General features: G+C 45.8%; 1 protein-coding gene across 1 annotated transcript; it reads left to right on the forward strand.

Annotated features, from left to right (window-relative positions):
• The first annotated feature begins 25,613 nt into the window (after positions 1-25,613).
• LOC123454643 (liprin-alpha-3-like) lies at positions 25,614-33,710 on the forward strand. Its single transcript, XM_045133369.1, has 6 exons — positions 25,614-25,847; positions 26,834-26,935; positions 27,541-27,705; positions 28,361-28,582; positions 33,343-33,506; positions 33,614-33,710. The coding sequence occupies exons 1-6, from the start codon at positions 25,614-25,616 to the stop codon at positions 33,708-33,710; spliced, it is 984 nt and encodes a 327-aa protein (XP_044989304.1).
• The last annotated feature ends 20,098 nt before the right edge of the window (positions 33,711-53,808 follow it).

Here is a 53,808-nt window from a genome sequence, read left to right on the forward strand (position 1 = left end):
CAATCTGGAAGCAGCCCGCCCTGCCCCAACATCCACCCCTACCTAGAAGGGCAGCTGGGAGAGGTTGGGGCAGCTCAACTCAGCTATCCTCAGGGCCAGGGGCTACAATTCCTTAACACTGAATGATTTTATATATGTATATTTTGGAGTTAGAGAAAGATAGACAGAGAACGGGCATGCACCACCTTGTGCACCTGGCTTACATGGATACTGAGGAATCGAACCTGGTTCCTTAGGCTTCACTGGCAAGTGCATTAACCCATGACCATTTCTCCAGCCCTATTTTTAGATTTATTTTTAGAGAGAGAGAGAAAGGGAATTGCTGTCCCAGGGCCTCAGCCACTGCAATCGAACTACAGTTACTTGCGCCCCCTAGTGTGCATATGCGACCCTGCACTTGTGTCACCTTGGTGTGTCTGGCTTATGTGGGATCTGGAGAGAACTTGAACATGGGTCCTTAGACTTCGCAGGCAAGCGCCTTAACCTCTAAGCCATCTCTGCAGCCTAGATTTTTCTTTTTTAAGATTTATTTTTCTTCTAGTTATTTATTAGAGACAGAGAGTGGGATAGAGAGAGTGTGAGTGGGTGTGCCAGGGCCTCAAGCCACTGCAAACAAACTCCGAATGCATGTGCCACCGTGTGCATCTGGCTAATGTGGGACCTGGAGAATTGAACCTGGGTCTTAGGCTTTGCAAGCATGTGGTTAACAGCTAAGTCATCTTAACATCTTTTTATATTTTGTTTTGATTTATGTATTAGAGAGAGACAGAGAAAGAATGGGAGCACCAGAGCCTCTAGCCACTGCATATAAACTGCTGATGCATGCACTGCCATGTGCATCTGGCTTACATGGGTGCTGGGGAATCAACCTGGTTCCTTAGGCTGCACATTGAAGCCCTTAACTGCTAAGCCACTCTCCAGCCCACTAGATTGCTTTATACCACCTAGCTGCTCCTTGACTTATAACGGGAAGTACTTGGAGTAGAAAATGTCCCGAGTCCACCTGTGCCGTCAGCTGCGCAGGCTGCCGTGGGTATTGGCTGTGCTCTTCAGGCCACGCGTCTAGCAGGGGCTGTGGCTTCTTCCCTCGCCAGCATCATGACGGCACTGAACCAATAGCGTCAGCCGCAGAAAAGATCCAAACTCCAAATTCAGGTGTCGTTGAATGTCAAATGGCAAGTGGAACTTACTATCCATATATTCTTTTACTTTTTCCCATTTATTTGGTACATGTGTGTACATGCACGTTCCCGTGTGTGACTTGGAGCACTACAGCACACGTGTGGAGGTCAGAGGACAACGTTCAGGTGTACACTGTGGCCGTCTGCATCCTCTGAGGCAAGGTCTCTCATTCTCCACTTCATTCCTGGAGCTTCTGGGAGATTTTCCTGTCTCCACCTCCCTCCTCACTGTATGGACGCTGACATGACAGAAGCCTGCCACAGCTTCTGGCTCCTACCTGGGACCTGGGGCTCCAAACTCAGGTTCTTAAAGTGGCATGGCAAGTGCGTTATCCACTGAGCCATCGGCCCATCCCCCATCCTTTAAAAATGTATCTATTTATTTGAGAGGCAGAGAGAGACAAAGAGAGAGAGAGAGAGAAAATGAGTGTGTGTGCACCAAGGTCTCTTGCCACTGCAAACAAATTCCAGATGCATATGCCACTTGGCATGTCTGGCTTCATAAGAGTACAGGGAAATCAAATCTGGACCAGTAGGCTTCCAAGCAAATGCCTTTAACCATTGAGCATTCATTTTTCCAGCCCTGACCCCATCTTTCTTTTCTTTTCCTTTTTTAATTTTTTGTTCATTCTTATTTATTTGAGAGTGACAGACAGAGAGAGAAAGAAGCAGAGAGAGGCAAAGAGAGAGAATGGGAGCGCCAGGACCTCCAGCCATGGCAAACGAACTCCAGATGTGTGCGCCCCCTGCTGCATCTGGCTAACATGGGTCCTGAGGAATCGAGCCTCGAACCAGGGTCCTTAGGCTTCACAGGCAAGCGCTTAACCACTAAGCCATCTCTCCAGCCCTCTTCCTTTCTTTTTGTAAAATATATTTTTATTTATATATTTATTTGAGAGGAAGAAATTATTTATTTATTTATTTAATTTTTTATTTGTTTATTTATTTGAGAGGAAGAAAGAAGCAGAAACAGTAGAGAGAGAGAGAGAACATGGACACGCCAGGGCCTCCACCCACTGAAAACAAACTCCAAATGCATGTCCCCCCTTGTGCATCTGGCTTACGTGGGTCCTAGAGAGTCAAAACTCGGATCCTTTGGCTTTGCAGGCAAACGCTTTAACTGCTAAGCCATCCTCCAGCTACCCCCTTCCCCCGCCACACATCTATATTTTCTAACCACAGAAAACAACATCACTTTGTAGGAAGACTGGAAGCACACTGTCTCTTTGAACCCCAGGCCAGCATCCTGTCTGCTATCCTGCTTGTCCCCAAGGCCACCATGTACTGGACACAGGTTCAGCCAGTGCCACAGTGAGGCTGAGTGTGGGGTGGCAGATGCTGGCTCTCACAAGCTGGGGAAAACAGGATTTGGCTTCTGGGACTTGTGCCCTGAGCTCACTGGGTGAGGAATGGTGAGTCATTTACCTCTTGGAACCTCTGTGTTCCCTGAAAAATGGATTAAGAGTGCACTTGGGAGGCAGAGGTAGGAGGATCACCGTGAGTTCAAGGCCACCTAGAGACTACATAGTAAATTCCAGGTCAGCCTAGGCTAGAGCAAGACCCTACCTCAAAAAAAAAAAAAATCTCTAGTCATGGTTAAGATTTCCTGGAAAACATTCTCTGAATGTTGCCCAATCCTTTATTCTCACCACCCTTGGCAGGTCCACTCCTAGGCTAGTGGGGGGAGGGGCTCCAAGTCAGCACAACCCTCCCAAAGTCCTATGTGAACTGATGTGCCTTCTTTCTGCTGACCCCTTGACACCATGTCCCAGCACTGGAAGGACCCCAGAAGTCACCGACATGCTGCCCTGAGGAAAGGCCAGAAGCTGCTGCCTGGCCCACAGTGCTGTGATCTCATGGGTTTTCTGTGGAGGAACAAGAGGTGTCCTCCAATCTCACTGCTCTGCTGATCCATTTGATGGGGCTTCCCCGATGGGCCAAGGACCTGGCTCTAACTCCAGGCTGACAGTGACGATGCAGGTTGGAAGGGGCACTGGTCATGTGATAACGTCTTCACACTAAGGCCTTCCACTGGCCAGGGGTTAATTTTTGTTTGTCTTTTTCTAAGGCAGGTCTCACATTAGCTCAGGCTATCCTGGGACTTCCTTTGTAGCCCCAGGCTGGCCTCAAACTCATGGAGATCCTTCTGTCTCAGCCTGCTGAGTGCAGGGATTAAAGACATGATCCACCACGCCCAATTGATATTTAAAAAACAAATATTCTTTGTTTGCAAGGAGTGAGAAAATGGAGGGATGACACCAGGGTCTCTTGTCACCGTAAACAAATTCCAGACACACGCACCACTTTGTGCATCTGGTGGTACGTGGGGAACGTGGGAACGGAACCTAGCCCGTGAGGCGTGTCTCGCACTTGTCACACTGTAGGACATTTGAGCTGGGCCTTGCTCTTGGTCCTGTTGCTTCCACCACTTTCTGATCTAGAAAAAGCTGGGAGAAAAATCTGTCTTTGGGCTCCCTAACTGCCTAATGCTCTTCTGCATTGGACAGGAAGACAGGGCCTTTGAGGACGAGGCTGGGGTTGCATGGGGTTCTTACTGGGGCACCGATGTCTTTACAAGATGAGTAAGAGACTCCAGGGGCGTAGGGGCACAGAGGAAAAGCCTGTAAGGACACAATGCCCCGGGCACAGGCACTGCAAGCCAAAGAAGCGTTCTTCCTAGTATGTCAGCACCTTGACCTTGGACTTCCAGCTACCTGAACTGTGCGAAAATGAAGTTCTGTCCTTTAAACAGTCATGTGTGTGCGTGTGCGTGCATGTGTGTGTGTGTGTGTGTGTGTGTGTGTGTGTGTGACATGCATGAGCCTGTGTGTACAGTCTTGTATGACGACACCCGCAGCAAAGGCGCGCTCTCCTAACCTACCTGACAGCCCTGTGTTCTCACCTTCCCTCAGGGCCCAGTCCCTGTCCTCCCTCTGGCCTTGATCTTCCTTTTAGTCCTTTGAAGTTAGAATCCTTTGTTTACTTATTGATTTGAGAGTGACAGACAGAGAGAGAGAGAAAGAGACAGAGAGAGAGAGACAGAATGGGCATATCAGGGCCTCCAACCAATGCAAACAAACTTAAGATGTATGCACCACCTTGCGCATCTGGCTTACATAAGTACTGGGGAATTGAGCCTTGAACCAGGGTCCTTAGGCTTCACAGGCAAGTGCTTAACCACTAAGCCATCTCTCCAGCCCTGAAGTTAGAATCCTTTAAACAAAACCTCACCTAAGTTGGGCTTTCATGACCATCAAGCAGAATTTGATGTCCTATCACCTGGAACCTCAACTCTTAAAAACACAAGTGTCAGGGCTGGAGAGATTGCTTAGTGGTTAAGGGGCTTGCCTGAAAAGCCTAAGGACCCATGTTCAACTCTCCACATAAGCTAGATGGACAAGGTGATGCAAGCTAACAAGGTCAAAAATGTGCACAAGATGGCACATGTGTCTGGAGTTCAATCACAATGGCTAGAGGCACTGGCATGACAATTCTCTCTCTCTCTCTCTCTCTCTCTCTCATAGAAAATTACAAACCCTCCCACAAGTGTTAGATCCCCCTTCATGGAGATGAAAATAAATATTCTCACCCTTCATAATGAGCCATGTTCTTTAAATATATGCAATGGAACTTCAGTTCAAAACACAGAAAGAGGGGCAGGATATCATAATCAATGATAGAGCAATTGTTACTATAACAAGACCTTGGGTTCAATCGCCAGCACTGAAAAAAAGAAGAGATAAAGAAGGAAGAAAGGAAGGGGGAGGAAAGAAGGGAGGAATAAGGGTTGAAGGAAGGAAGGCAGGCTATCGGCGCTTTGTGTAATACGCTGGCTGCGTTCTGTCTGTGTCCTGAGTACTTGAGTTATGGACTGGTGTGTTTGGCGGTGGAAACTACATAGCAGAAGGACATGAAAGATGTGAACTATGGCACAGAAGGAAGTTGTTGCAGTCAGCTTCGCATTGCTGACAGAAAACAGTCGACCAAGAGCAGCTTGTGGGAAAGGGGGGTTTATTTTGGCTTACAGACTCAAGGGGAAGCTCCATGATGGCAGGGGGAAATGATGGCATGAGCAGAGGGTGGACATCACCTCTTGGCCAACATCAAATGGACAACAGCAACAAGAGTGTGCCAAACACTGGCAAGAGGAAGCTGGTTATAGCACCCATAAGCCTGCCCCCAACAGCACACCACTTCCAGGAGGGTTTAATTCCCAAGTTGCCATCAGCTGGGGACATGGCATTCAGAACACCTAAGTTTACGGGGGACACCTAAATCAAACCACCACAGAAGTGTAGACTGGTTTCAGGCTGTTTTAGCTGCTGTTGTGTAAAAGATTGCCACACTGAGGAGGGTCCAGTTGCTCTGCATTGGCCCAGCAGAGGAGTGCTGCTGCTTTGCAAAGAAAGGGGCCTGAAGGAGGACTGCTGAAGAAGGTTCCTCTCCTCAAAGTTGGGCTGCATTCCCTCTTCCCTCAGTTAACCAATCTGCAGCCGCCTTAGTGCTGGTTTTGTACGAATGACAAATGCAGGAGAGAGGGTCAATGGACGACTACAGCCACAGCTCCGGGAGCCGCTGAGGCCTGGCAGTGTAAAACAGGCCCCGAAGGGAGACCCTGCGAGGCCACGCGTGCAGCTGTGAAGATGAACACGGGCTGCAGCGGGAGCCTCGGAAGGTGGAGATGACAGGACTGCGGAGCAGCTGCCAGGGAAGATGCTGCGTGGGAGAAGATTCTGCCCCGCCCGCAAGCAGCACAGCTGGAGGATCAGAGTTGCCCAAGTGCTTCGGAGCCCGAGGATTTCATCAGGAGTCCAGGACCCAAACGTGGAGCTGCAGAACTTGATGTTTGCCCTGCTGGTTTTCTATATTGCATTGGTCTAACCTTTCCTTACTATGCCCCCATCCTCCTTTGTGGAATGGGAATGTTTTCTCTGCCATTATATGTTGGAAGTATGTTACAGGGCTCACAGTTGACTGTCTTGAGTTTCAGATAAGACTTTGGCCTTTTGAGGTTTTTTGAGGGTTGCAGAATAGCCCAGGCTGGACTGGAACTCACTCTGTAGTTCCAGGCTGGCCTCAAACTCACATTGATCCTCCTATCTCTGCTCCCGAGTGCTGGAATTAAAGGCATGCACCCCCACACCCAGTGTCTTTGGAGTTTTGAACAGTGTTGGCACTGGTAAGGGCTATGGGGTCTTTTAAAGCTGGATTGAATGCACTTTGCATAATGAGATGGCCATGAGCCTATGAGCATCAGAGGCAGACTGTGGTGGTTTGAATAGAAAATGATCCACATAACCTCATGTGTTTGTGATTAAGCCTCACACTTTATACCTCGCTGATGCACACTTTGGGAGGTGAAGTCCTGCTAGAGGAGGTGTGTGACTGGGGGTCGGCCTTGGATTTTACACCCTGCTAATGTGCCAGGGCTAGCTAACTCCGTCTTGCTATTCCTGATGTGACACTCTGCTATGTGTTCTTGCCATGCTTCCCTGACACAATGAAACTTTGCTTCAAAACTGTGAGCTGAAATAAACCCTTTCTTTCAGAAGATGTTCTGGTTGAGTGTTTGGTCCCAGCACAACAAGAAGGCAATAAGAACTATTTATTTGGGCATGATAGTGCACGCCTTTATCCCAGCACTCGAGAGGCAGAGATAGGAGGGTTGCCTTGAGTTTGAGGCCAACCTGAGACTACATAGTGAATTCCAGGTCATCCTGGGATAGAGCAAGACCCTACCTCAAAACAACAACAACCAAAGAACTATTTATCATTTTCCATTAAATTTTAAAAGTGCACTAGCTAATTACATTCCAACAATCCCATTCCTAGGTATTCTGTACAGAGGGAAAGATGGATGGATGGATGGATGGATGGATGGATGGATGGATGGATGGATGGATGGGTGATGGATGGATGACACACACACACAGCACCACCACCACCACCATACTACCTACAAACACACACACATGAATAAACACACACATACCCATGCTGCCCACATACACACACATACCAACATGCTATCCACATACACAAACTCCTGCATACGCACCGCCATGCTGCCCACATAGAAACACATGTGCATATACACACACATACCACCATGTTTCCCACATACACACACACACACTCACACACCACCATGCTGCTCACACATACAAAAACATGCAAAGCATACACACACACCATCTTGCTCACCATGTACACACACATGCATACCCACAAATACACACATACCACCATGCTGCCCACATACACAAACACACGCACACACAGTAGCAAAAAAAAAAAAAAATTAAGCAAGCAAAATAGAAGATCACATCAAAAGATCATTCACTGTGATCAATTTGGATTTATCCCACAGATGCAGGGATGGTTCAAAACATGCAAAGGGACCAATTTAAGATGTCATATAAATAAACTCATAGGCAGAAATCACAATATCATCTCAATAGATGCAGAAAAAGCCTCGAACAAAATTACAGTATCCATGCAGTACACAAGTCCTGGAGAAATTATTATGCCAAAGGCTATGTATGATACAACTATGGCCAATATGCTGACAGAATAGTTCCCATAAAATCAGAGCAGAACAGCAATGTCCACTATCACCAGAATTATGTAGTATCTATATAATTTTTAAGTAATTAAATATACTGTGAACTAGCAGCAAAGACAAGACAAACAGGGAACAGGTGTAGCAGCGTTTGTTCACCTCAGAGACGCATGGAAATGTGCGGATTCTGGGCAATCAGTGAGGAAGTGCAGGAGCCCAGCAAGTACTAACTAACATGCAGTTGTCAAAGGGTAAATACTGCCAACAATCACACAAAGAACTGTGGGAAAGGACTGGAGAGATGGCTTAGAGGTTAAGGCATTTGCCTGCAAGGCCAATGGACCCAGGTTCGATTCCCCAGGACCCACATCATCCAGATGCACAAGGTGGAGCATGCATTGGGAGTTCATCTGCAGTGGCTGAAGGCCACTCCCCTCTCTTTCTGTCTCTTTCTCTCTAACACATAAAATCAACAAATTAAAAAAAAAAGAATTGTAGGACAGTATTCAGAGTGTAGCAATCAATTTACAAAACATTATCCTGACTGTTTGGAAAAGGTAAGGAACAGAAAGATTAAAACAATGTTTGACAGATGAAAGTGACTTCCAAAATGTGCTGCCAGTGATACAAGAACCCAAAACAAATGCTGCAAGGAAGACTCTTTAAAAATATGGACACAGGGGCTGGAGAGATGGCCTAGCGGTTAAGCGCTTGCCTGTGAAGCCTAAGGACCCCGGTTCGAGGCTCAGTTCCCCAGGTCCCACGTTAGCCAGATGCACAAGGGGGCGCACGCGTCTGGAGTTCGTTTGCAGAGGCTGGAAGCCCTGGCGTGCCCATTCTCTCTCTCTCCCTCTATCTGTCCTTCTCTCTGTGTCTGTCACTCTCAAATAAATAAATAAAAAAATTAAAAAAAAAAATATGGACACAGGAAAATTTCCTGGGAGATCTGGCCCAGCCCTGCAAAGAACATGATCAGAGAGAATCGAGAGCGAGAAACCATGTCCCAAATGAGGAAGAGGGGGGGTGGAGAGATGGCTTAGTGGTTAAGGCACTTGCCTGCAAAGTCCAACCACCTAGGTTCAATTCCCCAGAACCCATGTAAAGCCAGACACACAGAGATGCATGCATCTGGAGTTCATTTACAGTGGCTAGAGGCCCTGGTGCACCCATTCTCTCTACCTCTCTCTCTTATATCTCTCTCTGTTTGCAAATAAATGAATAAAATATTTTTAAAGGTACACATGAGGAGGAGGGTCAATCAGAACGCTGTCCTCCGACCTCCACACTGGCATCACAGCACAGGCACACACACGTGAACATACACATGAACACACGAACACGCAAACACACAAATAAATTTTTTATAATATTTTTTAAAGAAGTATTCAATAACTAAATCACATTTTGCTTTTCATTTCCATATTTTCTTCAAATAAACAGATAGCAATATTATTTTCATCATTACATTTTCCTTTTCATAATTAAATTTTTCTTTTTTTGTTTTAGAGACAAGGCATTTGTCTACAGCACAGGCTGGCCTTGAACTCACTATCCTCCTGCCATAAGCCAAGTACTAGCAAGTTTACTGGTAAAAATATGTTAATGAAAATGCAGGACTTCGAGTTAAGTTGGCAGCATAGGAACCATGCCAAAGCAGCCTAGGGGAGAAAGAGCCAAAAAGAACCCAGCAAAATCTACTCTTCTACTACAAAGTGAGGTGTATAAGAAAATATCAGCTGCAGCAGAGAAGCAGGAGAGACCAGAGTGTGCACAGACCACAGACGCAGGCAGGAGCAGCTCCAGCGGCATCGGCACCAGGTCCGCGTGGCCACAGCCGCCAGGCTCAGACTGAGCCACAGGCAAAGCCAGGTGAGGGGATTCTCCACTCACACCGGAGCTCCTCGCAAACTCAAACGGGAAGGGAGCTCACCTACACAGCCCCCGGCACAGGCGATCAGAGCAGCAGCCCACCAACCCAGCCAGCCTACCTGTCCACAGCCCAGCAAAGAGGGTCCCAAGCATAACTGAGCAGCTTACATGAGACCAAAGCCATCCCAAAGGTTAACTGGGATTACACCAGGTCAGTACCCACCAATAAGACTGGTATATAAGCTTGAATAAGAAGTACTAATTGCACCTTCCATGTCAGCGTGAATTATATGTTAAATCTGATGGATAGTCAGATTTGCTATTCTTAAATAAGCTGTATTTTGGGCTTATAAATTGATGCTTTCTTATGTATAGTGCCCCTGTTTCCTCTTCTGTCCTTCATTGGGGAAGGGTCTCACTTAGTCACAAGCTGACTTGGAACCCTCTGCAGACCAGAAATCTTAGCCTCCCAGTTGACAGGATTAAGAGTGTGGGCAACACACATCCCTAGGGACCATGACTTAGAGGATTTGCCTGTCATAACACCTGCTCTTGCATAAATACTCTGCACTGTTTTTCATTGAATGTGTACATTATTTAGCTAAATTTTAGAATTTGGCTGTATTTTGTTCCACTCAGCCTACTTGAATACTCTCATAACAGGTAAACCCAACAACTAGGGTCACTTTTATGGTTACTATGAAAGTCTTAAGAGCCACACCTAGCACTGTAAGCTTCTACCCTGAACATATATAACATCAGATTGATGGATACATCTAATAATACTGCAGATAACTAGAAAATGCAAGCACTAAATTAATCCAGGCTGCAAAAGTCTCTACATTATAATACAAAAAAGTCAAAACAGGGCTGGAAAGACGGCTTAGCAGTTAAGCACTTGCCTGTGAAGCCTAAGGACCCTGGTTCGAGGCTTAACTACCCAGGACCCGAGTTAGCCAGATGCACAAGGGGGCGCACACGTCTGGAGTTCGTTTGCAGTGGCTGGAAGCCCTGGCACGCCCATTCTCTCTCTCTCTCTCTCCCTCCGCCTTTCTCTCTGTCGCTCTCAAATAAATAAATAAAAATAAACAAAAAAATTTTAAAAAATAAAAACAATATAAGTCCACCAAAAAGTACTAATGTATCATCAATGACCTCCAGTCAGACTGATTTAGAGGAAATGCCTGAGAATGATTCCAAAAGAATCATTAAAATATGTTCGAGGAAATCAAAGGAATCAAAGAAGACAAATGAATCCAATTTAATGAAATAAGGAGGTCAATACAAGATATAAATAAGGAAATAGAAATAATAAAGAAAAACCAAGCACTTATCAAAAATCTCCCAACTAAAAAATAGTCCAGGCCCAGATGGATTCACTGGTGAATTTTACCAGACATTAATGAAAGAAATAACACCAATGCTTCTTAAACTTTTCCATAAAATAGAAAAAGAAGGAATTCTACCAAACCCCTTCTACAAAGCCAGCATCACCCTGATACCAAAACCAGACAAAGACAGACCAAAAAAAGAAAATTACAGACTGATCTCCCTCATGAACATAGATACAAAAATGTTCAACAAAATTTGTCAAATAGAACGCAAGAATATATCAGAAAGATCATTTGCCCCAACCAAGTAGGCTTTATCCCAGAGATGCAGGGATGGTTCAACATATGCAAATCAATAAATGTAATACATTCTATAAAAGGACTGAAGGACAAAAATCACGTGATCATCTCATTAGATGCAGAAAAAGCATTTGACAAAATCCAGCATCCCTTCATGATAAAAGTCCTATAGAGACTAGGAATAGAAGGAACATGTCTCAACATAATAAAAACTATTTATTTTTTGTTTGTTTGTTTGTTTTTGTTTTTCAAAGCAAGGTCTTACTCTAGTCCAGGCTGACCTGGAATTAACTCTGTAGTCTCAGGGTGGCCCTGAACTCACGGCGATCCTCCTACCTCTGCCTCCCAAGTGCTGGGATTAAAGGTGTGCGCCACCACGCCCGGCGTCATAAATAGTTTTTATGCTGGGTGTGGTGGTGCACGCCTTTAATCCCAGCACTCGGGAGGCAGAGGTAGGAGGATCACCATGAGTTCGAGGCCACCCTGAGACTACAGAGTTAATTCCAGGTCAGCCTGGACCAGAGTGAGACCCCACCTCGAAAATGCAAAAAAAAAAAAAAAAAAAAAAACTATTTATGACAAGCCTACAGCCAACATATTACTAAATGGAGAAAAACTTGAAGCTTTCCCACTAAAATCAGGAACAAGACAAGGGTGTCTGCTGTCCTCACTTTTATTCAATATATCACTGGAAATATTTTTTAATTTATTTTTATTTCTTTGACAGAGAAAAAGAGGGAGGAGATTGAGAGGGGGGGTGGGGGAGGGAGAGAACGGCCACACCAGGGCTTCCAGCCACTGCAAACAAACTCCAGACTCATGTGCCACCTTGTGCATGTTGCTTACTTCCTGTGGAATCAAACCTGGGTCCTTTGGCTTTGCAGGCAAATGCCATAAATGTGAAGCCATCCTTCCAGCCCCCCAAAATATCTTAATTATACTTGTACCCCAACTCCTTATCTATAAGACTTTTTTGAGGTGGGTGGAATGCAAGGGACTTAACCCAAGGCCTAATGTATTCTTGGGTTTTCCACCATTGAGCTATATCCCTAACCCCTTAACACTTCCAGATACTGTCTTTCTGAAACTTTTCTCTATTAAGTGTACTACTGGAAGTCTTAACCATAGCAATAAGGCAAGATACAAACATAAAAGGGATACAAATTGGAAAGGAAGAGATCAAGTTATCATTATTTGTGGATGACATGATTCTATACTTAAAAGACCCTGAAGACTCTACCAGCAAACTCTTAGAGCTGAAAAACACCTACAGCCATGTAGCAGGATACAAAATAAACACCCCAAAATCAGTAGTCTTCCTATATGCTAGCAACAAACACACAAAGGATGAAATCAGAGAATCACTCCCATTCACAATTGCATTAAAAACAGTACCTTGGAATAAACTTTACCAAAGAAATGAAGGATCTCTACAATGAAAACTTTAAAACACTCAAGCAAGAAATTGCAGAAGACACTAGGAAATGAAAAGACATCCTTTGTTCTTGGATCAGAAGAATCAATATTGTGAAAATGGCAATCTTACTGAAAGCAATCTACACATTTAATGCAATCCCCATCAAAATTCCAATTGTATTCTTCATGGAAATAGAAAAAAACAATCCAAAAGCTGATTTGCAAGCACAAAATACCTCTAATATCTAAAACAATTTTGAGCAACAAAAATAAGGCTGGTAGTATCACCATACCTGATTTTAACCTATACCACAGAGCCATAGTAACAAAAACAGCATGGTACTGGCACAAAAACAGACATGTAGATCAATGGAACAGAATAGAGGACCCAGCCGGGCATGGAGGCTCATGCCTTTAATCCCAGCACTTGGGAGGCAGGGGTAGGTGGATTGCCATGAGTTCAAGGCCACCCTTAGACTACATAGTGAATTCCAGGTCAGCCTGGACTAGAGCAAGACCCTTCCTCGAAAAACCAAATAAAGAAAAGAATAGAGGTCCCAGATGTAAGCTAGGTTGCTATAGCCACCTGATATTGGACAAAAATGCCAAAAATACTCATTGGAGAAAAAAACAGCCTCTTCAGCAAATGATGCTGGAAACACTGGATATGTATCAGTAGAAGGATGAAAACAGATTCTTATCTCTCTCCATTCACAAGAATTATCTCCAATGGATCAAAGACCTAAATATCAGACCTGAAACTCTGAAACTGCTAGGGGAAAAAGCAGGGGAAACCCTTTAACATATTGGTGTCGGCAAGGACTTTCTGAATATAACCCTAATTGCTCAGTAAATAAAATCACAGATCCACCGCTAGGATCTCATGAAATTACAAAGCTTATAGACAAGTGTCCCAAATAAGGCCATGGCTGGGTGAGAAGAAGAATGATGGGCTCCTGACCTACCTGACGTTTGCGTGGTGTCTTATTTTTGTTTGTTTGTTTGGTTGTGTTTTCCTTCTCTGTTTCTCTTTCTTTCTTTTTCTTTGTTTGTTTCTTGAGGTATCTTACTCTAGCCCATGCTGACCTGGAATTCACTCTGTAGTGTCAGGCTGACCTAGAACTCACAGAATCCTCCTACCTCTGCCATCCCAGTGCTGGGGTCAAAGGCCTGTGCCACCACACCCAGCTGGAATGGATTTTGGGGACTTCTTCCACAGTAAACTCCTGTTAATGACTTAATATCAGTACTGACCTCCCCAAAGCATGCAAAGGCAGACAGCACCATGTCTACTAATCACTGCAAATATCACATAGACATGAGGCACATGGGCACAATTATTTTTTACGAGGTCACAGTGCAGTGGGTGTAGACCACGTGTTCACAGTGGTGGGACCTGCAGGACCCATGTCAAAGCTGTACCTGTGTGGAGGGTTCTGCACCTGCCATCCTGGAATTGGAGAGATGTGCATGAGAGGAATCAGTAAACACTTCATGTCTTGGGAGGCCCTATCTCACCAAGGCTGATGGAGAACGATGACAGAGAGCCTCCTGCTTGGGCTGGAGACGTGGCTCAGCAGTTAAGGCTTAAGGACCCTGGTTCAACTCCACAGTACCCACGTAAAGCCAGATAGACAAAATGGTGCATTGGTCTGGAGTTTATTTGCAGTGGCTGGGGGCCCTGCCATGTCCATTCTCTCTCTCTTCTTTCTATCACTATGCTTGCAAATAAATAAAACATTAAAAGAATATCCAAGGTGATGTCAGACTGCCTGGCATAGTGTTTATAAACACTCTGAGGGGTCAGCGCTCAGCGCTCAGGCTTTGGAAGTGATTCCTCTGAGTCCAGGTCTACATGAATAAACCTTCAGGGTCTCCATTCTGGCTCTGTGCTGGCCTTTGTGCCTCAGTTTCCCATAACAGGAAGCCCACATATTCATGGATCTTTCTTCTTCAGTTAAACCCCTCTCAAAACAACCAGGGTTGGGCTGGAGAGATGGCTTAGCGGTTAAGCGCTTGCCTGTGAAGCCTAAGGACCCCGGTTCGAGGCTCGGTTCCCCAGGTCCCACGTTAGCCAGATGCACAAGGGGGCGCACGCGTCTGGAGTTCGCTTGCAGAGGCTGGAAGCCCTGGCGCGCACATTCTCTCTCTCTCTCCCTCTATCTGTCTTTCTCTCTGTGTCTGTTGCTCTCAAATAAATAAATAAATAATTAAAAAAAAAAAAAAAAACAACCAGGGCTATCCCCAGATTCCTGTCTTCTGGGGGATCCAAAGACACCTCAGATGCTTTGGAGAGGTGTGACTCCAAGGAGATTCCAAAGATGCTCAAGTGACTGAGGAAGGTGAAGTATAAAGACTTCAGCTCTTGTCAAGTTCGCACTCCATCCCACCACACTTAAAAACATTTATTTATTTATTTATTTATTTATTTATTTATTTGCAAGCAGTGATAGAGAAGACAGAAAATGGGTGCGCAAAGGCCTACAGCCACTGATATGAACTCCAGATGCATGTGTGACCTTGTGCATCTGGCTTTACATGGGTCCTGGGGAATAGAACCTGGTCATTGAATTTTGCAGCCAAATGCCTTAACTGCTGAGCCATCTCTCCAGCTCCAATGCCATCCAACTTACCTCTAATATAGGGGGCTGCAGAGATGGCTCAGTGATTAAGACACTTGCTTGCAAAGGCTAACCACATGGGTTCAATTCCCCAGTATCCATGGAGAGCCAGATGTACAAAGTGGCACATGCGTCTGGAGTTCTTTTGCAGTGGCTGGAGGCCCTGTTGTGCATTCTCATTCTCTCTCTCTCTTTCTCTCTCTCTCTTTCTCTCTCTCTGTTTCTCTCTTGAAACCCCCCTGCTTGAAAATAAGTTTAAAAACTAATATATACATGTATATATTATTATATATATTATACTTAACTCTAATATAGGATCAAGGTCATCTAGTACTTCAAAACTCACAGAAACGTTAAAAGTTTCAAGTCTGAAACTGGACATAGTAGTGCACGCCTTTAATCCCAGCACTCGGGAGGCAGAGGTAGGAGGATTGCCATAAATTCTAGGCCACCCTGACACTACATAGTCAATTTCAGGTCAGCCTGGGCTAGCGCAAGAACCTACCTTGAAAAAAAAAAAAACAAAAAGCTTTAAATCTGGTCAAAAATCCATAGTATCTTCTGAAAGTAATGGCTGTGTCTATATTTTAATTGTGAAAAAAAAATTTAAATGAACCAAAACTAATTTTCATATATCCAATACAAACAATGTAAAAAAATAAAACACTGGGAAAAGAAAGAATCGGACATTTGCAGTGACTATCAGCCCTAATCAGATTGAGGACCAGGTGGATGGTCAGCAAACCCACATGCTCTGTGCTGCATAGCTGAGTTGTGATGGAGTCATCTGGGCACCCAAAGGCCACTCCCAGCACTGCGGAGGCAGAGGTGGGAGGATTGTCATGAGTCGAGGCCAGCCTGACACTGCATAGTGAATTCCAGGTCAGCCTGGGGTAGAGTGAGACACTAAATTGAAAAACAAAAACAAATATAAAATAAAATCTACAAATTATACATCAACAAAAACAGGTGATTTGATTTCCATGTAAAGACGGTCATCTGATGCGTTTACTTACATCATTATGGGCAATACAAGGGGCTGGGGGAGAAACGCATACACACACTTGTCCAGAAAGGACTCTTAGCTTCTGAAGTTGCATTTTGTGGTTTTTCTTTTCCTCACAGATGACTGTATCTACAGAGGGTTTCTTCACATTCTGTTATGATGGAAACAACACACTTTGGCAAATTCTCAGAGTCCTGGGTCAAGAGTGTTTGCTTGTAAGGAGTGAGGGGACGCACACATGCTGGCTTTACGTGCATCCTGGGGAATCGAACCCAAGCCAGCAGGCTTTGCAAGAAAGTGCTTTTAACCACTGCACAATCTCCCAAGCCCAACTACCTTATTTATTTATTTATTTATTTTGGATTTTCAAGGTAAGGTCGTGCTGTAGCCCAGGCTGACCTGCAATTCATTCTGTCTTCTCAGGATGGCCTCAAACTCAGGGCGATCCTCTTCCTCTGTCTCCTGTGTGCTGGGATTAATGGCTTGAGCCACCACGCCCTACTTGTTGCAATTTTAAATAAAAGAACACCTCTTATTTTAAAACCTTGTTACAATCTCAGTGTCAAAAGCACAAAAGTAAATCACCAATTTAAGTGATCAACTGATATTTAGTCTTGAGTAATGCATGTGATTATCAAACAATATGATGAATGATGATTCAACTGATAACATCATAGTTGAAAATTGATTCTTGATTTGAGAAATCCCTGAACAATACACACAGGGCCTAACAAAATGTATATGATGTAGGTTGGAGAGATTGCTTAGTGGTTAAGACACTTAACCGTGAAGCCTAAGGACCCAGATTCAATTCCCCAGTGCCCATATAAGCCAGATGTACAAGGTCACACATGCATCTGGAGTTCGTTTTCAGTAGCTGGAGGCCCTGGTGTACCCATTCTCTCTATCTCTCCCAAAAAAATAAAAAATAAAATATTTAAGTTAAAAATAATTTTTAAAAATGTGCACAAGTTTGAATGACAGACTTGCTGGTTTTCTTTAGCCATGTGAACAAATATTCAATTCAGTTTGAACTGTTTTTGTTTTTAATCCCTGAGTGAAGGCTGTTGTTTTCTGATGAGATGAGGGACTTGGAATTAGCTGGGCTCCATCCTCCGTTTGATTTTTTCCTGCAAATGCTTCATTCGAAGGAGGCAAATGCTTATCATAGTTATTTTTATTTGTTTAGCTTTTATATTGACAACTTCCATGATTATGGATAATATACCATGACAATTCCTTCTCCCCTTATTCCTCCTTCACAAATACACCCTCAATCACATCCCCTTTCTCTCTCTCTTGTGAGGGTTCTTTGTTCTCTGGGAGGGACAGTTTTTTTAAGTATTTATCTATTTATTTATTTATCTGATACAGGGTGGAGGGGGGGAGAAAATTGGCACATCAGGGCCTCCAGGCACTGAAAATGAACTCCAGATGCATGCACACCCTGTGCATCTGGCTTTACGTGGGTACTGGGGAATCGTACCTGGGTCCTTTGGCTTTGCAGGCAAGTGCCTTAACTGCTGAACCATCTCCCCAGCCCCCGGGATGTACCTTTTATATGAGCACTGAAGGAACTCAAGTGTAACAAACATGAATGTAAGGCCAGCTAGGGTCTACCTATTAAGACTCTGTTTCAAAAAACTAAAAGAAAGAAAGTAGAACATGAACTTATTCTTTCATATATTGAACTTTAGCTGACTCGAAAAAGTGAGCACTCTGCCCAGGTCCTCCCTAAATTATGTCTGGGAATTGCATTTCACTGGAGCCATTATAACACATGGTTTATGTCGTATTTTAAATGTAAAGACTGGGGGTAGAATGCTTGTCTCATATCATTCCAAATAGAGAAGAATACTGAAACTTGGGAATTAATCTTGGTATCACCCACATTTAGCTTGTTTATTGTTCCCTTATGGTTACTCATATGATTATGACATTAATAATAGTATTCTTGCATTTCTCTCACCTAAAATTTTACACTCATGGAACAATTTCATGTCCATGTATGTACATATATGTATATAGATATATGTACATATACTTATAAATGCAGAGATGATAATATGAAATAAAAATTGCACGTAATTCTTTTGTATTTTCAAACTTTGGCAGTGGTCTGTAAATGATATTAATGTATCGCTTTTATTTTTATTTAGATTTTTTTGTCTTTTTTGTGGGTTTTGGAGGTAGAGTTTCATTGCAGCTCAGGCTGATCTGGAATTCACTATGTAGTCTCAGAGTGGCCTTGACCTCTCTGCAATCCTCCTACCTCTGCCTCCCAAGTGCTTGGATTAAAGGTGTGAGCCACCACATCCAGCTGTCTTTTCAATTTTGGACAGTTGGGTTTGGAATGAATATCACTCAAGTTGTATTTTTCGCAGGTTAACTTTTTTATAAGGAATATCCAGATTCATATTATTGGATATTTTGGGGCAAATTTCTGATATATACATTGGACTAGCTGACTTCTTATGTGGAATAAGGTTTTCCAAATGCCCTTGTTCTAAAATATAAATTGTGTTGTTGAGATAATCTTCTTATATTTGAGTTGTGGGTGGCAAATAATTTCCTTGCAATAAATCAGACCTCTAATGCAAGTTTTCAAATGTATTTGTTTTTGTTCATGCAGTTTTCTGTCCCAGGAATTTTCATTCTACCTGTTCTTTTATAATGTTTCCATTTGCCTCTAATTCACTTTTTAAGTTTTTTTTTTTTTACTTTTATTTATTTGAGGGAGAAAAAGAGAGAGAGAATGGGCACACCAGGGCCTCTAGCCACTGCAAATGAACTCCAGACACATGTGTCACCTTGTACATCTGACTTATGTGGGTACTAAGGAATCAAACCTGGGTCCTTAGGTATTACAGGCAAGGTCCTTTACTGCTGAGCCATCTCTCAAGCCCCTGATTCACTGTCTAAATTCAAACAGACACTCTGAAAATTCTCCTGCTATTTTTTATTTATAATAAGGGAATTGTGTTAGAAAATATGTGGGGGTTTTGTGCCTTTTTTTAATTATTTTTTATGTACTTGTAATTAGCAGACATTTGATCAGTGAGCCTTTAATGACATTATACTTCTGTCACAGTTTTCTTCAATTTGATTTTGTTTCAACACCTTTTACTGCTTTTTTAAAATTTTTTATTAACATTTTCAATGATTATAAAAAAATATCCCATGGTAATTCCCTCCCTCCATCCCCTCACCTTTTACTGCTTTTTTAAATGTTGATTTTAATATTAAGTGTGAGTGATTTTTTCTGTATTATTTTCCTGTTCATTTTCTACTTGTGTGATGTCCCTGTATGGCTGGTATGTGGCATTCCTCCTCAAGCAGGAGGGCACTTCAGGGCTTTTGCCATCCATGCTCGCCCTCTAGGGTTCAGGTTACAAAGTTATCTTAGGAGATGTGGCTTGGTCTGTAAAGAAATCTCCAATCCTAATATAAATTATAATATATATTTTTAGAAAATGTGGTTTGGTCTTTAAGGAAATCTCTAATCCTAACACATAGTATAATAAATATTCTTGGAAGATGTGCTTTGGTTTATATAGAAGTCTTCAATCCTAATATATATTCTTAGAAGATGTGGTTTGGTTTATAAAGAAATCTCCAATCTTAATGTGTATATTATATAACATAGAGTGTGCACATAGTAATTTAAAAATATTTTAGACTTTGCCATTTCACAGAAAAATACACAGGATCTTGAAGTATTTATTTAATATACTATATATAACATATATGGTAGATATAATATGTTGTATATATTATATTTTATACATATATGTGTATATATTTGTGGGACTTATATATTTAATAATTATCTTTGGTGTGTTGATTACTTTTAGTGAGAAACCACTATACCATGTATCTGTCCCTCTTACTTGACAATTTCTTCCCCAATATCAGGACATGTAATTTTATGTCTTGCATTTTCATGTGAAACAAAATCACTTTTTAAATTTCCATTTCATTAGATAACAAGGAAAAGCTCGTAGGATCTTGAAGTGTTTATTTAATGACAAGTAAAAATTCTCCATGTGTAAAAGTTTAGCATGTAACGAAGGGTGGTCACTTAACTGATAATGAATAGATTCAAGAACTAAAAGTCTGGGGACTGGAGAGATGGCTCAGTGTTTTAAGGTGCTTGCCTGCAAAGCATAAGGACCCAGGTTTGATTCTCCAGGACCCCATGTAAAGCCAGATTCACAAGGCGGAACATTGGTCTGGAATTTGTTTGCAGTGGCTAGAAGCCCTGGCACTGCCATTCTCTCTCTTTCTCTCTCTCTCTCTCTCTCTCTCTCTCTTTCTCTCATAAATAAATTTAAAAAAATAAAAAGACAGAAGCCAGCATGGTGGCAACACTCCTTTAGTCCCTGCACAAGGTGGGGGCAGAGGTAGAAGGATCTCTGTGAGTTCCAGGCCACCCTGAGGCTACATAGTGAATTCCAGGTCAGCCTAGGCTACAGCCAGACCCTACTCTGAAAAAGCAAAACAAAACAAAAATGGAAGGAAGTATGGGAAGGAAGGAAGGAAGGAAGGAAGGAAGGAAGGAAGGAAGGAAGGAAGGAAGGAAGGAAGGAAGGAAGGAAGAAAGGAAAGAGGGAGGAAGGGAGGGAGGGAGGGAAGAAGGAAGGAAGGAAGAAGGGAAGGAAGGAAGGAAGGAAGGAAGGAAGGAAGGAAGGAAGGAAGGAAGGAAGGAAGGAAGAAAGGAAAAAAGGAAGGACAGACAAATGAATCCAGGAGTTGGGGGATGTGTCATTCATGTTGGTCCATTTGAATGACTGGAATGCTGGAGAAAACCCTGTTGTCTTTTGAATAAGCCATATGTGATCACTGCATTCTTTCCATTAAGGTCAATGACATCTAGCGTCTCTCCACACACAAGTAATCAGAAAAAGTAATAATAATAACAGAACATCCACCTGCCCCCGCCCCCAGACAGCCCCGTGGTCCATGCTGGGACCACCTGAGGTCACCCAGGGAAGGACAACGGGCTCATTCACACGTCCAGCCAACAGGCCTAGGAAATAAAAATGTACCTCAGGCTGGGCATGGTGACACACGCCTTTAATCCCAGCTCTCAGGAGGCAGAGGTAAGAGGATCGGCCTTGAGTTGAAGGCCAGCCTGAGACTACATAGTGAATTCCAGGTCATCTGGGGTACATTGAGACCTTACCCTGAGAAACAAAACAAAATAAAACAAAACAAACAAAAAAACACTACACCTCCGCTCATATTCTCCTGGATGCCATCCCGAGGGAGCAGAGGCACCACCAGGATGAAGGTTCTATGGCTGCTGCTGCCTCGGGCACTGGGCCTGGTTGTGGGAAATTCAACCAAACACAGTCCTTGATCCTGCAAAGGTTGATGATGTCACTCACCTGACAAGAACAGTGTACAGGTGTGAACTTGAGCCTCTGAGTGTGTGTGCGCATGTCTGTACAAGTGTGCAAACGTGTATGTGTGGACGTGTTTGTGCTCATGTGTGTGTGAGGATGCATCTGTGTATGTGTGCTCTGTGTGTGATTCTAATGTTATATTGCATGGGTGTGTCTGTCATGTTTTGCAACATGTTGGCCCACATGTGTCTACCTTCATGAAAACATAACGCTGCGGGACGTGGTGGCACACACCTTTAATCCTAGCACTCAGGAGGCAGAAGTAGGAGGATCACCATCTCTCCAGCCAAATTTTCCGTTTTTTGTTTTTTTTTTTTCCAAGGTAGGGTCTCACAGTTCAGGTTGACCTGGAATTCACTATGTAGTCTCAGGGTGGTCTCAAACTCAGGCAAACCTCGTACCTCTGCCTCCCGAGTGCTGGGGTTAAAGGCATGCACCACACACCTGGCCAAATTTACCCTTTTTAAACAAGCACATGCTGAAATACAGAAAGGTTTACATATATTCAAGTATTTGGGGGTTTTATTTTGCATATGCAAATAAAATAGGATGCAATATTAATAACTAAACTTATATACTTATGTGATATATGCACAGAAATAAATATAACATATAACATAAATATGTGATATACAACTAACCCAATATAATTTATCATCCATCGTAATAATGAATTGCACACATATCTGTACACACGCATGCATACAACACACACACATCACATCACATACCACACACATGACATATGCAACAAAATGAGGTGGGGGGGCTGCAGAGATGACTTAGCAGTTAAGACACTCGCCTACAAAGCTAAGGACCAAGGTTCAATTCCGCAGCACCCACGCCAGCAAGATGCACATGGTGCTGCATAGATCTTGTGTTCTTTGCTAGAGGACCTGGTATGCCCATTCATGTCCACTCTCTCTCTCTCTTACACACACACACACACACCTGCCTCTTTCACTATCTAAAATAAATAAAATATAAAATGAGATATGAGGTAGAGAGCAATTGGAGACACCCAACATTGACCTCTGGTCCCCCAGACACACACACACACACACACACACACACACACACACACATGCACACATGTTCCCACATACACACAAATATGCATACCCACATGCATGCACACCATGAGATACAGGAGGTCACATGGGCTGAGAGGACAATGCAGCTGACTTTCATGTTCCCTGTGGGGTACACAGGCCAGTGGAACCCCTTGTCATATACAGCTGGCCCACACAGAGGTGATCCCAGAAGGAAGCCGTGTGGGCTGGATATGTGTACAGATCATTCTAACGTTATTTAGACACAAAGGCTATGACCATGTATTTTGTTTTTATAAAGATATTTTTCAATATTTTATTTATTTATTTGCAAGCAGAGAAAGAGAGAATGTGCACTCCAGCTCCTAGAGCCACTCAAACAAACTCCACACAGATGTGTCACTGTGCATCTGGCTTTATGTGGGTGCTGGGGAAGCAAACCCATCTCATTAGGCTTTGCAGGTAAGTGCCTTAACCACTGAACCATCTTTCAAGCCAGGTTTCTGTAATCTTTATTTATTTATTTATTTGAGGGAGGGAGGAAGAAAGAAAGACAGAAAGAATGAGAATGGGTTAGCCAGAGTCTCAATCCAATGCAAAGGAAATCCAGACACATGGGCCAAACTATACATCCCAATTATGAGGGTACGGGGGAATCTAACCTGGATCCTTGGGTTCACAGGAAAGTGCCTTGACCACTAAGCAATCTCCCAGCCCTTGTTCTGCTTTTATTTTTACTTTTGAGACAGGATCTCATGTAGCCCAGGTTAGTCCTGAACTATTATCTAGTCAAGACTGGCCTTGAACACTTGACCCTCTATCCTTGACCTCCTGAGTGCTGGGACCACAAGCATGTGGCACTATGCCAGGCTTATATCTTGAATACCACCTTCATCCTGCTGAGAAAGCTCTGAGGTCTAGATTGATCAGAGTTCTAGAGGGTTCTATCTCTGACTAGGTTCGTTGTGTATTGTATTAGGGATCTCCCTGGATCTCATTTTTCTCCCCTCTGACTTGGTGCCACTAATTTTTAAAGTCACTGGTTGACTTTGGACAGGTTCCATGGTCCAGAACTCAGTTCTAGAACCTGATCTTACAGTTGTCGCCAGGCGAGGTCCTATCAACAGACCCTACTATCAGGTCAGTGTGGAAACTTCTTTAGGGACTTTCGGGTGTCTTGGTGAGATTGGCCGTGTGCTGTCTCTCAGTGGACACAGCTTCCACATCAACCCCCCGCCAGCCACCCTGGATTTTACCTTCTGAGTAAGTGTGGGTTTGAGATATTTACTATGTTTGCTGGCCTGCTTGCTCTCTTATAGACATTTTCTTAAGTCTTACCTTCTGAGAGTCTAGATTCTCAAGGGCAGCACATCAAAAGCCAAGGACAAAGGCCGCTGGTTGCCTCCTCCCTGAGGCCCCAGAGGGCATCACCCCCTTTTACCATTCACAGAAGACCACAGCTACTTCTTTGGTCATAGACCTCATATGGGCAGGTTAGGAATTACCCATTCTGAAACCCTTCAGGCTGCTGTCTGTATGGGGAAAGGAAGAAAGAAACAAAGCAAAAGTCCCTCTTTGATTAGGCCTGGCCAACTGGAACTGCCCAACCTGAAGGACACCTGAAGTGGCTCTGATGGCCTCCTTCATCTCTGCCCAGACCCTTGTAATGCCTTGGAGTTCCCTAAGCTTTGTCCCCTCCACTTCCCCCACTCTTAGCTATCACCCCATGAGGGCGGGTCCCAGAAATCCAGGGTTCTAGTGAAATTGGGATGAGGAGATGTGTGCAGGCTGGGATTGCTGGGTCCAGACTCCTGAGCCCTGAGATAGGTCAGCCCTGCTCCCCACACGCTTGTATCTATCCGTCATCTGTATGTCTCTGTGTCATTTATTCATCCTCCTACTGATTTATGTATTTCTTAGTTTTTTAGAGATAGATTCTCATGCTATCTCAGGATGACCTGGGTCTCACTGTGTGACCCTAAATTGGCCTTGAAGTCACATCCATTATTCTGTTCCCAGAGTGCTGGGATTAAAGGTGTGTGACCCCACACCCAGCTGTTTCGGTTTTTGAGACAGTCTTTCATAGCCTAAGCTAGCCTCAAACTCACACACTGTGTAGCTGAGGATGATTTTGAACTCCTGATCTTTCTGTTTCCATCTCTCCAGTGCAGAGCAATCTTTCCAGCCCTATTCTTGTTCTCCTTAAAAATAGAGTTGTTTAAGAGAGAGAATGGCTGCGCTAGGGCTTCATGCCCCACAACCACCTGCAGAAGCTTATGCACGTGGCTTTAGGTGCTCACCAGGGAAGGGAACCTGTAAACACGGGCTGTGCAAACATCTTTACCACTGAGCCATCTCTCCAGCCCTTCTTTGCATCTGAGCCCAGGATGACCTCGAATTCATTCTGTATTCTCAAGATGGCTTCAAACCCAGGCCATCCTCCTGCCTGTGCCTCCCGAGAACTGGAATTGAAGGCGTGCACCACCACACCCAGCCCTTCTTTGATTTTTGAAGCTGGGTCTCACTGTAGGCCAGGCTAACTTGGTACTTACTCTGTGGCTCAGTCTGGATTCAGACTCACAGAGACGCTTCTACCTCCTACCCTAGCTGAGTGCTGGGATCCAAGGTGTGCACCACAATGCCCGGTCTAGAGTTTCATTCTGTCTCATTATAATGCATAGACCTTATTTTCCCCTGGCAACATTTGGCAGCTGACACTTAGATTTCCAGGGAGACTGTCCCCCACCGCATGTCTGTCCCTCAGTCTCACCATCATGATCAGAGTGGCTGGGCGTTGGTTGCCCCTCTTAAGTGACTTGAACACGTCTCCTCGGATTGTCCCAGGCAGGCTGGGCGCCTCCATCAGGATGTGCGAGGTGACGCCCACTCTCAGCGGAGATGTCCAGCATGGTTCGCTGCTGGGTCCAGACGAGGCAGGCAGGGAGCCGGAACTCCTCCAGATGATGTTCACCGAGATGAAGAGCATGCTGGAGACAATGCGCGAGGCGCAGGACAGGCTGGCCACTGCGCAACTGCGGGTGCACGAGCTGAAACATGAGAATGAGACTCTGCAGCAGCAGCTCAGCATCCTGCTGCCCCAGGTCTGGAGGGCCCGAGGGGCGGAGCTCGGGGAGAGCGCGGGAAGGGAGGAGTCCGTTGGGTTCAGTTGCTGGGCGGGCCTGGGTGGCAGGATGGGCGGGGCTCAGGGAGGGCGGGGCTGAGCACAAGTCCATCCTGGGCGGAGTCTGAGGGAAAGGGGCGGGGCAGCTCAGGAGGCGGGGCCTAACAATGGGGGTGGGGCTTGTCTAGGAGAAGTCTAGGGGAAGGGACTAGGTTTAACGAAGTGGGCGGAGCCTAAGACTGAAGGTCAAGACCTGAGAGGACAGAGGGCTGACAACTGCCCACTGGGAGGGACCTGTTGGGCAGTCTGGGGGCTTGGTTTGAGCTGGAAGAAAGGTGGGGCATGACCTGGGTGGGTAGGGCCTGATTCACAAGAGAACCAGATTCCTGATACCAGAGCAAGGTAGGCGTGGTCTATCAATGGGCCTGACTGACATTAGGGACATAATTGATACTAGCCATGGGCCCTTCCTGGAAGTGTGTGGGGGGGGACAAGAGGAGGCAGAGGATTAAGGTAGAGGGGCGAGGCTCAGCCAGGAGGGTCTGGTGCCTGCAGGGCATGAAGGGCAGAACTTGCTCAGGGGTGGGGCAGAAAGGAAAGAGAGACATGAGTGGCAAGATGGTCAAGACTTGGGCAGGTGAGGAACCAGCTGGGCAAGGCAGTGGCCTAGTCATGGGAGGATGGTCGGAGCTGGAGGTTTGTGGGGAGTGGGGAAGGAGGGGTCAAGCTGGCATGATCCACATGGTAGGGGTGGGGGATGTGTCCTTCAATGAGAGGGATCTTATTTGCAAGGTCCAGATGGAAGGGTAGAGGCTGTGTAAGCAGAGGAGGGTGCATAGCAGAAGAAACAGGTCTGACTGTTCAGAGGGGCGGGGCTTAGCTATGGGGGTGGAACCCCTAAATCTCCCATGAGGGAGATGGGGAAAGAATTGAGCTGGTGTCCTGACCCTGCCCATGTCTGGACAGGAGTTACAGGCTCTGACCAAGGAGTTGATAATGGGTCGGAAGCATTTACTGGAGAGGGAAGAAGAGATTGCAGAGCTGAAGGCAGAGCGGAACAATATGAGGGTGAGGGCTTTGGGGGGCGGGGGCCTCAGTGCTAGGGCGGAGTCCTGGGTGATGGGGCGGGGCCTCACAGGATGGGCGGGGTCAATCGGTGTTACCTCCTCATCCACCTTTTTCCACTTGCCATTTTACAGTCTTCTCTTTCCTGAGCTCACTTTCTCACTGCTGCCCTCTGTTCTCATCTCTTTCTCCCTGAGCTTCTTACATCACGGCTTTCTTGGCAATCACCACTGCCTTGTTTTTTTCTTTTACTCTTTTTTTTTTTAACAAAATTTAATTGTGTAAATGTATGATTTTTAAAATTTCTTATTTTTATTTATGTATGTGAACAAAAGGGAGACGGAGGATGAGAGACCTCAGGCCCTCCTGGCACTTTAAATGAGCTTCAGATGCAGCCACCACTTTGTCTGGCTTTACATGGGTACTGGGGAATTGAGCCCAGCCATCAGGCTTTAAGCCTATAACCTCTAACCATCTCTCTTTTCACTCTTGGGGAGTGTTCTGACCTGGTTCCATCTCTTCCTCCCTGCCTCTTCCACGTTTGTCACCCCCTTCTTGACGCCACCCGTTCTCCCTTACATCTTGTCTTGGTTTCCTTATTTCTTTAGCTGTTGTTGGAAGATCTGGAGTATATGGTTTCCAGGCATGAAAGATCTGTAGGCAGGACCTTTGTCAAACGCCAACCCCAGTCCTCTCGCGGTGTCTCCTCCAACATGGAAGTGATTACAACTCTGAAAATCCTCTTCCATCATCACAAAGTCCTCCAGAAGAAGGTAGCAGAATTAGAATAAAGAACAGAAAACTTAGGTGGACTGGAGTTGTACTGACTCTGGCTGTAATAGGCTAGATGTATCCCACTTGTGTGTAAAGCGTTACTATGACTTGTTGAAACAGGAAGGGCAACTCCTTAGGGCAGAACTGACTGGGCAATGAGAGCAGGGTGATGCCATGTCTAGGCCTCTTGCCACTGCAAATGGACCTCCAGATTCATGCACACTTTGTACATCTAGCTCTACATGATCACTGGGAAATTGAACCCAGGCCATCTGCCTTTGCAAGTAAGCACTTTTATCCATTGAGCCATCTCTTCAGCACTTCTGTTTACTTTTTTTTGAGCCAGGGTCTCATTCTGTAGCCTATGCTGACCTGGAATTCAAATGTCTGGATTTTAAACCTGTGCTACAAAGTCTACTAATTCACTGATTTTGTGATGGTCCCAATGTATTTTACTGTACTTACGGACTCCAGGATTTCTGAATGTCCAAGTCCCTTAATGGTCACTCAGAAAACTAATTCCCATGGCCCTCAGTGACTCACCCCTGCAGATTTGGATCTGAATGACCCTTGCTGATCTTTGATTTCCCCCATCACACCTCAGCTCATCAACCCAGCTCCCTGCTCTGGGTTCTGTGCCTCCTCTCCCTCCAGACCCTTGAAAATGACCTGGGTTCTGTCAAGGACACCTATGGGCGCATAGCTGAGCTGCAGGAGGCCCTGGAGCAGCAGAGAGCAGAAGTATGCCAGCTGCGGGAGCACCTGGCATTGCTGCATGGGCAGGTGGGCCAGCTGGAGCAGGAACTGGCCACTGCTCACCACCAGCTGAATGAGAACAAAGAAGCCAACCGCAAGCTGCAGCAGGAGCTCAAGGAGGTGAGGCTGGAGCCCCTGCAGGGCTGCCCTCTGTCCCCACCCAGCTTTCCCTGTCCTTTGGCCCAGAGGAGATCAGCTCATGAGCTCCTGAATGATGTGGAACCTCGATGCAGTCCCCAAGCTGTGTGGATTCTCTTCTCTGAACTTCAGTTTCCTCATCTGTAAAATGGGATTGTTTATTTATGAGAGAGAGGGAGGTTGGGCTGCAGAGATGGTTTAGCAGTTAAGTGCTTGCCTGTGAAGCCTAAGGACCCCGGCTAAAGGCTCGATTCCCCAGGACCCTCGTTAGCCAGATGCACAAGGGGGCGCATGCGTCTGGAGTTCATTTGCAGTGGCTGGAAGCCTTGGCGCGCCCATTCTCCCTCCCTCCCTCTCCCTCCCTCTCTCTCTCACTCGCTCTCAAATACATAAAAATAAACAAAAAACCTTAAAAAGAGAGAGGGAGGGAAGGAGGAAGAAAGAATAAGAAGCAGGTAGAACAAGATAGAATGGGAGTGGCAAGGCCTTTAGCCTCTGTAAAGGAACTTCAGATGCATGTGCCACCTTTGACATCTGGCTTTATGTATGTACTGGGGAATCAAACCTGGGTCCTTGGCACCTTAACTGCTAAGCCATCACTCCAGCGCTTAGTAATTTTAAAGACAAATTGAGCCACGATTGGTGGTGCATGCCTATAATCCCAGCACTTGGGAGGCAGATGTAGGATGTCCCACCATGAGTTTGAGGCCACCCTGAGACTACACAGTAAATTCCAAGTCAGCCTGGGCTACAGTAACACCCTCCCTCAATAAATAAATAAATGAAATAAAGTTAATTGAACCAGGGCAATATAGCTTTGATTTATAACTGGCTACATGGCTTTCCATATCTGATTAATATGTAAACATACGTACATTCTCCATTTTTTTTACCCACAGGTATATTCCCTATCTAAGTTGAACTTGCGTACGTGTGTGTAGGGGGGAGGGATGTAGTTCTTGGCATGAAACCCAGGCCTTCACGCACTCTAGACCCATGCTTTGCAATAAACCACACTCCCAGCTCCTCACTGCCACCAATGAAGCTCTCCTGCGGAGCCACTGCCCCAGTTCTCAACTGGAGGATGCTGGGCAGGTTATCTAGACATGCTCCAGTTCTCTTACCAGTTTGTTTTGTTCTATTTGTTCAGGTAGAGTCTAACTGTAGCCCAGGCTGACCTGGAACTCACTCTGTAGCCCCAGGCTGGTCTTGCACTCACAGCAATCCCCCAAATTCAGCCTCGAGAATGCTAGGACTAAAGGTGTGTGCCACCACACCCAGCTCCTCTTTACTTTTAATTTTAAGACAAGGCCTCACTAAATTGCCCAGTCTGGCCTTGAACTCACTCTATAGCCCAAGCTAGTGTGTATCTTCAATCCTCCTGCCTCAGGATACTGAGTAGGTGGGATGTCAGGCCTCTGCCACCCTGCCTGGCATGCCTGGATTTGTTTTAAGTTTATTTATTTTTTAAAACTTTATTTTTATTTATTTATTTGACAGAAAAAGAGGAAGAGAGAGAGAGAGAGAGAGAGAGAGAGAGAATGGGCACACCAGGGCTTCCAGTCACTGCAAACAAATTCCAGATGCATGCGTCCCTTGTGCATTTGGCTAACGTGGGTCCTAGGGAATCAAACCTGGTTCCTTTGGCTTTGCAGGCAAATGCCTTAATCGCTAAGCTATCCCTCCAGGCTATTAACTTAATTTATTAATTTGCATAGAGAGAGAGAATGAGAATGGGCTGGTCAGGGCCTTTTTCATATTTGTGCATATGGCTTGATGTGGGAACAGGAGAATCAAACCAGGGCCATCAGGATTTTCAAGCAAGCCCTTTGAAGTACTGAGCCATCTCCCCTGCTCATGCCTGGATCCTTGAAGGCAGAGAATGGGAAAGTGGAATGATCTCTTGGTTGTCTTCTTCCTTGATGACTTTGGGCCTGTTGGTGAGAATCTGTGGCCCTGCTACAAGGCTTCTCACAGAGGGTCCATCTCCCATCAGACCGTAGGATTTTCTTCTGGGTTCTAAACCTGTGCTAAACTAGTGTCTCTTGGGGGTGCTGCTGTGCAGATGGGAAGGAGCTTTGTTTCCCAGAAGACACTGGGGCATGTGCTCTGTGATTCTAGACTTGTGTTGTGGCAGATGGGTGGCTGGACTCTTCACATCCTAGGGGTGTTTGAACCTTTTTTTTTTCTTGGTTTATTGGGGCTGGGTACCTCTATGTAGGTTGTCCTTGAACTTGCTATGTAGCCTAGGCTGGCCTAGAATAGGAATCCCTCTGGCTTCAGCCTCCTATGTGCTGGGATTACGGGTACGCACCACCACAATGCCTTGTACCTTCATCCAGATCTGCATTAAACCTGTAACACTCAGCAAGGCAAGGAATTTCATTTTCCAGAAAACCCAGAGGATTCCTTGCCTGGGGTTGTCAGCCTAGGCTACCCCAGGGCCTTCTGGGAATAGTGGTCCACCTAGACCAAGGAATCCTGGTAATGGCACGTGAGGTCCTGCCAGGGGGAAAGGGCAGAGGCTGGGAGGTTGGGTCCCTTATGCTCAAGCCCCTCACTCCCCTGCCTCTGCCTTGACCAGAGTGAAGAGAAGAGGCGACAGCTGGAAGAATGGCTGGAAGATTCTAAGCTGAAACTGCAGCAGATGCTGCAGAAGGCAGCGCCCTTGCCTGAGGTTGAGGCTCAGCTGGCACAGGGAGCAGAGGCTCTGCACAAGGTGAGGGGCGGGGCCTGCACATCAGGGGCGGGGCCTCGAGGGAGGCAAGCCAGGAGCCTGAGCTGATCCTGGTGAGGTTAGTTAGAGGTCTTGGAGAGCGAGCAGTGTCAGGGGAACTTTGAGGAGCTGCTTGGGCAGCTGGAGGCACAGTTGGAGAAGAACCAAGAGCTGCAGCCATTGAGAGTATAGGAGTATGGCTTAGCCAAGAAGTTTGGTTGGGTGGGAGTTTACATAAGGGGGGGCCGTTGGATGAATTGGGAGGCAGGGAGTTTACATGAAGGGGGGTCAGGGAAGGGCTTCAATGAGGGGTGGCGCCTGTGAGGCTTAGATGGAGGGATGGGTGAAGAACAGGGAACTTAGATGAGGTGGGGGTCAAGGAATTGGCTGAAGTGTGGAATGAACCTTGAGTGGACATCAGTTCAGCCAAAAAGCATTCTTTTCTGTTTTTTGAGGTAGGGTCTCTCGCTAGCCAAGGCTGACCTGGAACTCACTATGTAGTCTCAGCTTGGTCTAGAACTCACAGTGATCCTCCCACCTCTGACTCCAGAGTGCTCGATTACAGGTGTGCACCACCACTCCTGGTGACACGTGCATTTCTTAAATCCTTCCCCGACTCTTTTCAAAGCATGCCAGCTCCCATGTAGCTGTCCACTCCTGATTCCCGTTTCACTGGACCCAGCCCAATTCTCTTCTTTGCCTGGCCCTGCCCCCTCTGGGTGTCTCCAATTGATCCCCCTTTTGGGGTGCTCACCAGGCAGCACAACAATCACGGAGGAAATCAGAAGATACACAGGCAGGGGAGGATGATGGAGGTGCAGTTGAGAAGAGGAGACAGGCTACTTGGGAGATATGGGCTCCCAGCCTGCTCTGCCTCCTCCTTCCCCAGCCACATGGACCTGGCTACATTCCCCACCTTGTCCACCCATGCCCCTCCCAGTCCGGGCCCCAGAGGTGGGCCAAAGACTCAGTGATGTGAAGAGCACCCAAGGATTTTTATTTTTGACATGGGGTCTTGCTGTGTTGAATTGATGTTGTGTTGATGTTGTATTCATGAGTCCAATGGCCCAAAAGCCTCAACGTCCAAGCCTCTGGTATCATGGGCATGCACCACACCCAGCCATATAGATTCACCTCCCTTCCTTCTCTCCCCTTCTTCTATTTCATTGTCTGTTTTAATATTAGTGTGCTAAGAATTACAGCCAAAAAAAGAATTGATCCTTGAGAAGCTGGATATAGTGGCTCAATGCTTGCAACCCAGAGTTTGTGAGGCAGAGACAGGAGGATTGCCGTGAGTTTGGAAACCAACCTGGGCTATGTGGAGAAATGATGTTAAAAAAAAAATAAAGTGGCAGCGCAGTAGGACGATTTCTGGGAATTCAAGGCCAGCCTGGGAGAGCAGAGTGAGTTCCAGGTCAGTCCAGCTTAGACTGAGACCTTACCTCCACAAAAAGAGGGTGGAATGGAGAGATGTCTCAGAAGTTAAAGGCACTTGCTTGCACAGCCCGAGGGCCTGGGTCAGATTCCCAAGAACCCACACAAAGCCAGATGCACAAAGTGGAGCAGGTGTCTGAAGTTCATTTACAAAGGCAAGAAACCCTGGTGTAACCATTCTTTCACTCTCATTGTGTGTCGCTATTAAATAAGTAAGAAAATAAAAAGAAGAAGAGGCAGCAGAAATAGGCAGACAAGGAAGAGTAGGAAGAAAGGGAAAATTGAGCTTTGGGAGATGCAAAGCAACACGCAGCCTTACTGTATTGCTGTCAACCCAGGGTTCACAGGACTGAAACTCCTTGGCTTTCCTGGGACGATGCACCCTACTCCTGCACCACAAGCAGAGCTATCCCCATGGGCTTCTCCAGCCCCAGGGCTCTGCAGTCATTGCCTTATGGCCCTCGCTTGTTCTGGGCTACTTCAATTAGTACTCAAAACCAGAAACAACCCGACCCTTCCTAGTACACACCATTGAGGGGAGTCCCCATTACAAACCTGCAAGTGAATTCTGCATCTGTGTGTCTCTCTCCAGAATCCTGTCCCCAAGGAGGAAGCTGGGGTTCCACCAGGACAGGGCCCAGCCGTAACAGGAGACACCCCACCACCCACTCCCTGCTCTGCTCATCTTCACGGAAAGACCCAGGCCTTGGCACTGCAGGAAGAGTCCCTGGAAGATGCGGGACCCTCCTGTGAAAGGTCAGCAGGGATGAAGGTTGAGAACATGGAGGGTGAGATGGGAGGGGGTGAGGACATGTAAGGACAGGGGTATCCCAGAATTTGCCTTCTCTGACTTGATCCCTCAGCAAGGGCACCCCAGATGCCCTCCACAAAGGCCCCAAGAAGAAGGACATGAAAACTTACCTAAGCAACCTCTTTGGAAAGAAAACGGGCAGGATGTGACCTCCAGGCCAGGATAGCTCTTCTTTGGGTGAGAAACCCCTCCTCTCCTCCCTCCCTTTTTTCCATATTAACTCTACATTCATCGCGTTCTTTATTCATTTTGAAATTGTGACCGTTTGTCTCATCCTCTCCAGTGCTTGGAAATCAGATGCATGCTACCATGCCTGACTGTGAATCCTTTTGGTTTTTCTAATATTTATTTATTTGTGTGCACATATGTGTATGTTTGTATGTCAGGACACCAAGGCCTCTTGCCTCTGCAAATGAACACCACACACTTGTGCCACATTTTCCCTTTTGTAGTTCTTGTTTGTTTGAGGTAGGGTCTCACTCTGGCCCAGGCTGACCTGGAATAGCCTCTGGATCTCTAGGCTGGCCTCAAGTTCATGGTGATCCCATGGAGAACCCAGTCTCCCCAGTGCTGGGATCAAAGATGTGCACAACCATGCTTGGTTAAAATTTTGCCTTTTTGCCTCTGGTTTAAGGAGGCAACTTGGGAATTGAACCTGACTCAGCAGGCTTTGCAATCAAGTGCCCAATGGTGAGCCACCTTCTCTGCCCTTCCTGTTCTTTTGCTTTTCCCAGTTCTGAGGGTTGGATTCAGCATTTCCCACATGTTAGGCAGGTGCTCTATCCAGCCCCTCTCTGTGGATTTCAGGCCAGCACTCTACCCATGAGTGACATCTCTAGTCCTCTTTACACTTTTGGCTTGAGAGAGGCTTTCTAATTACTCTGGCTGGACTTGAACTCGCCCTGGTGTCCATGATGACCTTGAGCTTCGGAAGCTCCTGCCTCTGTGTCATGAGGAGCTGAGAGGGCAGACCCGTCCCTCCTGCTCCCTTATGTATTGTGTTTGCTGTCAGAGAGGGTTTCACTTCGTAGTTGTCTGGCTTTGAACTTCTGGCAATCCTCCTGCCTCACATTATTTATTTTATTTTATGTTTTTGTTTATTTTATTGGCAGGGAAAGAGAGAAAAAGAAAGAGAGTGGGTACACCAGGCTATCTTGCCACTACAAATAAATTTCAGATGCACTCACCACTTGGGGCATGTGGTTTTACATGGGTGCAGGGCAACTGAGCCCAGGCTGTCTGGCCTTGCAGGCCATTGAGCCACATCTCTAGTCCACCCCATCCTGCCACACATTTATTTGTTTTCTTGTTTTGTCTTGTTTTTGAGTCCTAGGTCTCAGAGGAAAGAGAGGGATCTAGGTGAGCAGATCCAGGTGGTGATGTAGGGAGGGGCTAAAGTCCAAGTCCAGGGGAGGGAACCTGGGGTTGAGGCCAGGATGACCAAAACCATGGGGACTCCGACCCTGCGGTGCTCCCTGTCACAGCTACCCACGAGGTGGAGGCTCTTGAACTGACAGGTGCTGTGTCTTCCTGTGCTAAAGAGTGAGTTTAGGGGAGTCTGGGAAACTTAGTGAGACACTGCCTCAAGGTAAAAAACAAATCTGGGGAGATGGCTCACCTGGTAAATTTCAGATCCATAGCACTAAACTAAAAGCAGGACAAGAGAGCTAGTCTAACCCAATTGGTGATGTCCAGGTGCAGTGAGAACCTATCTCTGAAAATAAGGTGAGGTAGGGCCGGGTGTGGTGGCGCACGCCTTTAATCCCAGCACTCGGGAGGCAGAGGTAGGAGTATCGCCATGAGTTCGAGGCCACCCTGAGACTACATAGTGAATTCCAGGTCAGCCTGAGCCAGAGTGAAACCCTACCTCGAAAAACAAAAACAAAAACAAAAACAAACAAAAAAAAAAGGTGAGGTATAAGAGAGGAAGACACCCTACATTGATCCCTGGTCTCCAGGTCCACACACCTGCACATACATCCCTGTACACACACCAGGGCTGGGCATGTTGGTAAGTGGCAGAGCTCCTGCCTAGAACCCAGTAAGGGCTGGGGGCATAGCTCAGCAGTAGAATGCTTGGTTGCCAGTACTGATTGTAAAAATAAAATATGATCATTAAAAATCCTATCCAGGCACATTGCTGCACACATTTAATCCTATCACTTGAAAAGCAGAGGTAAGAGGATCACTGTGTATGAGGCCAGTCTGAGACTTCATAGTGAATTCCAGTCCATCCTGGGCTAGAATGAGACCCTATCTCAAAAGAAGAATGCCTGGGGCACTTGCCTACAAAGCCTAAGGACCCAGGTTTGATTCCCCAGATCCCACATAAAGCCAGATGCACAATGTTGCATATGCATCTGGAGTTTGTCTGCAGTGGCTAAAAGCCCTGGAGTCCCCATTCTCAATCTCTCTCGCTCTTTCTCAAATAAATAAATAAAATATTTATTTAAAAAAATACCTGGGGAGGGTTGGAGAGATGGCTCTGCAGATAAGGCACTTGCCTTCAAATCCCTTAAGGACATGGGTTCAATTCCCTAGTACCCAGGTAAAGCGAGCGCACAGGTGATGCATGTGTCTGAGTTCCTTTGCATTGGCTAGAGGCCCTGGTGCACCTAATCTCTCCCTCCCTCCCTCCCTCAAATAAATAAATAAATAACTGGTTTATTCTAAAAATTACTAGGTACATACAAATATAAAAAGCGTTTTAATGAAAGGGCTGAAGACATGGCTCAGTGGTTAAGGTGCTTGCTTGCAAAGCTAAATGACCCAGGTTCTATTCCCTTGTACCCACATAAAGACAGATGGGCAGTGTTGCATGCATCTGGAGTTTGCAGCTGACTCATCCTCTCTCTCTCCCCCTACCTCCCTCCCTCTCTCTCTCTCTCTCTCTCTCTCTCTCTCTCTCTCCTTGTAAATAAATAAAAATCTTTAAAAATTCCTAAGGAGTCAGGCAGTGTGGCACAGGCCTCTAACCCTCTAATCCCAGCACTTGGGAGGCAGAGGTTAAAGATCACTGGGAGGCCAAGTGTGCATGGGGAAAAAAAAAAAAAAAAAAACAACTCTTTCCACTCTGCAACTGGAGGTCATGACATGGGAAAGGGTGGACGGCGGGGAGCCTGCGCACCCTGACTCTCAGTTGGCCTCCAGGCCCAGGTGTTACCGAGCTACCACTGGTAAAGAACTGTTTCAAAAAGCTGTGTTGATTGGCTTTTGTGGTCAGGACCACAACCATCCCCCCACTCGTGCCTCAGGCACAAGGTCAGGTCCAGTCCCCATCCCCTTCTTCTGTGCCCTGAAGATGGACCCCACGCCTAACACTGAGGTTTCCGGGAAGGGCCGCATTTCTTCAGAGCAGTAAACATGGCTCGTGGTAAGGGGTCTAAGGGCCAGGGAGGGACATCAACCTGTAGGATCCACTTGTCCCTTTAAGCTTCTGGTATCTCCTGCATGTTGGCCAGGGATCCAGAGAGAAGGACCTAGAGGTCAGCCAGCCTATGCAGTTTTGACACTGCCCATTTCACAGGGGAAACTTGGGAGCCCCAGGGATCTTCTTTAACGAAGTGGCCCAGCATTTCTCTAAACCAGGCCCTTAAGCCAGACCCACACATGCACTGACACAGGGAGAAGGTGAAATAGCCCACAGTAGCTTCCAGTGGGAGAGGAGAGAGTCCATGCTTGAAGATTGCTCAGTGAGTGACATTGGGGACATTCAGGAACAGGATGAGCTATTCTTTCTCCTAATTCCTGCCCCGAACAACTATTTAGCCTCTTTGAAGGCCACAACCCTTGTTGCTCAAGTACTGCTTGTCCTCCAGTGGCCCCAACCCTTGATTTATTATTATTTTTTTATTGACGACTTCTATATATACAGACAATAAACCATGATATTTCCCTCACCTCCCACATTTTCCCCTTCACAACTCCACTCTCCATCATATCCCCTGCCTCTCTCCGTTAGTCTCTTATTTCGATGTCATCATCTTTTTCTCCTATTATGAGTGTCTTGTGAGGGTATTGCTAGGCACTGTGAGGTCATGGATATCGAGGCCAATTTCAATCTGGACAGTTGGCATTGTAAGGAATGGCTCCCTTCCTTTGGCTCTTACATTCTTTCTGCCACCTCTTCCGCAATGGACCCTGAGCCTTGTTTCAGTGGTGAGCACTCCTCTGTCCCTTCTTTTCAGCACTATGTTGCCTTGTGGAGCATCCCAGTGGTCACCACCATCTGAACAGAGAAGCTTCTCTAACCAAAAGTGAGAGTAGCATTAATATATGAATATGAACATTAAGCGTAGTGCTTACAGGGCAATTTGGTGAGAATAATATAGGCGTTTAGCCAGACAAGAGCAGGCTTTATATCCCTAAGGCACATGGCCTCCCCTGCCATAGGTCTTTGATTAGGTTCTCAGTACCAAGCATGTATTTCCTCTCATAGAGTGGGCCTCCAGTCAAATTAGAGAGCAATTGGTTTTCCCCAGAGCAGACATGCCACTATTGCACCTGTTTGGTCATTTGGCCTATCTGGCCAAACCTGAGGCTTCCAGTGTCCACTGTTTCCACCATTGATAACTTCTGTCTCCCATAGGGCTGCATGCAGTGCAGCTTTTTCCAGCTTATAGGTGGCTGGTCTACAGAGATGTTTTCTGCTCAGCACCAGCTTGATTTTTCAGTGGTCTTACTGCCCATGCATGTGAAGTCTTCAGCAATAGGGTCTTACCATCTGTTACTCCTGGGAAACCAAGGGCCTTGGCAAAAGCCTGTAATGTTTTGGAGGCAGCAGGGACCTCCTTGGCCAACAACACACTGGTAGGTATCCCATCCTTGGCACTGAAAATTTTTTAGTAGCAATCTATGGCTTCTGGATGTGCCATTATTCAAAGAAGTAGGCTTTCATATGCCTTATTCAGAATATCTTGAAATTTCAATGACCTTCCCCCTACCCTTCTCTTACTCAATCTCTTCCCCAGGCCTCACTTAAACCATTCCACTCCCTGTAATCTGATCTTCTACTTACATATGTACAATACCATCCCCTAAAGTTCCTGCCTTATCCTCCCTCCATTACAGCCTTTTTCCAGCTTACTGGCCTCTGCTACCGATTTTTTGGTTCCAGCTCACACACAAATCTAAACATTGGTAGTTAGGATCCACATATGAAAGAAAACATGCAATGTTTGGTTTCTGGGCCTGGGTTACTTCACTTAGTATAATCCTTTCCAGATCCTTCCATTTCCCAGCAAATTTCATTTTTCTTTACTGCTGAATAGAATTCCATTGTGTAGATGTACCACATCTTTATTATCAATTCATCTGTTGAAAGAGATCTAGGCAGGTTCCATTTCCTGGCTATTGCAAATAGAGCAACAATAAACATGGTTGAGCAAGGATCTCTAAGATAGTGAGAAGAGACATTAGGATATATATGCAGGAGTGCCTTAGCTGTATCATGTGGTAAATCTATTTTTAGCTGCCTCAAGAACCTCCACACTGATGTCCACAATGGCTGTACCAGATTACATTTCCACCAACAGTGTAGAAGGGTTCCCCTTTATCCACATCCTTACCAACATTTATGGTCATTTGTTTTCTTGATGGAAGCCATTCTGACAGAAGTGAGATGGAATCTCAAAGTAGTTTTAATTTGCATTTCCCTGGTGGCTAAGGATGTAGAACACTTTTTTAGGTATTTATATGCCATCTGTATTTCTTCCGATGAGAACTCTCTATTTAGCTTCATAGTCCAATTTTAATTGAGTTGTTTGATTTCTTATTGTTTTGTCTTTTGAGTTTTTTGTGTATTCTGGATATTAATCCTCTGTCAGATGAATAGCTGGCAAAGATTTTCTCCCATTCTGTAGGTTGTCTCTTAACTGTATTTACAGTGTCCTTTGCTATACAAAAGCTTTGTAATTTCATGATATCCCAGTAGTTGATTAGTGGTTTTAGTTCCTGAGCAATTGGGGTTATATTCAGAAAGTCATTACCTATGCCAATATGTCGAAGGGTTTCTCCTACCTTTCCTTCTAGCAATTTCAGTGTTTCAGGTCTGACATTAAAGTCCCTAACCCATAAAGACCAGATTCTTGTGCATGGAGAAAGAAAGACAAGGATCTATTTTCATCTTTCTACATATAGATATCAAATTTTCCCAGCACCACTTGTTGAAGAGGCTGTCTTTTCTCCAATGAATATTTTTGTCATTTTTGTCAAAAATCAGATGGTTGTAGCTGCCTGTATTAACATCTGGGACCTCTATCCTGTTCCACTGATCTATGTGTCTGTCTTTGTGCCAGTACCATGCTGTTGTTGCTAGTATGGCTTCGTAAAATAACTTAAAATCGTTATTATACCTCCAGCCTTATTTTTGTTGCTCAAATTTGTTTTGGCTATTTGAGGTTGTTTGTGCTTCCAAATGTATTTTTGGATTTTTTTTTCTATTTCTGTGAAGAATGCCATTGGCATTTTAATGGGGATTGCATTAAATGTGTAGATTGCTTTTGGTAAGATTGACATTTTCACAATATCGATTCTTCCAATCCAAGAACATGGGATATCTTTCAGTTTCCTAGTGTCTTCTGCAATTTCTCGCTTGAGTATTTTAAAGTTCTCATTATAGAGATCCTTCACTTCCTTGGCTATGTGTATTCCAAGGTAATTTTTTTGAGGCAATTGTGAATGGGAGAGATTCCCTGATTTCATCCTCCACATGTTTGTTGTTAGTATATAAGAAAGCTGATTTCTGTGTGTTTATTTTGTATCCTGCTACATTGTTAAAAGTGTTTATCAGCTCTAACAGTTTGCTGTTAGAGTCTTTAGGGCCCTTTATGTGTAGAATCATATCATCTGCAGATAATGATAATTGGATCTCTTCCTTTCCAATTTGTATTCCTTATATGAGTGTGTCTTGCCTTATCGCTACAGCTACGACTTCCAGTAGTATATCAAATAAAATGGGGACAGTGAACACCCTTGTCTTGTCCCTGAATTTAATGGAAAAGCTTTAAGTTTTTCCCCATTTAGTATTATGTTGGCTGTAGGTTTGTCATAAATTGATTTTATTATGTTGAGATATGTTTCTTCTATTCTCACTTTCTGTAGAACTTTTACTGTGAACCAACCCTTAATTTTTATTGGGTTGTCTAATGGTTTCTTGACCTGCCCCTGAGCTTATACTAATTCTCTTTTTACCCATTTTTTTTAAATTTTGTTATTCATGGTAGTGTCTCGCTCTAGCCCAGACTGACCTCGGAATTCACTATGTAGTCTCAGGGTGACCTCAAACTCTCAGATATCCTCCTACCTCTGCCTCCCAAGTGTTGGGATTATAGACATGGACTACCAGGCCTGGTGCTATTGCTTTATTTTGCCTGTGGCCCTGATGTGTGGTTCCAACCACTTGCTCTTTGACTTGGCCACACCTGCCAACATGCCTCCAGCCCTTAGGCTTGGACCTGCCTCATGGGAGCTTCCCTGAGCAGGGGAGGAGCTGGATCCCTGGGCCCACCCGGAGTGCAGTTTCAGACCAGAGGGCAGAGGTAGCAACACTGATACTGGCAGGAGCCTACAATGCAGAAGGAGCAGTAGCCACGCAGGGACCCCGGGTGATAGCTCCCATACTCCTGGGCATCGTGTGCACCTGTGTGGACAGAATAGATATGACTCCCACTGACTCTGTCTGCCCCCCTCTCTCTAAGCCAGGCCACTCACCTGTGGCCTCTCTGCTGTCCTCACTGGAACCTTCTCCCAACACCTTCCTCCCAGCCAGGGGGTTAGGGATGAGGGTGAAGGGAAGCAGATCTTCCTCCAGGCTCTCCTCCTCCTCTTCCTCCTCCTCCCTCTGACGTTGGCTTACTGGACTCTGAGTCTCCCCCTCTCTTCACTCATCCTTCTGCTCCCTGCTCCGAGCTGTCCTCTTCCTTCCCATCTTCCTCTCCAGAATCAGTCTCCCTCAAATGGTGTTTGTCTGCATCCCGAGTGGACTCTGGAGACCAAAGGCTATTTTCACTTTGTATGTATTCTCAGTGACTGTTGAAGTCAGATTCACATTGCTAGGATGAACTTTGAAACCAGGCACAGTTTATGGGATGAAGGGATTTATTGAAGCTTACAGACCCAGAAGTTCCATAAAGGCGACAGGGGCGGCCTCCCTATCACAGATCCAAGCAGAGAGAAAAACCACCAGCAGCTCGTCAGCACCACAAAGAAGCACAAAGCTCAGCAAACAGCAGGGACTCAGGCAGAATTGAAGTGCTCTGCATACATGTAATGGTCACTTTGGATGGATCTAGGTGACAATGGCCAGTCCCTGCATCCTGACAGTCTTGTGGCTTCTTACTGGGGGCCTGGGGACCAAACCCAGTGGGGCTATTCATTAAAGTACTGGGCAGAATTACATACCAGGAAGAAATGTACAGAAAAATGGATGAACATTTAAAATAACATCAAGGTGATTTGCTATCCATTGGTCACACAATGAGGTTAAGGCATGCTGTAGCATGGGCTTTTTTCCCTCCAGGCACAGCATGATGCCATCCTGTAGTACAGAATGTCCTTGCCCAGTAGGATGGTCACCTAATTGAGCAGAACAATACACGGATAGCCATGCCTGTGGTGATGGGAATAGGAGGAGAGGGAAGGGGCACAGGACCCTTTCCTGGGATCCTAGTCACTTCTCCTTGCTGCCTCCTTAGTTGCAAATGATCTTGGGAGAAGCTGGACTGTATAGCGAATGAAGGCTTACATGGAAAGGGTCCTCAGGCTTCCTATGCCACTGCCCTTACAGCTAAGCAATCTCTCCATCTCTGGCATTGCTTCTCTTCCAAAACCTACACGGGCCTATTTGCGTGTATGACATCCATAAATATAGTTTGTATTTAAAAACAAAGTAGTGCCTGTCAGTGACACAGATGGGATTATTCAGTGATGTGACATTTTAAACAATTTTTAGAAATTTATTTGGGAGAGCGCACACGTGTGAAAGAGGCAGATATGGAGAGGGAATGGGTGCACCAGCGCCTCCGACCACTACAAATGCCAGATGTATGTGCTGCCTTGTGCATCTGGCTTACTTGGGTCCTGGGGAATCAAACCTGGGTCCTTTGGCTTTGCAGGTAAGCATCTTAACTGCTAAGCCATCCCTCCAGCCCTGATATGACATTTTAATTGTTTATCTTTGTCAATATTTTCTTGTACTCTTCTAGGCCTGTAAGCATTTGCTGTGAGTCTGTGGTGCACTGAGAAACCCTGTGTAGGGGTCTGAACCACTCCCACCATTGCTACACAGTTTCGTGACCACTTGCTAACTGTTGAAATTGTCAGTAACTACTTTTGACAAACTGGAATTGTGGTGTAGACACCAAAGTTCATCAAGTATTTTATACATTATTTTCTACTTCTACACGCAAAGACAAAATAACATAAAACATGAATGACAGCTGGAGAGATGGCTTAGCGGTTAAGCTGCTTGCCTGTGAAGCCTGAGGACTCATGTTCAACTTTCCAGGTCCCAAGTAAGCCATGTGCACAGTGACACAAGTGCACAAGGTGGCAGATGCGCACAAGGGGGAACAAATGTCTGGAGTTTGAATGCAGTGGCTGGAGGCCCTGGCACGACAATCCTCTCTCTCTCTCTCTCTCTTTCACATTAAAAAAAGGCAAATCTGTTGGGCTTGCCTCAAAAAGAAAAACATGAATTAGTTATATTTAGAATTATTCTTATTTATCACAGTGTTATGAATTTATTAATAAATTCTCCATTCTATATTTTCTACAGATTAATAGTATAGAGGAAAGAAAATGAATTGTTTTACAATGTGCAGTGCGGGGGACTGAACCCTCAAGGACCCTGCACTTGCTGGGTAAGTGTTGTATCACCAACTTACACACCTAACCCATAAAAATGACCTGGATGGCTGATAGCTCCAGAATAAATTCTGACTTAATAAATACTGGTATTATTCATTTATTGAATTTTATTTCACTTCATTTCAATATTTAAAATATTTTTATTTACTTGCTTGAAAGCAGAGAGAGATAGAAGAGAAAAACACAATGGGCATGCCAGGGCCTCCAGAGGCTACAAATGAACTCCAGATGGATGCACCACTTTGTGCATCTGGCTGTATGTGGGTACTGGAGAATCAAACCCAGATTATTAGGTTTTGCAAGTAATCACCTTAACCACTGAACTACCCCTCCAGCCCCAACACATAATTTTTTTTCAGATAAGGTCTCACTACATAATCCAGAATAGCCTCAACCTCATGGCCATCCTCCTGCTCAGCCTCCCAAATATATACCACCATGGCCTGGCCAGGTGTATGAGTTTAGAGGTGTCATTAACTCCCTTGAACAAGCACATGCATATAGTAAGATTTATTGATGAACATGATTAAAGGGGCAAGCACAGTGGAAGTCCTTGGAAGTCCAGGGGACCAGAATTGGGATATTAGGAGCTCACGACCATCATTAAATCAGCACTTCTTGGAGAGGTGGATCTTCGTGTCCCAGGAACTTGAACTTGGCCCTGCTCAGGGCATCAGCCACATGTTCCTCACTCTGCAGCTTGGTGTGGATGGGCATGATGACTTGTTCATTGTGAACCATTCCCTAAGCCCCGGGGCTGCACAAAAGCACCCTGTATACCAATGGGAGCATAGATTGGTGACGGCAAGACATCAGAGATATGAACATCTGTTTCCAGTGTCCCATAGGGGAACCCACACAAGGCATGACTGTGTGTCCAGCAAGGAGGCGCTGAGTGAGGGAAGCCATGTGCTGGACCTAGCTGGCTCCAGATTAACCTTCATTTGTGAGTAATGCATCACTGATGACTTGAAATTACTCTTCTTCATTCAATCCAATGAGTGAATTTTGCCTGCTTATCCAGGTGTGATGGCCACACTTATAATGCAGAGACCGAGAGTCAGATCAGCATGTGATTGGGGCAAAGCTGGGCTACACAGTGAGCTCCATGTCAGTCTGGGCGAGAATGAGACCCGGCCTCAAAAAACATTCTACCAGCTTTATCTTCAAATTAGACTTATAATTTTCATCCATTTCCCTGTGATTTCAAGTTACTATAGAATTTTAATGTACTTTGTATCACTATATACTTGTTGAAGTTTTCTCCCATTTAAAAAAAAACATAAACATTTGGAAAATTTTTTTGTTTGTTTGTTTGTTTTTTGTTTTTCAAGGTAGAGTCTCATTCTAGCCCAAGCTGACCTGGACTTCACTCTGGAGTCTCAGGGTGACCTTGAACCCATGATGATCCTCCTACCTCTGCCTCCAAGCGCTGGGATTAAAGGCGTGTGCCACGCCCAGCCATTTTGAAATTTTTACAAATTTATTTATTTGAGAGAGAAAGGCAAAGAGAGAGAGTAGATACACCAGGGCCACCAGCCACTGCAAACAAGCTCCAGATGCCTGCGCCACTTTATGTGGGCACTGGGGAATTAAATCTTGGGTCCTTAGGCTTTACAGACTAGTAGCTTCACTGCTAAGCCATCACTTTCAGCCCAGGAACCTGATCTTTAATATTTTTTTTAATTTTTTATTTATTTATTTGAGAGCGACAGACACAGAGAGAAAGACAGATAGAGGGAGAGAGAGAGAATGGGCACGCCAGGGCTTCCAGCCTCCGCAAACGAACTCCAGACGCGTGCGCCCCCTTGTGCATCTGGCTAACGTGGGACCTGGGGAACCAAGCCTTGAACCGGGGTCCTTAGGCTTCACAGGCAAGCGCTTAACTGCTAAGCCAGCTCTCCAGCCCGAGGAACCTGATCTTTAAAAAGACTATTCCTGTGCTCGGTGTACAAATGGGGTGAACCGATTTTCCTTTTCTGACTCCTTGCTTCCTCAGCCTCCTTCAGCATTGGTCCTGCTCCTGACCTATGGGACACACAGCCAGTCACCTCTGTTCTGGTGATGGCTCTTCTCCCTCATGAATGTGACTTGCTCCCTTAACGACCTTCCCCTACTTATTTTTTTTTCAAAAATTTTGCTTTTATTTATTTATTTGAGAGCAACAGAGAGACCGAGAGGGAGGAAGAGAATGGGCTCACCAGGGCCTCCAGCCACGGCAGATGAACTCCTTGTGCATCTGGCTTATGTGGGTACTAGGGAGTCGAGCCTTGAACCGGGGTCCTTAGGCTTTACAGGCAAGTGATTAACCACTAAGCCATCTCTCCAGCCCTCCCCTGCTTATTTTAAATGAGGACTAACTACATCACCCAGGCTGACCTCTTACTTGCTTGTGTTCCTCCCGACTCAGCCTTCCAATTGGTGTATACCACTGTACCTGGCAGAAGAAACCTCTGTTTTTGTTTTTTTACTTTTAGATTTTTATTTATTTATTTAGGAGACAGAGATAATGAAAAAGAGAATGGGTGTACCAGAGCCTCCAACCACTGCAGACTAACACCAGACACGTGTATCATCTTGTGTCTCTAGCTTTATGTGGGTACTGGGGAGTCAAACCTAAGTCCTTGACGTTCCAGGCAAGCGCCTTAAACACTGAGTCCTCTCCCCTGGCCAGCCCTGTTGTTTGGGTCCTCTCACTTCCACTCTGCCTTTACAAACCTCCTCTGCAATGTAGGACCACATGAATTTGTTTTATTCTCATGAATATAACAAAATTAATGAGATGCTGACCCATTGTCTGCTGGTGAGCTCCAGAGCTTCTCTTGAAACTGACCTTCGGTAAATTCACTTAGGAAACATGAAATGTCTGATAACTCACACTGACAGCGGCTTCCCCGCCAGTACCTAGAGTGCCTGACGCACAGTAGGTTCTCAGTGTGTCATTTATCAGTGACGATCAAACTTGGTGATAGATTGGTCATGTTCATTGGTCCATCCTATCTTTGAGGAGAGGGGAAGGTTACATAATGGATGTAGGTTTGCAGGTTCCTGGTTTAAATAACCATGTGAGGGCCATTTTCCACTTATAACAGAATGTTGAAGGAAGAGGTGGGTGTGAAGTGAGCAGAGGAACTAGAGAAACTAAAAGTTCAGCTTCAGACACATCCTGCGGTTTACGCTTCTCGTGGTGCACATATAGCATGGGGTGTCTGCTGTGTGCACATGTGTGCAAGCTTGGAGAGAGGAGAGAAAGCTAAAGTTTTGGAGTGTTGAGCATGAAGTGGTCCTTCCATGATGGGGACGGCTAAAGCCACTCACGGGGCGTGTGCAGAGCTGCGAATGGAGTTGCCTGGTGGAACAGCACGGGGAGAGAACCCGGACCCCACAGGATGATCACAAAGAAGAGTCACGGGGCCTATTGAAGGAGCCCAAGGACAGGAGTCTGAGAAGGAATGTCGGAGAGGCCTCCCAGTCCTCGGGAGGAGAACTTTAGGGTACAGTGTCAAATGCTACCCAGACACTGAGGAGGCTGCAGGCTTTGATGTGCCCATTAACTGTATCAAATGATGGGACTTATATTTTTATTTGACACTTTTGAAGTTTATAATATATTTTATTTATTAGAGAGACAGTAAAAAGCAGAGACAGAGGGAGGCAGATAGAGAGAGACTGGATGTGCCAGGGCCTCCAGCCACACACACACACACACACACACACACACACACCAAAAAAAAAAAAAAAAAGTTATAGACAATTGCATCACCTTATGTTGCCCTAAGATGCCCATTCTCTCCTCACAAGGCCCCCCTCCGCCTATTTCTCTCTCTCTCTCAAATGAGTAGGCATAGAATATTAAGAAAAGGGAATGAACATACGGCAGATGAACATGAAGCATAATGACCAGTGCTCATAGATATCACAAATAAAGTGAAGTAGGTTAAGAGATGAAGACACAGGGGTTTCACCTGGATAGTGTGATGTGGAAAACCTTTATGGGATGCAATCACTGGAGCCGAGACCTGTATTAAATGACACCACAGATAATTCAATTATGTATGTGTATATATTCACATAGGATGTATATAATTAATATAATATTTTAATATTAATAATTAATAATATAATTACTATATAATATATTAATACATTAATATTAATATATTAATATCATACATTTATGGCTTTATACTTGATGTTGCCTGTTATTGAATTATCCATGGTTTTCCATATCACAGATTCCAGTGCATCACTAGGTATCAGTCCCAAAGTTTCATTATGTGCTAGGCAAACACTGACCTACATTCCCATTAAAATATTTCATTTATTTATTTACTTACTTATTTTAGGGGTGGGGGAGGAATAGGCACATCAGCCACTGCAAACCAACTCCAGACACAGGCACCACCTTGTGCATCTGGCTTATGTGGGTTCTGCAGAATCAAACCAGGGTCTTTAGACTTCACAGGCAAACCCCTTAACTGCTTAGCTGTCTCTCCAGCCCCCATCCTTTTTTTTTCTTCATTTATTTGTTTCACGTAAGACAGGGTCTTGCTAAATTACTCATACTGACATTAAACTTACTCCAGGGCCAGATAAATGGCTTAGTGATTAAGGCAGTTGCCACAAAAGCCAAAGGACCAAGGTTCAGTTCCCCATTACCCATGTAAAGCCAGATGTGCGAGGTGGCACATGCATCTGGAGTTTGTTTGCAGTGGCTGGAGGCCCTGGTGTGCCCATTCTCACTGTCTCTTTTCCTGTCTGCCTCTTTCTCCCTCAGATAATTAAAAATATAATATGAAAAGCCTTAAAACATAAAAATAAAATATACACAAATTTAAAATAACACTCACAGGCAAGTGAATAAGTAGCAGCCTGATAATTAATTTTTTTAAGTTTCTTTAAAAAATGTAGTCACTCATTTGTGTAAGTGTGTGTCTGTGTGAGCGCAACAGGGCCTCCAGCTGCTGGACATGAACTCCACATGCATGTGCGGTTGTGCATCTGGCTTTATGTGATTCCTGGGGAATCAAACATGGGCCCTTTGGCTTTGCAGGCAAGAACCTTAACCACTGAGCAATCTTTTTTAAAGCACATAGTATAATAGAATTTACAAATCAGATGTGTGGATAGCTGGAAGCATATGAAAACACACACAGTTTATCAGACATTAGGGAAATGAAATAAGTATGAAAATTAAATCCCAATATATATCCATTAGGAATTATTTTTTTAATTAAATGTTTTTGGAGCACCTTGGATGAGATAATAAATTGTTGTTGATGATGATGTGGTTTTTCCAGGTGGGGTCTCACTCTAACCAAGACTGACCTGGAATTCACTATTTAGTCTCAGGGTGGCCTTGAACTCAAGGCGATCCTCCTATATCTGCTTCCCGAGAGTAGAGTGGAGAATCTCGGGTCTCTTAAGTACAGAATCATATCATAGGCAAGTAAGGCTACTTTGACTTCTTCCTTTCTAAATTGTACCCTTTTATTATTCATTGATCCATGTGGTCATGGGTTGGTGGTCTGTCCACGTGAACTGGGTGCACTGGAAGCTGAATGGCCTATTCCAGGTGTGGTCAGTCTCCACAGGGCCTGGGCTGGGTGCCCTGAGGAGTGTGAGCCGGGCATGGGGGGTCTGGTCTGCCCATCATGACTCAGGGTGGGCGCTGGCAGGTGCTTGAGCAGCGAAGACAGCAGCAGACGTCACCCTGACAACCCGCAATCCCCGTGCGCACAGGCTGCGGTGGTGCCCGCGCGGCCCGAGGGCACAGAGGGAGTGCCCACAGGCACCCGGGCGGCTCCTTCAGCGTCTGGGCGCTCTCCCGAAGGCCCGGGCTGGGGACGGCCGCCGGCTCGGGAGGTCCTCTTCTCCCGGTCCCCGCTCCGGGTGCCCGCGGGCTGCGCGGAGGGAGGTCGGCGCGAAGCGGCCCCGTCTTCCTCCGCGCGCGGGCGGGCCTGCTCCGCGGCGGCTGAGGCGCGAGGAAAGCGCGCGGGGCTGCGCGGCCGGTCAGCGCGGCGGCTCCTCGGGCTCCGCGGGCAGCGCCGCCGGGCCGTCCCTCCTCGGGCGCCGCGGCCGCGGGCCGGCGCGACGCTGGGCTTGCGACCAGGGCGGACGGATGAGGACGACGGGACTTTTAAAGTGGGACCAAATGCATTTTGCCTCCTGAGATGGCTGTGGTTTGGATGTAAATGACCCATAGCCCCGGGTACGTTCTTTCATTTAGAGGGAAGGAGGGGGAGAGAGAGAACGAGGCACCGGGGCGTCAGGAACGAGGGGGAGAGAGAACGAGGCACCGGGGCGTCAGGAACGAGGGGGAGAGAGAACGAGGCACCGGGGCGTCAGGAACGAGGGGGAGAGAGAACGAGGCACCGGGGGGGGGGGGGGGGGGGGGGGGGGGGGGGTCCAGCCGCGACCATGGAGCATGGGAGGCGCGCCCTTGTGCGCATGTGCGACACTGCCTGGACTGCGCGTCTGTTTAGGAGGGACCTGGAGATGAGGACCAGTTCTTAGGGTTCGTCTAAATGGCTAAGGTGTCTCTCCAGCCCTGATGACCCACACGTATGTATAAGTGAAACACATAATGCAACTAACCTGGATATTACTTAAACGTGCCCAACACTTTATATTAAGTATTACAGAATATAATTTCTCAAGAGGAACACCAAGAAATCTGAGTAAGTTAAACTAGTTTAAATAAAATATGAAATTTACTATGAAAAACTGTCTTTTATAATAAATTTTAATAAAAAGGCTGATGACATTATTATTCATGCCTCTCTCTCTCTCTCTCTCTCTCTCTCTCTTTCTCTCTCTCTCTCTCTCTCTTTCTTTCTTTCGCCGAGGTAGGGTCATGCTCTAGCCCAGACTGACCATAGTCTCAGGGTGGCCTCAAAGTCGGGGCAATCCTCCACCTCTGCCTCCAGAGCGCTGGGATTGTAGGCATGTGCCACACGCCTGGCACTTGTGTGTGTTTCACATGCAGATGGAAATTTATACTAGGGGATGTGAGGAAAGGAAAACAACACATTTTCTCCTCTACAAACTGGACATAATGTCTTTCTTCTTTCTCCCCTCACATCTAATGGCAATGTACAAACAACTTAATTACTTTTCATTGGAAAGGGAGTCTTCCCAGTGGGTTGTGTCCTGATCTCATTAGCTTGAAACTCCTGATCTTCCTTTCCTGGCCACACACAATCTAACATCCCCCCACCACCTGCAAAGTGGTTCGCATTTTACACCCTCCCCCACCTCTCACTCCCCTGGAGAGCTCAGCCCCCAAAGCCTTGGGAGGGAGCTGCTTTGGGGGGTTGCAGATGCCTCTGCCAGCAACCTGCTTGGGGATCAGATGCGGAGTCCCACATGCAATGGAAATTGTAGTCTTTTTCCTGGGTTCTGGCAATCAGGACAAATTTGCTCAGGCAGGAAGTTCCCATGTCACCTAATTCCTTTTATTCTTACTCCCTACTTCATTTTCCTCTGAAATGGGGGTCCCGGTTAGTACTTGTAGCTCTCGCACATGTTCAGAGGCGCCACTGTCACCCCACTGTTCTTTTTCCTTTCTCATCCTGAACCTTGTGTCCTGAGAGTGCGTTCTTGGGGCTCAGAAACATTCTGGGGCACTGCTCCCTTCCATTTTCACTACTGCAGGAAGCTGGAGTTCATTTTCTTTGACTGTGCTGTTAAAAAATAATTTTAGGGGTGGAGAGATGGCCTAGCAGTTAAGGTTCTTGCCTGCAAAGGCAAATGACCCAGGTTCAATTCACCAGGACCCACGTAAGCCAGATGCACATGGCGGCACATACATCTGGAGTTCATTTGCAGTGGCTGGAGGCACTGGCATACTCATTCTCTCTTTCTCTGTGCCCCTTTATCTCAAATAAATAAATTAAATAATTTTTAAAGGCAGTTTTGCTATAGGGAGAGAGGAAAGTCAAAATGCTCTTGTAAGGAAACTGTAAGAGAAAAGTAAAAGAGAACTCCTGATGTGATCTCCACAGACTGTTTATTTAGAGAAAACAGCGAGGAGCAGCAGCTTTCCCACAGGATGGAGGCTGAAGCACTGAGCCAGGCTAGGGTGCAAGTTTATGAAGGGTTAGTAGCCTTCCCTGAAAACTAAAGGGAGCTAAAGAGTTAATAACTACCCCTAAAGCTTGTGGGCAATAAATAAAGAAGTTTGGCACCCTTCCCTGCTTGATGTACTGCCCTTACCCTAGATGGCCTTGAAGGACCAGGGACATCTGAGTATCCTCCCAAAGACACTCCTGCCTGAAGAAGCCTATTCTGAACAAGGACACAAACTCCTACAATTTTCTTATCAACTGCTTGCAAGGCCTGAGTGTCTGGGTGCTATTCCCCAGAAGCCATGTAAAGCCAGATGCTCAGTGTAATGCATGCATCTGGAAGTTCACTGGAGCAGCAAGAGGCCCTAATGCATCCATTCTCTCCCTCCCACTCACTCCTCTCTGTCTTTATCCTTGGAAATACATTTTTTTAAATCACATTTAAAAATTACTACTGTGGTATGTATCATAATAGGGATCCTACGAAAATAGGAACTGGAGAGATAGCTCAGCAGTTAAAAGTGTGTGCTTGAGGGCTGGAGAGATGGCTTAGTGGTTAAGCGCTTGCCTGTGAAGCCTAAGGACCCTGGTTCAAGGCTTAATTCTCCAGGAACCACGTTAGCCAGATGCACGAGGGGACGCACACGTCTGGAGTTCATTTGCAGTGGCTGGAAGCCCTGGTGTGCCCATTCTCCCTCTGTTTCTATCTGTCTCTTTCTCTCTGTGTCACTCTCAAATAAATAAATGAAAATGAACAATTTTTTTTTAATTGTAAAAGAAGTGTGTGCTTGCAAAGCCTGGCAGCTCTGGTTTGATTTCCCAGTACTTAAAGCCAGATGCACAAAGTGCCATAGGTGTGTGGACTTGGTTGGCAGTGGCATGAGTCCCTCACTCGCACACACTATGAGTTCTGTTCTCATGGTGGTCATGCAACTTATTCACTGGGAGCTTCAGTGAAGGTCTAGGTACCACTAACTCACAATTTCCTACTTTTAAAGAATGACTGTGCTCAAGTCAAATGCAAACTCAGGGTGAAGGAGCAGGATTGGAGTTGAGGGGTGAGATGATCGGAAATGACTCAGGACACAGGAGGGCAGGGAGACTAGATCGGGGGTTGCTATCTGAGGCATCCATCTCATAGTTGGCTATGTGGGAGGTGTGAGGCCATTTAACACACTGCCTCCTTTCCTCCTAGGAGTACACAGCAAACCCAGCCTGTCTGCCCTGCCCTGCCCTGCCCAGCCCTGAAGGGAGGGAACATAGCCCTCAAGTGTGTCTCCTGAATTGGCTTGGACAGATTTGTTCTGTCTAAGGAAGCACAAGAGAAGCTCTCCTGAGCCCTGGACTCACAGTATAGGTAGTTTAAGGGGCACTACCAGATCCTATTCCCAAGATGGCATCCCTCCAGCTCAAGGCTCTTTCACTCTGACCTTCTCATCTGTTTGTGTATTGTGCATTGTGCTCAGTTCCATTGCTAATAACAGGAGACGAAATTCAATGTTCTTGGGCTCCAGTTTCCTCTGAGACAGTGTCCCAATGTAGTCCAGGCTAACCACGACCTTGCAATCCTCCTGTTTCAGTCTCCCAGGGCTAGGATTACAAGTGTGCCCACTACACCCAGTGCCTGCTCCCAGACAAGTCCCTCCAATGTGTGGGGTCAGTGACCTGTGCCGCCTGCCTCCTCTGAGTCTCCAGTACTCCTACTGACAATGAAGGTGGCACACGTCCATTCACTCACAGTGGTTTATTAGGTCACCAGCCAGCTCAGGCCTGCATCACCGGCTGTGATGTCTCCACCTGCAACTTAACTCCAGAGCCCGCAAAGCCTGTGCCACCCTGTAGAGGGTGAGGAGAGAAAGTTGGGGGGCCCTGGCTATAGGTGGAGCTCCCTCCATCTGACAGTGGAGGGTCCTGAGCTGAGTAGGGAGAAGTGGAGGAAAGGAAACCATGGGGTGAAGGAGCCTGACTGAGAGACAGGACAGGACGGAGGGGGCATGGCTTGTGACCAGGTCGGAGCCCTGGGAGGAAGAAGTGTAGGTCAATGAGGGGGCAGGGCCTCAGCAAGCAGAGCAGACGAATGGGACTGGAGAGACAGCTCAGTGGTTAAAAACACTTCTTGACTAACATGAGTGCCCCCAAAGAGGTCTGAGAAAGGGGAGGCCCCCAGGCTCCACATAAACAACTGGGCGTAAGGCCAAGTGTGGTGGCACACACCTTTAATCCCAGCACTTGGGAGGCTGAGATAGGGGATCACCATGAGTTTCAGGCCAGCCTGAGCAAATTCCAGTGACACCCTACCTCAAACAACAAA

The sequence above is a fragment of the Jaculus jaculus genome, chromosome 14 (assembly GCF_020740685.1).
Source record: "Jaculus jaculus isolate mJacJac1 chromosome 14, mJacJac1.mat.Y.cur, whole genome shotgun sequence".
NCBI classification, from domain to species: Eukaryota; Metazoa; Chordata; class Mammalia; order Rodentia; family Dipodidae; genus Jaculus; species Jaculus jaculus.

What these genes read in the sequence shown, in the direction of transcription:
- LOC123454643 (XM_045133369.1), top strand. Translation starts at nt 25,614, where the DNA reads ATGTGCGAGGTGACGCCCACTCTCAGCGGAGATGTCCAGCATGGTTCG. An exon ending in CAGAGCGGAACAATATGAGG is followed by an intron (nt 26,936 to 27,540) that starts GTGAGGGCTTTG and finishes TTATTTCTTTAG; the next exon opens with CTGTTGTTGGAAGATCTGGA. An exon ending in TGCAGCAGGAGCTCAAGGAG is followed by an intron (nt 28,583 to 33,342) that starts GTGAGGCTGGAG and finishes GTCTCTCTCCAG; the next exon opens with AATCCTGTCCCCAAGGAGGA.